A 70,908-nucleotide genomic window follows, 5' to 3' on the forward strand; every position below is an offset into this window, starting at 1 on the left:
ACACAATTACCAAAGGCACGAAAACTATGGCAGAGTATTTAGACGAGGTCTCCACCATCATCACAGCCCTCGACACCGTGAATGAAATCATTCCCAAAAAAGATCTCGTCATGTGCGTCGTTTGGGGGCTCCCATCAGCTTACTCCTCCATTAAACAGCCGGTTCACATCAGTCCAACGCCCGTTGACCTGGCTACTCTCTCCTCGTGGCTAAAAAGTGAAGAAATCAACGTGGATCTGGAGAGCAAACTTCTTCTCCGAGAAGTCGCTGTTATGGAGCCAGCCACCGCCCTCACCGCAAGCCAGAACTATCACAGGGGGCGTGGTGGCGGCCGGCAGGGGAGCCGCGGCGGCTACGGCAGAAACAGCGGTCGGTCGGCAGGGCAGTCGTCTGTCGTACGATGGTAAGCAGCACGGCAGCAAAAACAGCCTGCACTCCTTTGGCAGCGGCGGGCAGGGCACTCACGAGCGGGATCGTCCAACTTTTCAAATCTGTCAGAAAACAGGACACACCGCTGTTCGTTGCTGGTTTCGGTATGAGGAGAGCCGAAATAGTGATAATCGTGCCAATTATGCATCTCAAACCGGCCCTTCCTCTGAATGGTTGTTGGATACTGGGGCCAACATGCACGTTACTTCTTATCTATCCAAGCTTAACGCTCCAAATTCATATCATTGCTCCAATGGTATTACTGTTGGCAACGGTGAGTCCCTTAATATTTCTCACACTGGCACGGGTACCATTAAAACCCCCACCGCTATCTTTCACCTAGGTAACCTTACCCACGTCCCTTTTATTAAAACCAATCTCCTTTCAGTTCACCAATTCACAAAAGACAATAATTGCTCCCTCTTGTTCACCTCTAATGATTTTCAGATCCTAGACAATACTACCAAGAGGGTGATTTTTCAGGGCTATGAGCATGGTCTGTACGTTCTTCCTGGCACAAATTCGTCTGCCCACCTAGTTTCAGAAAGCGTTCATGTGGCTCCGGTGGCTCTTTCGGCTGATGGCCACAGTCTGTTGTGGCACAATCGTCTGGGTCACCCGTCTACTCAAATAATAATTTCTTTAATGTCTCAATTAGGTTTTTCTTCCATTCATGTAAACAATTGTGACTCCTGTTCAATTGCTAAATCTCATAAATTACCTTTTACTTTATCTGAGAAGCGCACAACTGCACCTTTTCAACTTATTCATTCTGACCTATGGGGTCCTACTGCCGTTCCTTCATTTGCTGGTTTTCGCTATTATATTTGTTTTGTGGATGATTTTACAAAATACACTTGGTTGTACCCACTAAAACATAAATCACAGGCATACACCACCTTTGTCACTTTTGAAAAAATGGTCAAAAAACAATTCAATTCTCATGTTAAACTTTTTCGAAGTGACAATGGAAAGGAATATGTCAATAACATCTTTGGCCAGTTTCTGCAATCCCTGGGAATTATACATCAAACCTCCTGTCCATACACTCCCGAACAGAATGGGGTGGCTGAGCGTAAGCATCGCCATCTCATTGAAACGGTGGTTACTCTTCTACATCAATCTCATCTCCCTGTCTCCTTTTGGGTAGAAGCTCTAGCCACCGCAAACTACCTCATTAACAGAATGCCCAGTCACACTCTCTCCAACAAATCACCCTATCAACTCCTTTACCAAGAACTTCCCAATTATACCAACCTCCGCGTCTTTGGGTGTCTTGCCTACCCATGGCTACGCCCTCATATTACTCAAAAATTACAACCCCGATCCCGTCCTTGTATTTTTTTGGGCTATCATCCTACCTCCAAGGGTTATCGCTTTCTTGACCCACAAACTCATAAAGTCTACATATCTCGTCATGTCAAATTTATCGAAAATGAGTTTCCCTACGAGTCTATTTCCCCCTCCACAAATACATCATTCATTGGCGTCCTTCCCCTTTTTCCAACATACTCATAGGGTCCCTCGCCACCTTCCCCCACACCTCCACCCACTACCCAAACACCCCTCCACCCACTACCCAAACACCCCTCATCACCCCTTCGACCGTCACCCACAATACAACCGCAACCACCACCCACACTCACAACCAACCCAAACCACCCCATACCCACAACATCTCAAGCCCGATCCGTTTTGGGACCTTCCCGGCCACCCCCGAATCACCACCACCCGTACCACCCCCCAATACTCATCCCATGTTAGCCCGTGGCAAAGCCGGTATCTTTAAACCCAAAACCTTTCAAGCTACAATACTACCAAATACACCCCTTCCCGATAGTGAACCAACAACCTACTCTGTTGCCTCAAAAATGCTTATTGGCGTTATGCTATGGATGACGAGTTTAAGGCTTTGACTGATCAGAAAACTTCAGTTCTTGTACCTAAGCCCCATGGGCGGCACCCAGTGGGCTATAAATGGGTGTACAAAATTAAACACAATGCAGATGGCAGTATTTCCAGGTACAAGGCTCGTTTGGTTGCTAAAGGCTACAATCAGGAGTATGGGCTTGATTACTTCGAGACATTCAGTCCTGTTATTCGGCAGGAAACCATTCGCCTGGTACTATCACTCGCTGTGCGCAACAATTGGCTCATCAATCAGTTGGATGTTTCCAATGCTTTTCTTCATGGCATGCTTGATGAAACTATCTACATGACGCAACCACGGGGCTATGTTGATCCCCGCTTCCCTCAACATGTTTGCAAACTCCAGAAGTCTCTGTATGGGCTCAAGAAAGCCCCCCGTGCTAGGTACACACGTCTGAAAACGTTCCTCCAGGGACTCGGCTTCACGTGTTGCGTACACGACACGAGTCTGTTTGCTCAACATTCAGCACACGGTACAGTCATTCTTCTTGTCTATGTAGATGATATCATTATTACAGGCTCTACTGCAGCTCTCATTCAGGATGTCACTCGAGCTATGCATACTACCTTCAAAATGAAGGACCTTGGCCCGTTACATTATTTTCTGGGAATGGAGGTTTCTCGGACAGGCAGCAGCTTATTTCTTCATCAGTCAAAATATGCTCGAGATCTGTTGCAGAAAGCAAGACTGGAAAAATGCACTAGTCAACCAACACCGATGGCAATCTCTTCGTCTACGAATGGAGCCGACACCCCCTTTGCCGATATCACCCACTTCCGCAGCCTCATTGGGGCTCTACAGTATCTGGCCATTACCTGTCCTGACATCCAGTTTGCTGTCAACCGAGTTGCTCAGGGCATGCATCAACCAAGTGAACATGATTACCATTGCCTAAAACGCATTCTCAGGTACATTTTTGGCACTCTTGGTTTCTCAGATTCAGATTGGGCGAATGATAAAAATGACAGAAAATCTACATTGGGGTTTCTCATTTTTTGGGGCCGAACCTGATCTCCTGGTGTACAAAAAAACAACCCAAGGTCTCTTGGTCCTCGACTGAAGCTGAATACCGCGCCCTTGCTCTTCTTGCAGCTGAGACCATGTGGGTCACAAATATTCTTCGCGAACTCCGCGCCACTCACACTGTTCCTGCTCTCTATTGTGACAACAAATCAACCATCTGTGTGGCCAAGAATTCCGTCCTACACACCAGAATGAAGCATGTTGATACTGATTGTCTCTTTGTTCGCGATGAAGTTCAGGCCGGCACCATAACTGTGCAGTATGTACCCACTGAAGAACAAACGGCTGATATTCTCACCAAGCCTCTCCCGAGCCGACAGCACGATTACCTCAGTTCCAAGCTTCCGTTCGCTTCCGCTCAGCTCAGCTTGAGGGGGTATAATAACAGATAGTATTAAATAAATAGTATTAAATAATATTAGTATTTACTGTGTACTAATCCAAGTCCTATTAGGATTAGTACTCCTTAATCCTAGTCCTATTAGAATTAGTACTCCTTCCTATATCTCCTATATATATCTCTCATGTATTCCCTTAGTAGGTTAACACTTCAATACAATCAATATTCCTTCAGTTCAGAATCTGCTTCCACTGCAACTACTTCTGTTGTCAATAATAGTTCGGCACCTGCTTCTACTGCAACTACTTCTGCTGTCGATAATAGTTCAGCACCTCCTTTGACTGCAACTACTACTCCTGTCGATAAAAGGATGGAACTTCATTGTGATGATTCTTAGTGACTCTGATGGATCGATTCATTAATACTAGTCTGCCACTTACACAAGAATGAACTTGATCACTGTAATACATTCATCCATTGGGATTAGATATCAAACTAAGTAGCTTCATTTATTTTGTTTAGTGCCTTAAAAAGTTTCATACTCAAAACCCACAATTGTAATCTATAGATATTCATCTTCAGATCTTTACATGTTAGTATATTCAATAGCAATATGAATAATTTTTCCTGTCAACTACCTGGCCTCCTAATCTTTTCTGAGGATATTTGTAATATTCCTTCAATAGCTTAACAGTAATTAACTAGGGAGAAACTCCTCGGATCCTCTCTTAAAATGTTCATTGCTAATGTTTTCTTTGTTGTCATTTTAACTAGTCGCAGACATTAACGCAAAGGTTGGGGAATGTTTATATTTTTGTCCTTGCATGGAAATGCTTATAGATATATAGGGTTATTGGGTTGATTAGAGAGACATGTATTTCTTACTATTTTGATTCAAATCTAAGTGATCAAGCTAATGGATACAGAGTTGTACGAAACATTTGACCTACGTAAGCTAGTCTTGATGCTACTGTTGTCATATCTTATGTTTGGGTTTGTCTTACTAGTAGTATATTTATGACTTCTATTGTGTGTTATCCATTATACACGAGGAGAACAGGAAGAGCACACGAGTTAAATGATTCTTATTTACTGTAACAAACCCGAATTCCTCTCTATATTAATAAGAACTGGGACATGATTACAGCTTTATAATTTTATGCAATACTCAAACAACCAAATTTAGATATTGAAATTACAAGTAACTAAAGGATAGAGATAAGAATGGGGTGGCTGAGAATTTTGCCAAGGATACTGTTAGGATCAAAAGGAGGTTTAAAAGCACTTAAAAATAAGATAAAGAGAACACTTCATAACATGCTCAAACTCGTCAAAGCTAAAATTATTCACCTTGAAGTACAGAGCAATAGTTGTAAAAGCTCGTCTCCCACCAAATATCTCCTTAGAATTGATAACCACTAATTACAATCATGTAGTAAAACTCTTGCGCATTATCAATTTGAGTTCAGTTATAACTTATCCTGCAACCACACATTTGTTCAAGAGGATAACAAAAACTAATGCATTACCTAAGTCATAATGTAGTCTATGGTGTGCAGCCAATTCTACCATCTCTATGATCCTATAAAATATGTAACCAGCAGAGTGCACTACCTTCACCTTATATACACTCTTTCATACTTGTACCTCCCACTTCTATTCCACGCTAACAAACAGTGATATAGTAAAGTTGCAACACTGATGTCTTCTGGAAGTTGGCCACCAAAACTTTCATGTTAATATTCAACGAAGACTAGTGAATATGCAATTAGAGGAAATGTTTATACATTGCAGTTATCGACAACAGAGAGTACCTTGGACCAGTAGGAATTTACATCCCTCACTATACCTCATAGGATTTGAATACACAATTAAGAAAAACTTGTCAATACATCCCAACAATAGTAGTTCCTCCACGTTCTCTATATTACCTGTTAGAGCCATGAAATGAAGCCTATTCCTGGATCCCATACACAGTTTCAATTGCAGTTACGGGAACTATTACAATAAGCATAGGGAAATTAGCATCAGGAACAAATGGAAATTGACTCAAAGTATGTGACCATTGAATCTCCAATAGATTTTCCATTTTCAGCGGCAAGAAGCAATCCAACACAACACCTGACCTTCGGTAATGGAAGGTTCCTGTACCAAATTTTCGTATATTGATTTTGTGTTCTAAATTGGAGGAGTTCCCAGGCCTTCAAGAGCTGCAATATCAGCATTACTTCCAGTAAGCAATGCCACTTACAAAATCTCTCGAGCATATGGTCTACCTCGGTGTTTCCACTTGTGAGTGCATTTTCCAAGTCAGATGAATTTGTGATATGGCTTAGAGCTATAAGTCAGAATCCTCATCTTGAAATAACGATCCTGACAATGATTTTTCCCTCTAGCATAATTCATAACATTATTTTAGTGTAAAATAAGTGTTACATAGACCTAACTCATAACAATTTATTTAGCCAATTGACAAAAGGAGAAAAGTAAAATTCTAAAAATCGAATATTCAATTTTATAGTATTTCATTTGAGTGTTCTCATAATGCAACACTACTTAAACTAACATACTTGGTATTTTAAGGGTCTCTCTTGATTGTGATTTCATACATAACTACAACTACTTAAACTTTGTCAATATCTTTAATTTCAGTTTGCTCTTTGACGTCTTCTGGATTAATATTATTAACTTGTTCAATCTGTCATGTTGCTTCTCAATAACTATGGTATCTAAAACAGCTAAATTGTATTTATCCGCATAGTCATACCAATGTCCTTTAAGAAAGTAGAGATCTCATTTTGACGCACAAGTAACATGTTCCATTCTTGTCCTTGATGATCAACTAAAATTAGATCTTCTGCTTCAATAAGAGCAGTGGGTGCAGAAATATGAGGAAGGAGTTTCTCTCTGACTTCTTTCCCTAGGAGCTGTAATCCATTGGCACTTCTGTTAAGGTTAGATTTTGTTTATTTCTTGTATATTAATGCTTCTCTAGTTGTCAACGTACTAAAATGACCAACTTTGCCACTGCATGAATAGCAGAATAACAAATCATTGCCAAGAATGAAAAGGGAAGTAAGTTTTTTTAAGTAGCATAACATATATACCCATAATTGGTGAGTTGATCACTCTTTCCATTGCCGATGATTATATTTTCCTGAATCTTCACTTCATTCAGTACTACACCATTGCTTTCTGTTGGTTTTTGGGCTTTTTTCTCTACCTATGTAGATAAATAAAAGTTTAAGGTTTTGAATCTTCCCTCTTTTCCTTTGTGGATAAATTCAGCCCAAACTTGCTAGCCCACTTTTCCCTAATGTGTATTTTGATGAACACCATTTGAAAGCTTGGAAAAAGAAGTGAAAAATAATTTTTGAGATCATATTTAAAATGTGGGGTTTTTTGCTTGTAATAAAGAAAAAATTATACTTAGTGGCTAATTTAAATTTAAAAGTACAAGATATCGATTTCAATGACATATTTGTATTATGTCAAACCCACAACATTTTTGAAATATTTTTGATATTATGGTCGTTGAATTTCTTTTTTACTAGTATGATATTATTAATATTAAACCATCAAATTAAATAGGTCAAATACATGTACAACCCCTTAAACTTGTCCTTAAATTTCATTTTGATACGCCAACTCAACTTTGTTTCATTTTAATCCTTCAACTCCAATTTTTATTTTCCAGTTTAATGCTTTTTTTAACCTCACATAATTGTTATGCGCGTGTTAGACAAGTAAAAGATATCCAATTACATATTGCTATGTGTTTCATTTTCTCCATATCATCCGATTAGCTCAACTCTATTACGAATTCTTGAAATTATTTCCCTCCAAAAGTGAAAAGACTTGTAATTATTTCTCCAAAATAAAGAAGTCTCTTAACCTACTATTTGGAGAAACCTTTCAAAACAATAATCCTTCCCCATTTATAGGAAAAAAATCACATTTGCAGACTAATGTCTTCTAAAAGTTAAAATTGCTTTGGTTATTGTTGGTAAGCAAATCTTTGTAAACATGCTTTGTAGTTTGTTATATGATGTGTAATTTTTCAAGTGCTTCTTATCAAACATTTTTTATACAAAATTTAGATTTTTAGTTTTCAAACTCACCGTAAAAATCAATTTCGTGTGTTTAATAATTGGTACACAAAATTCTACATAATCTTACAATTGAACCTAACTTATTTCACATATGAAATGTCACTAACATTCAAGTTCGACCCATTTAAAGTATTTGCATCCATAAGTAATAAGTAAGAAAATAAAATAGATAGAAAATGGGAAAGAAGAATAGATAGAGGAAATAAATAGGTAAAGTGTCAAATATTAAAGTTGATGGGATCCATCAAGCGAATGTTAAAGGTGAGATGACAACAATATGTCAAATCAGCATTTTGTGTTAAAATAGAACATAAAAGTTAGAGTTAAAAGGGTTGAAACGAAATAATATTGAGTTGTAGAGTCAAAATGAAATTTAAGGACAAGTTTAAGGGGTTGTACATGTATTTGGCCAATTAAATATATACTTCTTTCAAAATATTAACGTTCTTTTATGAACAAAGTGTCACTTAAAATGTGATTTTTGTTATGAAAAAAAAGTGTCTACTAAAATACAACTATTTGTATAGACATGAATATTTGTCTCGTTTGTGTTGTAAAAGAACCATTTGGTTCATATGCTCTTGTTGGACTTGGAGCCGATGAGACTATATATGCTCATGCTAATTCCACAACAACTAGCATTGAAGGTTATGAAAATGACCTTTTGAAAATGACATATGACGTGGTTCTGACACTTAAACAATGTTTGTATGTGACAAAGGTATAGTATATAAGAATAAAATATTTGTAAGAAAAAATTATCGCACTCAAACTTAATATTTTTGTTTCTTCTTACTTGCTTGAGTCAGATTGTATATGAAATGAACGTTTGAGTAGAATAAACTCAATAACAACCAACTAATCCTTATATTAATTACTGAAAAACATACAACGATTAAGATTACCGAGAACTGCAAGGAAATAAGAAGAAACAGAGAAGAGATGAAGAGACGAGAAATAAGGATACGATGCAACAACCATAGTCTAACCTAACTACGCTTAGAGATAATAGATTTATATCAAATACTTGCTATTCCACTTACCGTATATTTAGCCCCCACTTTACCCCCATGTTTTGTTAGACAAAGTCAACAAATCTTTTAGATGGTATATTCACACAATTACTCCTACTAGGCTGAATAAAATTATCTTCTGATTTAGCTTTGCTGTCCTCCACGTCATCACTCTGGCTGTCCTCCACGTCATTACTCTGTTTCATAACAATACTTCCTTCCTGCAAAAAAACCTTGTCCTCATGGTTCTGGGAAGACTCAACCCCATGCTCAGCAAAATCAGTTAAACTTAAAGGAGTAATTGTTGTGCAGGCTCTCCAATGCATCGCTTTAATATTGAAACATGAAAAACAGGGTGAATGCGGGCCATGGCTGGCAAATCTAGCTTGTATGCCACTTGACCAACGTGCTTAAGGACTTGAAATGGTCTAAAATAACGCCTGCCCAGCTTAGGATGTTGTTGTAAGCGCACAGTGTTTTGACGGTATGGCTTAATCTTGACAAACTCCTAGTCACGTACATCAAACTCAAGCTCAGAACGATGTTTGTCGACCAACCTCTTCATGTGATCCTGTGTCTTAATCAAATTGAGCTTTAAAAGAACCAAAATTTCATTCCTATCCAAAAAAAAAAATTGTCCACCAGATCACTAGGACTACTACCCTTTACGTAGCAAGTTATAGTAGCAGGAAGGGAGTCATACCTGCCGAAGTTTGGAGCGATGTATTGTACCAATACTCGACCCATGGCAACATAGAAACCCAATGGTGTGGCGAATAAACAACATAACAACAAAGATATTGTTCCACACATTTATTAAGGGCCTCAGACTGTCCATGAGATTATGGATGGTAGGCAGTACTCATTGTCAAAAAAGTGCCCTGCAAACGATTGATTTCTTGCCAGAAGGTGTGCGAGAACCGAGGATCACGATCAGTGACTATGGTTCTTAAGGGTCCATAGACGAACAACTCCCAGCACAAAGCTTTTGGCAATAATTTTTGTGGAAAAAATGGATGGTTAGGGAATGAAGTGACCATACTTTGTCAAATGATCAACCACCTTCATGATAGTCGATTTTCCCTTTGAGCTAGGTAAGCAAGTGAAAAATCCCTTCCTATGTATTCAAATACCAAATCAGAGATTGTCAAGGATTGCAACAATCCAGCCGGGTGATGATGAACATCTTTCATTTGTTGACGAGTATAACAGGATACAACAAAATTATAAATATCACGCAGCATTTGCTTTCAGTAAAAATTTGAAGTTATTCTATGATATGTAAGAGCCACCCCTACATGCCTACCAATAGTAGTGTCATAAAACTCATGTAACAAGTGATTACACAGTGAGGAATCAGAGAGAATGACTAATCGTCCCCTAAAAAATAGGAGCCCATCACGAAATACATAGCTTTAACAGGTGGCAGACTCACCTTCTAATTACTTCTAGATATCAAGCAGTTTGGTGTGTGATTGATTGAGAGATTTCAGTTCATTCTCAAGCTAATAACGGGGGGATAAATAGCCAGTAAGACAACGTCAGAGGGACGAGAAAGGGCATCAGCAACTTAATTTGATTTCCCTGGGCAGTAGATAATTTGAAAGTCGTACCCTACCAAATTTCTAAGCCATTTTTGTTGTTCTGGCATTTGTATAGCCTGGTTGGTCCGATTTCTTAGTGATTTCTAGTTAGTGAGTATTGTGAACTTGCATCCCAATAAGTATTGACGCCATTTACTCACAGCTTGAGTAATGGAAAATATCTCCCTGAGATTAGTGGATGCTCTTTGCATGTGTGTGCTCAACTTCTGGATAAAGTAAGCTATTGGGTACCCTTTTTGATACAAGACAACCCCTATACCTCGCCCAGACGCATCAGTTTCCAGTTGAAACTCTTGGGGAAAATCCGGCAGTGCTAATACAAGAGTTGTGCTAAGTTTAGCTTTTAAAGTCTCAAAGGAAGCCTGTGTAGAAGTATTCCACCTAAACGGTTCCTTACGCAACAAATCAGTGAAGGGTCGCGCTATAGATGCATAATGATGAATGAAGCGCCAGCAATAGCCCGCAAGACCTAGGAAACTACAAAATTCCTTAACATTCTTGGGTTGGGGCCACTGTTGGATAGTTGCAATTTTGGTAGAATCCATACTTAAGCCCTGCTTAGATATCATATGTCCTAGATACTTTATTGAATGTTGACCAAATAAACATTTGGTCCTCTTGGCCACCAACTGATGTTGTCGAAGTAATTTGAGAACTGAGCGTAAGTGGATCAGGTGGTCCTTCTAATTGGGGTTATAGATCAAGATATCATGGAAAAAAAACACCAGCACAAACCTTCAAAGATAAGGCCTAATTATCTCATCCATGGTGGCGTGGAATGTGGACGGAGCATTGGACAACCCAAATGGCATCACCAAGATTTCGCAATGACCATCATGTGTTCAAAATGATGGTTCGGCAACATCTTCTGTTCTGACCATAATCAGATGGTATCCAGATAGTAAGTCGAGCTTCAAAAAATAAATTGCACCATTTAACTCGTCGAATAGCTCATCAATAGTGGGAATAGGAAACATATCCCTCACAGTAATGGCATAGAGAGCCCTATAATCCACACAGAATATCCAGTTACATCTTTTTTTTGAACTAACAACACTAGAGAAGAGAATGGGCTCCTGCTAGGCCTGATAAACCCGTCTTTAAGCATGTCAGCAACCAACTGTTCCATAACTTGTTTTCAAAGTAAGGATAGTGATACAGCTTAACATTAATTGTCCCATGATTTAAGTGAATCACATGATCTTGTGATCTTGATAGTGGCAATCCTTTTGGTTTAAGGAAAACATCAGAAAACACAATCGGGACCAAGTCTGGATTAGTGAGTTCCTCAGTTGTGACTTCATTTTGCACTACTTGTAGGAAGTAATATGAAGAGATTGTGTCAGTAACGACGTACCCTCAAAGGCTATGCAATTGAACTGGCATTCCCCTGTTTGGAATATCCCCTTTCCAACATATAGTTTTACCTTCCGAAGTGAATTCAAACAAATGCTCGGCATAATCTTGCATAACCATTCCAAGTGTAGAAAGCTACGCAGCCCCAAGAACAATGTCCACATCATGCATAGGAAGCACATATAAATCAAGTGATAGATCATATCCCTGAACCGTTAGACTAACCTGCCGTACAACACTTTCACAATGGAGTCGTTGACCGCTACTAACCATTACAGAGGAATTGAGAGTGGATTCCACTTGGAGCTTCAAAAAATTGGCTACTTGCGTCTGAACAAAATTAGGTCACTTCCTCCATCCAACAATACTTGGATCGGAGATCCATTTATGTGCTCGAGAAATCGTAATGTGGATGACGAATCTCCACCTTCCAAAGCATGATATGAAATAGAAGACTGCTCTTGGACCTCTAAAACTTGTAGCTCTTCAGCTAATATGTCATCAGAGATAAATGGTTCTGGTAAGTCGGGTTGAACCTCTAAGCCCTCCGTTAGAAGCAGTAACTGAGGCGGAGTCTTACACTTATGGCCTGCAATGTATTTTTCATCACAATAGTAGCATAATCCACGCTCACACCGACTCTGAATCTCAGAATAGGTAAGGCGTTTGAGTGGTGGCGGTTCACAGTAGAAGTCATCATCCTTGTTGGAGATGGAACGAACCAGGTTGAGGAATGTTGATTAGAGTTAGGCAAAAGTGGTGTCGCTCTGTTAGCAAAAGCTGGTTGATTCGTGCCTTTTTTTGCCTGAATGTGACGCTCATGTATATGTGCACATTTAAGTGTGTCATCATACGTTTTAGGCTCGTGACATAGAACTGAGTTTTTGATGTCCTCTCTAAGCCCAGAGACAAAAAGTCTTACCATCAACCCATCGGAAATATCATCAGTCTCATTATCTATGGCTTCAAAATGACCCTGTAACTCCGATATTGTGGTTACTTGCCTAAGTTTTGCTACACGGCCTTTAGCAGATTCAAGACCTTTTGGTTTGAAATGAACTTTTGCTTTCTCTGCAAAATTCTTCCATCTGATCAATTGTTTATTCTGAAGTAACAATCGACACCACTCAAGTGCGTCTCCATCAAGATAGAATGACGCCATCGTGAATTGCTATGAATCTTCAATCCAGTAAAAATCAAAGTAGCGCTCTGCTTGAAAAATCCAAGCATCTGGATACTCTCCGCGAAATCATCTAAATTCCACCGTCGTTGGCCTGTGCCGTAGAGTTGGTGCCGGTGGAGGGTTATCCTTTCATGGTATTGCCATTGGTAGGTCATGATTTTTCTTACTCACGGCCTCATACAACATTGCACGAATTTTCGCTAATTCCTTCTCGAGGGAATTGGTTGCTTCCTTAACAGATCCATCAACAAGAGTCTTGAGTCGTTAAAGGTCCTCCATTAAAAGACCTCTGGATGAAAGCACCAATAGAACAAACTCAATAACAACCAACTGATCCTTATATTAATTACTGAAGAAATTACAATGATTAAGATTACAACTGCAAGGAAATAAGAAGAAACAGAGAAGAGATGAGAAGAGAATTACAGAAGAAAATAGAGACGAGAAACAAAAATACAATACAACAACTATAGTCTAACCTAACTACGCCTAGAGATAGTAGATTTATATCAAATACTTGTTATTCCACTTGTGGCATATTTAGCACATTTTAACCCCACGTTCTGTTAGACAAAGTCAGCAAATCTTTTAGATGGTATTGTCACACGATTACTCCTTCTAGGCTGAGTAAAATTATCTTCCGATTTAGCTCTGGCTGTCTTTCACGTCATCACTCTGGCTGTCCTCCACGTCATTACTCTGTTTCATAACATTGATACATGTCAATTATAAAATCTTGCGAAAACTTAGCAACTTGGAAGTTCTTCCTAACTTTGAGTACAATAAATAAAAATGTCAAGTTTGTATTGAATGTGAGTATGCTAAGTGGTGTTGGTGGAAGCTTCATTGTCAAGCTTGTCGTCCTAGTTAGTGGCTCCAACAAAGGTATACCTCCGTGTTTCGTTCTTAAATCGTGTTATGTGCTTTAGTTTTAGTCCATTATCTAGCGGCTGATTTGGCTCAATGCCTTATTGCTGGTCTTAGTGTGGTTGTATTAGCAACTACATAAGATTTTAGTCCTTGTTTAGTGTTTTCCTTTAGGTTACTGCTTACTTTCCTTTGTTTTTTTTTTTCCTTAATTTCTCCAAGTTAAGTGTGTGATTTTAATATTAGTAAAATATGAGGCAGATATGTTCTAAGTGTATCGAGTGTTGTTTATTCCCTTTTTCCAGATCTAGTGTTGTCTTAGGTAGCATTTGTTCTTCATTTAAAATTTGTTGGATTTGTCATGGATTGTTTCACTATTTGTTGCTCGATTTTGTAAATATAAATTTGATCTGGTTAGCTTTAATACTAAACTTTTTCTTCTTTTTCTTTTACTAAGCATGAACTTGGCCCGAGTCCTCATGGACTACCTCACCCCTCGTTGCGTCGTTGAGTTTTTGAGTCTGCCCTACTGGTTGCAAGTTTATGCGCACAAAAAAAAAAAACAAATACAGGTATCAGAAGCGAAAACAGGCTGATATGCAGTCTGTATACCCTTGTTATACGTCAATATACAGGGAGAATGCAGAAATACTAGGCCCAAAATTGAATTACAGGTTTCAAAGGCTAAAAGGTGATCATATAAACTAATATACACGTGGTATACACCTTATATATAAGGAAAACAATCGATATACAGAAATGTTATGTGTGATACAAGGATGGAAATGGGCCCAAAACAGAGTGCTGCAGCAGCAGATGTTCAATAGAACAAGTTTATGGGCTCAATTTGTTTGGGCAGAAACTGAGCCACTAGCCCAAATTATTCTTAATTTATTGGAAAAATTACATACCTATACATCATTCATTATCATATTTTCTTATTTTCCCTATCATTTCTAAAAATATCAAAAATCTCCTTTTTTGCTCTCGTCATTCCTTTTTTCAGATACATTAATTTGAGATATCCTAACTATGATTTTTCTTTCTTTTTTCACTCCACAAATCTCTCTACAGTTATATTTATTAATCTATTTTTTAATTTCAAATCTTTTCTCTTTGCGATAAAAGATTTCAAGTTATTCAAGAGGTAGATTTCTTTCATCTACTCCAATTTTTATTTTATTTTTTTATCTTAAAAAATTACCAAATCTTTTACTTCTGGTCTCTTTATGGAAGAGAGGTGGGAAAACCTTGTTAATGCACATAGTTTATCTTGGAATGCTTTTGAAATGGTTTCAGAAGTTTCTAATGATGGTCTTGATATACTTCATTCCGTTTGTTCAATCTTTTAGTTTTTTGAGTTTACTTTCAATGTATCTCGCTTATTTTGATTCTTAAATTAGTCTTTTTTTAGTGTTATCACTTATTTGATACATCCTGCTACAATAACTTTTGTTTTATACAATATATCATGTTCATATTTAAGGTATTGATACATAGCTCTAATGTTGTTGAATCTTTGATGAGTGTTACACTGTTTATCATGTTCAATATAAAGGTAGTTGATACACAAACTTTGTTGTATGTATCATATACAAAAAAAATGTTAATTGGAACAATTACATGTATCTAAACTAATTGTTTAGATATGATGTGCCAATTTGAATTTATATTAAGGACATGTAAGGTCATATATTTCTCAAATAATATTTATAAAAAAATTAGCAAATAATATTTGTCCATACAATTTGTCAGGGAAGCGGGAAGAGCAGACACACAACAATGATAAACATAAAGCAAGTCTCATATTACACAAGCTCAAAATTAATAGCACAAGCATCATTTGCCAAAGAGAGGACAAAGGAAATAGGTAACTAATCTAGTGGTCTTAGCTACTAGTGGCGGAAAATAACGTTGTGTAGCTAGAATAAAAATATTTTATATATATATATATCTATATTACATACTGATACTCCTTGATTTCTACACAATTTTATTTCTTTATATTTTGACACCCCTTAAACCAAATTATAGCTCCACCACTAGCTACGAGCAAGTTACACCAAAAAGACCCAACACAACAGCTTGAACCAAACGTCAACATTGAAGAACACGGAGATCTACATCGGTACGGTAGACCGTTAGTTACAGTGATAAATAGAAGAGAAGGGAAGGAAAATAGAGGGAGTGTGAACTTACAAAGATGGATCTTAAACTCACCAAAGATGAACTCAGCCCACCTGAGATAAAGGACGAAGGAAAGAATGAGTAGAAACTTACGCACCCTCAACCATAAATGGAGCTGGAAATTCCAAGAGCTTCTCGTAGCTTAAGAAGATGGAAAACTTTTTTGAACAATGCCTAGATTAGGAATGACCATTTTTTTGTTTTTGGGAAGGACCATTTTGGGCCTAAACTGTAAGGAACTAGTTTCCTGTGTATTCGATACATAACAATTATCAAATAATACTGTATCAATCTCAATAAATACAGTTGATACATAAATCTTAATGTTCTGTATCTAAAGCATCGTGTATCAAATTAATTGATAGATGCATGGTACATTATATATACGAAATTCAGCAGCTTTACAATTTTATTACATATATCATTATGTGTATCAACTCATCACTACTGTTTTGTATCCCACAAAAAAATGTTATCTACTTATATGTATCGTGTTTCTTTTTATAAATACAATAATTCTCAAATAAAATAAGATACATAAATAGCACTATATTATGCACTAATTGTTTAGATATGATATACCAATTTGAATTTATACTAAGGACTCGTTTGGCCATAGATTTTCGAAATAATATTTGAGAAAACAAATGACAAATAGTGTTTGTCCATACAATTTGTCATTATTTGACAAATATTTTTGGCAAATGTCCCAAAAGCACCATCTATAGCAGTGTTTGCGTTGTATTACATATTTTTTTACATGAACACCAACTAGTAATGAAATATTCAGTGAATATGAAAGTGATGATATTGTTGTTGATGAAAATGATGAACAATCGTCTCATGGTAACAAAGTCATGTGATTTGTCTACTTCACGATGTATGAAATGATGTTTGTTGCACTCATTCCAAACTTTCATATTGCTCTAGTATTATGGACACTCCTTGTAATTTGTTGCAACAAAGATCCAATTGACTTGTAATAAAAACTTATCGTTAGTTTTGATAGGTTTTAAAATTATGGGTATAAATCATATTTTTCTAAAAAAATAAAATATATTTCCCAAATACTATGGCAAAACACATGATGAAATTTCATCCAAATTTTCACTCAAATAACATTTATCAAAAATTTAAAAATCTATGGTCAAATGCTAACTAAATGTATCTGATACATATCAATAACCACACAGACATGTATCCATCAAAGTTATGTATCTCTTCAACCTTTTTATACATTGTTTCAATGCGTAACAGATACACATGAATAATTTCATAGTATCAACATGAACTGCTCAAGGCCATTACCTAAAGGAAATTTGCAAAAGAATATATCTTTTTAACCAACGTAGTTGTCCAACAAGTAGGCAAAATTAAGTGATGTTGCCCCCTCCCACTGCAAAATTCACACCTTGCCTAATTTTAAATATTTCTTTCATTTTCATTTTCAAAATATGCTGCCACTAATACATGAGAAATTTAATATATTTGCATAAGCATTCAAGAGGAGCCCGAATACTATAACATGAGAGCACAATTAACAATGGACAAAATCAACTATTGTGTTTTACTTTTTTCAATTTATTACGATTTGGGTGAGAATTGAAAGAATAAAATTTTGAATTGTTTGAAGACAGGTTTAGAATTGCGAGAAGTAAATTTAAATTTTGAATAGAATCTGGGCGGATTAGGAAGAGAATTGAGAAAAGAAAATGTGAATTTTGATTTGGTAGAATCTTTTAAGATTTGGGAGAGATTGAAATTAACTAAATTAGCGTGATTTGTGGAACTCACATCAATTTTATATTCTCTTTCCTTTAAAAGTATAATTGATTTTGTTTTAATGTATCAGATTTAATGTATCCGGCTTCTTTGCTATGTATCTGAATAGCAATAATTTTGAGAAATTTTTATAAATTAAAAAAATTAGAGTTAAAACATAATTTAGGTTCTTACACTGTGGAATTTATGTACATTATACTAATTTATTTGATTGTGATTACTCTTTGTTTATTTTGTATTAACTCTAGCTTTGTGTGGTTTAAATTTAATTAAATCTCCTAAAAGGTGAACCACTTTTGATTACGAGAATTTATTCCGTTTTATTTAATTAGTTTTCTTTGATTGGTCATTTTTGAAAAAGTCTACTTTTCTTTCTAAATTATTTCAAAATGTTTAAGTTAAACTAAATTATATCCTTTTTCTTTAAATAATTTTCAAAATTAGTCAAATATTTATTCAAATTATTGGTCAACCGTACGATAGTGGGTACTCCAAATGCCTAAAATCTCCTCGAAGTGTAAATTGAACCTCGAACCTCTTTTTGGATTTCAAATGATTTTAAGTCCGTTTAAATCAAATGATTTTAAGTCCGTTTAAATCAAATGATTTTAAGTCCGTTTAAATCTTTTGAAAATCTTAACTTTTCTTAATTTCTTTGAAACATTAAGTGGTGAGTCTCTTTGAAAATCGATTTTTTTTAAAACATAAGTAATTTTCGAAAATAAAGTATTTTTATTTTGTGAAAACAGTAGGAAGACAAATGAGTAATATATTAAAAGAGACAAACATTTAATGTGGTTCAGGTCAATTGCGCGACTTATATCCACAAAAAAAATATCAATTCATTGTATAAATATGAGATTACAAATATTGAGAAAAATTATCTCACACAATTCACTCGTAATAAAAAAAATATCACCCAAGTGATAGTATATCATTTGTGTCACAATAATTTTTCAGATAAACAAAACTCTTAAAACCAGTAAGACTTCATTATGAATATTATCAAATTAAAATGAATGAACCTCTATTTATATATTAATAAACATTTTTCGTAATAAAAAAAATAACTAGCAAAATATGAAGACCTCAGTATTTTAATTTTCTTTTACGAAAACAAAGTATATAGTGCTTGAGAATTAGGGTAAATACCCAACAACGAATGAGGTGAATGAGTCATTTCTAATAGCTGATGAAATATTTGAGTTTTCTTTTAAAAAAAATTAAAAAAAATATAAGAGGCACTATTATAATTTGTGAATATGCAAATATATTACTAGTCAAGGTGTGTTAGAAAGTGATAGGGTCATGTAATTGAACGACGAAGTCAATGGAGCGGACGCGGTACTCAAGACCGAGCCTTAGCCCTTAGTGATTCCGTACTTCTTTAGTCTTCCTCTATTTTTTTTTAGACTTTTTATAAAATATTAAAAAACTTTTTTTATTTATTTTTAGTTATTTTAATTTTATTTTTAAAAGTCAAATTATATAAATTTTAATAAATATTTTGAGATAATATTAATATATTTAAAAATTAATCAATTAATTCTTGAAAAAAATAATATAACAACTAAAAAGGAAATAATATATCGAGCGAGGGTATATAATTGGGAAAGACTAATCAGCTTAGCTTGATAACCTACCAAATGCCATTTCCTGTCTTGGAAAACGTGTTATGACTTTGCTTGACCTAATCTCCTCTTTTCGTTTTCTTTTTCTTCTTCTTTTAATCCTAAATTTAATAGATTATATTATTTTTATTAGTTACTACTTTTTTATTATTCTCTCCATTTCATATTAATTTATTTTAAATATTTTAATTAGTTACTAATTAGTATTTAGTAATTTTAAATCATAAATTTTATAGTAATTAATAAGGATAAAATAAAAAATTATGTTCAATTTATGTCTTAATCTACTTTTTTTTAAAAGGTGTGAAACACCTCAAAAATTAAATTAATATGAAATGAATGGAGTACTAAACTTTTATTAACTAAATATGTCTTCTCACATAGTTTAATTATTTAATTTAGTTATATATCCTGAAATATGTTACTTGTATTAAAGTATGTTTACTGGACAATATTGATATCGATACCTTGTTGAAGTCTTTCTTCCTCAATTTCAGTTTTTAGAACAATTATTAAGCCATCATTTGGACATTTTAGATTGTGTGGAATAACATATTATGACCCTAAATTAGTCACACCCCCTTTTTCGTAATATATATATATATATATATAGGAATAAAATGGTGAGACAAAGCATATAATTAAAGGGTAGGATTTTTGTATGGACAGGAAAGCCAAATATGTGGAATGAGTTGGTCAATACGTTTTCTTATTGGATGGAAAATAGAAGTAGGACAACAATGAAAAATAGAGGCCAAAATATAGCTAGGAGTCTGGACTAGCTCGATATTCTATATATACATTATTATTAATTACAAAAATTTCATGTTTGGTTAAATTTGAAATGAGAAATGAAATAGTTTTTAGATAATGACTATCTATTTTGTTTTTTATTTTATTTATATCGATCTCACATTATTATTATTATTTATTCTCGTTTCATTCTTTATATTCTCTTATTATAATTGAGTTTTGAAGTCTTTCAACGATCAAACGTTGTGAACTATGTAAAAATCTACAGTTATATCTATAAAAGGATCAAACTTGACTTTTTATGTCTTCTTCAAGCATCGCAAGTCACAATAAGTCAATACTATTTTCATATCATTATATCAACTTATCAGATTCAATGCAACACTTTTTTGACATGATCATTAGATCTACTCTTCAAATGTTTGAGCAAATCTTGTTCATCCGCAATAAAATATTTTCTTTGTGCGTCGATAAAAAGATCACGATCCCCAAATCAAAATGTTAAATTAACTTTTATTAAGCTAACCTTTTGACTTTATTACATTCGACTCTCTTTAGACTTCACTCATAAAATTACCGTTAATATATTATTTACATTCTATTTTTATATAAAAAAGCAAGAAAGGTGCGGTAAGTGCATGAGGTAGAAGAGTACGTAAGAGGGGAAGAATAGTCAAAAGATTACCGGTGGCGCCGGTCAATGGTTGATGAACCTCTATTTCATTATAATAATTATTGGTACTACCTAACTATTTCTTCTTTAATTCTCATCTTCGCCTTCTCTTTTTCTCTCCGCAGCTTTGATCATTCATTTGGTGAACCACAATGGCTGTACGTTTTTTTATTTCTTCTTGTTCATCAACAAATTCATTATCTACTTTTCTTCTTCTATTTTATTACTACATCATCATGATTTTATATTTAATTTTTTGTAGTATATTGAATCTATTTCAAAACTAATTTATCATTTACTTTTCTCTAAATTAAGTGAGACATATTATATATGATGATTAAGTCTATTCGGAATAAAATTTGAGGTTTGAAGCTATAAAAATCTATCATGTATTTAATGTGGAGTTATGTTAATTGTTTTGGTAGGTAATATCATACTAGGGAGTTGCTCTTTTTATTTACTTTCTTAGGGTCTGGCCATCTTCTCTCATATTCAATCACTATTAAATAGAGAGCCTCCAAAAACACATTTGTATTCATTATATATGTGTGTTAGTTTTCTGCTTTTGCTTCAATTTTATTTTATGATTTTGATAGTCGATATTTGATTGTAACGGTGGATTCAAGATTTTTAGTAAGAGTTTGAAAAATAATAATGTATTGCTTGAGACTTGGAACCTCAAGTTGAATTTTGAACACGTCAATCATTAAGCTAAGTCAACATTAGACGATTCAAAATCAACCAACCCTGTAATTTTTTAGTATTTAGAAAGTTCAGATGACCCCCTCGCTATCCGTCTGGATCCGTCCTTGCTTGATAAGTGTGTAGTGAATTAAGAAAAGAAATGCTAAATACACTAAGGTGGGGGAGTTGATGCTAAATATAGTTGGGGGAAGGAGGAAAAGATTAGACAAAACTTGTATTGATCAGTTAAAATTAATTATCAAAATAATTCTTCAATTAAGTTTCCATTTCATCAATTGAATCAACAATTTTACCATCAAATAGTGAGATTTTTCTTTTAATATTTTTCTTTATACCAAACACACCCTCGTATGTTTTTCTTTCTTAGTTTTAAGTCCTCAAATCTAATTAATTTCACCGATGAGTTAATAGTAATTTGCATACTCATATCAATTATTCTATGGACATCGAACAGAAAAACAAACATATAGAAAGAACGGCTATTAATAGTTTATGCAATGTAAAAAATGTGTTTATAAACAACAAATATGAGTGTAATATATTTTTAATGTACATAGTTATACAGCATATATACATGATTATATATTATTTATTCAATATTGATACATTGTAGCTATGAGTTTCACCTGATTGAAACTGGTGGCAATAAAGAGCGATAATTCCGGTGTTTGAATACTTATAGACGGTAGTAAATTTACATACAATTTTTGTTAGGATCGAATCCACGCACACACAATTGATGAATGAAGAACACAAGAACTTTCAAGAGAAAGAGATGAGAGATCTAGAGAGAGAAACCAATATTTCGTGATAATATCCCGTGAGTAAGCTTTCACAGCGGTGGGATATATATGTATTAATCGGGCTCCACAATCTAACAATTTATGAGTTTTATATATAGCAGGAGAGGTTATCTGATGTGACTGTCTAGCAAGTTCCCAAATAAATCAAGAGTTAGATTCAAAATAACAAAAACAGAGTTTTTAGTGATAATAAATGAAAAGTGCTTGTGTTAATGATGCATAGCAGAAATCTGCAATCAAAAGCTATGTTGAAATTTCCTCCAACTGTTTCTGCAGCGTCCAAATGTGCCAAAGTTTGGGAATTGGGAAAATGACGATAATACGCCCTATACTGTATATTTTGAAAAAGCCAGGCAAACTCGTGGTACTGGAAAGATGATGAACCCCAATGATCCCGAAGAGAATCCAGATATGTTTCGTAATCTTGCTCCACCACCTGAAGTTGCTCCTCAATCCAAGCCTAAAAGACAAACAGAGGAACCACCAATTGGGCGTGGTGGACCAGCTAGGCAAACACGGGACCATAGACTAAGTAAAGAAGATGGTGAATTCCGCCAGTATGCTAATTCTCCAGCTCGTAAAGAGAGTGTGGGAAGGAAAGGTGCCAATGAGCCATCTCATCAACGTGGTCGTGGATCAAATTCTGGTAGAACTGGCAGACAAAGTATAGGATCTGAACATAGCTTTGATAAATCACCGCTGCATCCACATTACCAGGCAAAGGTTAGTAATGCTGGAAGAGGTGTTGCATCTCCTGCTTGGGAAGGAAAGAACAATTCTTATGATAGCAGTCACGGTACTCCTGGAAGGTCCAAAGTTAAGCAAGACAAAGTATGTTTTCACCCTATATATTCTGTTTCGTATTATAGTTGGTTTGTTGATTCCATTAATTTTCGATCCGTCTTCCAGCAGTCTGATAGAGGGGCTGCAGTTCCAAGATTCGGAGAGTGGGACGAGAATGATCCTCAATCTGCTGACAACTACACACACATTTTCAACAAATTCCGAGAGGAAAAGCAAGGAAATCCATCAGGGACACCTAGTAGAACATCGAACAATACACAAAAGCATAACTCAGAGGAAAAGCAAAGGGTACAGTAAATCACTTCCCCTGCATTATATTTGATTTATAGCAGGATCTAAGACAACTTCTATAGGCTAGCTATAGGTTCAAACATATCTTTTTTGACCTACAATTGTGTATGTATGTATATGGAAAAGAATATATTGAATTGTACTCAATCTAGTGACGCTAAATCCTGAATTTGCCTCTTATTTGTTTAGCTAATGGTTCGTGTCCTTGTTCTGCAGAAGTGGTGTTGTTGTCCCTGGTAATTATGCAAGGGAGGATCTTGATTTTATTCCAAAACAGCCAAGGGATGTGTAAATAGTTCAACAAATTACTTGTGCAATATATTAGAGTAATTCATTTATACTTTGTTCCCACAGTATTCTGCAATTGTATTGTCAACTTGTAGTCTTTAATATTGTACTTGTGTTTGTATGTTACAAACAGTGCTTGCAGATTTTTTATGCTTTCGCAATGTTGTATGTGTGAAGTCTAGTATTGTTGCTTGGTCTTTTCTGGCAATGCAAATGCTTATAATATTTGATTACTGCTCAAACTTTCTTCTTCTAAAACAGAATTTTGCATTTTTAATAATGAGATTTGAAGTATCGAATTATCCATAAATTTGAAGTTGATTCCTTTGCTTGTTAGTAAAATTCAAATACTAAAAAGGGTTATATTTGTCCTTGTACTTCTAAAAAAGGATTGTATTTATCCTTCGTTTTATTTTTTTTATTCAACTCTAATTCATATTTACCCTTTTAATTGTGAAGTCCACATCACTCCCTCATATTATTATCCTATGTGGCTACTACATGAATCTAGTCTTCTCTGATTTAATTATTATACCTCACCCATAGAAAATTGAAAGGAATCAAGTGAAAAAAATCTTTTCCAATTATTTTCAAAACTTGGCCATCCAAGCGTATATATAAATACAATCTGCAGCTTCTACATAACCCTCAAAATTCATTACCAATCTATTTGTATCTTCTTTTCTAATATTTACATCATTAACCCTTTTCTAAGAGTACAACAAATATAATCCTTTTTGAATTCAAATATTTATCAAGTATTAAAAAGTTGTTGTAAATCACAATTATTTAACTTATGATGGTTCTTTTCTTTTTTTAGGAGAATTACACATATTTCCAATATCCAAGATATCATATCTAGGGTAAATTTAAAATAGATCATGTGATCATCTTTAATGTTATTTACTTTTCAAAATAAGTTAGTTTTTGAAGTTTGATCACACATATTATAAAAAAGGCTTATAAGTTAAAAAGAATTTGGTGAAGAAGCTACTAAAGTCAAGATTAATAATACTTCATAGATTGATCATTCCAAATTATAAGTTTTCATCTTATATGTTTCTAGAATATGTCATCAAAATTTCTAAAATTAATTTATTTTGAAATATGCTTTTTCAAAAAGTACTTTTGTTACAAGCCACTATTTTGAAATGTTTTTGTCACAACTATTATATTGAAATGTGTGGTTCTTACGAGTGTTTTTGTTATAATCTATTATTTTGAAATGCACTTGTAGAAAAAACATGTTTGTTAGAATTCAAATGACTACGAGTGACACTCACACTATTACTCCAAATTCTAAATTTATTAAAACCAAGAATTAGCCAATTTTTAAGACACTCAAAAAGTAAGTTTATAAATAAAAATGAATACTTCAAATATATACATAAATAAAATAATCCGAGAAAACCCGCTTATTAGAAAAGTATGCAATTATAGCAAAAGTGTAGGGTGGAATCTACAATTAGCCCAAAAGGAAAAAATATTTAAAAAACAGCTAAAGCAAAGAGAGTCACATGGTCAAAAATAAAGTATAGTAGATGTAAGTTTTAAGCGAGCGAAAAAAACTCAAATTCACCGCCAAAATTTGGCGCTCCTCCAAAATTCGAAATTCAAAGCAATTGTATAATGCCAATTTCAATATTCGATTTGTTTCTCCCTCCTATACTTTCGCTGTACCTTCATCTCTCTGCTCACCATTAATGGTACAACTCAGTATCATTTTCAGGTATTTCTTCCAAACCCTAATTTACTCTTCAATTCAACAATAAACCCTCTCTTTGTCTTTCTTTTCCAATTCTCTTTCACCATAACTGCAAAACCACCTCAGCCATTAGTCGTTCAACTAATTTTAGATCTGATAGATTTTTGTTTCATGCGATTGGTCTGTGGCGCTGGCTAGAAATTTGTATATTCTGGAGTTATTAGTTTGGTGAAGTTATGGTGAGAGAGCAAAGTATTGAATCATTTTACACTCGGTTGCGGAGTTCAGCTCTAGCGTCAGCTTCTACATCACCACTGCTAGTTTTCCCCTCAACTTCTGATGTTGATTCACTTTGTGCTCTCAAGATAATAGGGCATGTTCTTGAATCTGATTCTGTTAGATATGCTTGTTACCCAGTTTCAAGTTTTAAAGAGATTTATAAGTATACTGGGGATAATCTAGGGGCAGCTGCTGATGAGCCAATTACGATTTTGCTGATTAATTGGGGGTGTCAAAGGGATCTTAAGAAAATTCTAGAAATTGGTCCCTTAGCACGTGTTTTTGTTGTGGATAGTCATAGACCTATACACTTGCATAATTTGAGTAACCAGAATGATAGGGTTATCGTGTTATACACTAGGGATGATGAGCAGCAGGCTGATTTAGCGTATGATTTTGATGTTTCTGCTTTGGCAAATGCTAGTGATTTGAACAGTGACGATGAGTTTGAAGACGAATCTGATAGTGAAGATGAAAATGATAGTGAGAGTGAGGAGGAAGATGGGGATGAGATGAGGAAGAAGAGGAGGGTTTCTGCGGAAAATGAGGGCGACCCTGTTAAGCTTTTCGGGAAATTGAAGAGGGAATACTATTACATGGGTAACTTCCATGGGAAGCCATCTGGTTGTTTGATGTATGAACTGTCCCATTTTTTGAGAAAGAATACTAATGCGTTGCTTTGGTTGGCCTGTGTAGCTTTAACTGATCAGTTTGTTCATGAGAGATTAACCGATGAGCGTTATCAGGCTGGGGTAATGGAGCTAGAACAGCATATCAATAGTTCAGGCAATTTAGACTCTATCACCTCAGTTACTCTCAAGGATGGGACAAAGGTCACAGCACCAAATTCTTCAAGGATTGCATATGAGTATGAACCAAGGCTGATGTTGTTACAAGAGTGGAACTTGTTTGATTCGATGTTGTGTTCATCCTACATTGCAACTAAAATGAAGACATGGAGTGACACTGGGATTAAGAAGATGCAGCTTCTTTTAGGTCGAATGGGTTTTGCACGCGAGGAATGCAAACAAAAGTTTCAGTACATGAGCATTGAGATCAAGAGGAGAATGAAGGACATGTTTGAACAGTATTTGCCGGAATTTGGCCTCACTGATTTCTATTATAGAGGTTTCTTGCTTCTTCATGGGTATAGTTCAAAAGTTTCAGCAGCTGATGTGGTATATGGGGTTACAGCACTTCTAGAGTCATTTGTAGAGTCAGATGGCTCATGTGCCTCCAAACAGTTTGGGGAGGCTTACGATGCGTTATCCTTGACCAAGCTTGACAAGTTGGAAAATGGAATGCGACAAGCTATCAAGGTTCAAAGGGCAATTCTTAGACAAGGGAGTGCAGCGATTACCAAGAAAGGTTCTATAAGAAGTGGGAGTAAATTTAGGTGGGTGAAGCTTGAAGACTCGGCAGATGCAAAGCTCCTGTGTCATCCTCAGGCTTTAACTAAATTTGGTTACTTTTTAATGGATGCTTTACGTGAGAAAGGAGCAAGGATGAAACCATTGATCTGCATTTGCTACACCCAGGAACGAAGTAAAGTGTTGATTGTAGCAATATGTGGGAAGCCACGGCTTGGTGCAGTCCAAGGAAATGCATTTGGACTTGCATTCAGAAGTTCAGCTGAAGAGACAGGAGCTGAGTTCTTTCATGAACTATTTGAATCATCATGGATAGTTTTGGATGCAGTTGCTGTCAATTCATTCATGATCAGGCTAACAGAGAAGCTTTTGTAATGAGGTTTATTCAAACAACCTTTCTTTTTACCATTTAACTGTAGTTCTGTTCTTCAGAAGTTTAATAGTCTCCTGTGAGAAGCTCCCTTGGATTGTACTCATCCAAAATAATTCATTAGCTATGGACTTAATTCACGTATGTAACCAAGTTGGCTGCTTGTCTTCATTTGTTATTACAATTTATTTTCACTTGTATTTAGTTTGATCATGTCAAAGCTATTATCATGTAACACTATGCTTCTTACTCTCTTTGTATTCTGTGTTTGATCTTCTTACTATAAGAATGTGTGCTTGCTCATAAATCTTATGTATCTTAAAATGATTTTGTGGAAGCTACTATCAGTTCTGTGAGGTAATGTGACTATCACCATTAATGCAGCTTTGGGATTTTGTCATTCATTTCATTGTTTGAGCTAGTATTATGGGGTGACTGAACCACTTACATTTACTTTGCCTTTAACTTCAGCATACTGCTAGTAGTTGTATCATGTATGGGATAATTGTCTTTCATTTTTTGATCCTAATTGTGATTCAGCAGACTTTTGATGCAAAAGATAGTACTCAAGAGCTATTCCCCTCACAATTTGGATGGCATAGCTTGACTGGGAAAGATTAAGCCATTAAAGTTTTCAAGAAGTTGCATTGAAGAAGAGAAAGAGAACTTGAAATGTGTGTAGAAAGAGTTTAAAAGACAAGATTTTGTCCCTTGGGTTTGAACCATTGCTCAAAGTTGGCTCTATACATACCATGGATCATAAGCAATTCAAATATTCAAAGTTCTTTTTCCTTGTCAACTGTATCAGTAAAATAACTGATCTATTACTGCAAAAGCCACCTTATCGTTATATATGGAGATAACTTGGAGGTTTCCTTTGATCCTTCCTAATTGTGCCTTTTTAAAGTCCGTTTCTTAAGAATCCTTCTCACTGTGAGTCACAATTTGTGACCTTTGGATGCCAAAGCTTTTTGAGTCCTCCTTAGATTGCCTTTAGAGGCTACTCTTTTCATAGCCTGCTAATTTCACTCTTCATTTCAGATGCTTCATTTGCCTTAATCTCCTCTTATTCATTTTTTTTTTCAAATTTCTTGGTCATCTGCGTTGTACTTCCTCCCAATCTCTTTTGTTCTTTCTTTCTCCATTTCCTTCATATTTATCTTGATGTATCTCTAGGAACTCAGCTTATAGCAAAGGGAAGGAGCTGCATTTCATGTAACACTACTATGGTGAAGAGTGATTCGAGACTTTTTATTGAGATTTCCCCCCTTTTCCATTTATTGGTCATTATCTCAACTGTTACCACTAGCATCATCTTCATTCCTCTTTTTACCACTATTTTAGTTCTCTTTTTTCTACACCTGAAGTGCATCTGTCATCTTTCTACTCTGATTTTGTCCATTTTCTTAGTTATTATGTTATATTTACTGTTACCAATGTCATCCGTTTCATTCTTTCACTGCCACTGTCTTCATCATCACCTTCCATCATCGTATCTGTTTGATTATATCCGTTCGGTGTAAAGCATGTTCTCCATTCTGAAAAAGAAAGGAATACTTTCCATTCTGTACTTCAACTTCAGCTCCATTTTTTCTTCTTGTACTGCACTTCCACCGTCTTGGAAAAACTGCAACTAGACTTTGTGAAATTTGACCACTGATTCTCAACAGGAGTCTGCTTTAAACCTCTGGTTCCAGATATAATTGCAGTTGTGTTCACATTGTTTGTTATCTCAATGCCGCCATTTGTTCCTGGACAGCTTCAGCAGCATTGTCATCTTTGTAAATTGAATTGTTAAATGAAGCATTGGCCTTGCCTTTTGCACACAAATGCACTCATCACCAACTCTACTGCTTCAAATTGAAGCCTGTTAAAACTGAAAAGATGGTGAGTGTACTTGGCATGTTCAAATATATTTAATCAGATAACCAACTCCAACTTTAATTTTTTTTGGCTTTGTGCACTCAGACTTTCATGTTAAGTTTCAAAAGCTTTCAGTTCTTCAGATATTGTAGCTATTACAATAAGTTGAATCCCAGTTGACCAATTCAAGGTAATTAGCAGTATTTTCAGTGAAACACTGTTTTTTCCAGAGTATATTTATACTCTAAAGGTATAACACATTAATTTAGCTAATTTTCACTTAATCACATTCCTCCTTAACCACTTATATATATATATATATATACATACACGTTTTGGTATCTAGAGTAACTAGTGAAACATTGTTTTTTCTTCTTGGATACCACTAAAGGATTTTTTTATGGTGGTTGAGGTATACCATACCATAGTTGTGTGAGGGATTATTTTAACGAAAATGGTTAAAAACTTATTTATCTATCAGGCTAAAAATACCCCTCTATCTACCTTTTGACCTATTACTTCCCTTAAAACTAACATCCCTCTTATTATTATTAGTAGGCGAAATCCATCTGTGATCTCCTTAAGTTGGCATGAATTTTTACTTAGACACTTCAACTAAGTTTTGTTCATTTTAGAAACCTCATGTCATATCCCGTTATGTCATTTTGATACTTTTTGTTTACATGTCATAGAGTGTAATACACTCATTATTGGCGCGTGAAAGACTTGTTAAATCGTTTTTATTGTATTTTTTTCATCTTCTTCCTCATTTTCAGCCATCACCTACTAAAACTTACACTCCTTTTATGAAGAAATAAATTTGATAATGCTTCAGACAAAAAAAAATTAATGAATTTGAACCCATTGGACTCATAATATAATGATATAATAGAAATTAAAAGAAGACAATGTGAAAATCCCTACAATAGTAAAGAAGAAGAAAAATGAAAAGTCACGAATTAATGAATAATCTCAAATTAGATTTGAGTAAAACTATGTGTGGGTTTGTTATTCTACTCGAGAAGATGATGTGGGTTGGTAAGGGGGTGGGGTTAGGGTTGGTAAAGGCGGAGAAGATGTTGGGTGGATGGGGGAAGAGTGGAGAAAACACAAGGGTTGGGTGAGTGGGGTGGAGAAGATAATGTGGGTGGGATTGGGTTATTTTATTTTAAAAGCTTTTTGGGCAAAAATTTCACATGTTATTCACTCATTGGTCACTTTTTTTGTACTAAAAATCATTATTTGAGAATTATTTTTTTTATATATGTGTCATGTGTCTTCATTTAATTCGTTATTCTGACACGTCATCAGTGAGTGTATTACAAACACTTTATATATTTGATTGATAATTAAAAAAGTATCAAAATAACACAGTGAACAATGAAATGTAGTGTCTAAAATTAACAAACCCAGTTAAGGTGTCTAAGTGAAAGTTAGTTCCAACTTTAAGGGGCTATCGATGGGTTCCACATTATTATTATTTATTACATGACTCTTTCCTATTGGACAAAATTAAAACCCCAACCCACCAAAGTTAAGCCCCCCGTCCCTGACACATACCCCTGGAAATACCAAACAGAAAAATTAGGAATTTTGTTTAGAGATCTAAGGATTTAAATTTGTATAACTTACATAAATCCCATGGTGTAAGGACCTAAATTACATTCTATCCCTACTCCTTTTCAATTTATAAAAATCTCTCCAAATCAGTGTTATTCGGATGCATAGCAAACAATTCGAATACATTAAATCTGATACATTAAAACAAATCCAGTTACATTTTTAAAGAAAAAAGAATATAAAATTGAATGTGAATTCCCCAAATCACGCGTCAATTCTCTTCCAAATCCGCCCATCTTCGGTTTCAAAATTTAAATTTTCTTCTCTCAATGCTATTCCAAATCTGTCTAGCATCAAATAATTTAAATTTTCTTCTTTTAGTTCTCACCCAAATCGTAATAGATTAAAAGAAGCTGAAAACAATAGCAAATACATGATGAATACATTCAAAAATCTACAAAAGCAAGATGAGTTATGAACGATACATAAGTGATGGACTTGAGGTTTCTTCACCTAGATCATGGAAGATCCTTTCAATTTTGTTAGTAAGCTATTGTTGCATCTTTCAGGTTTTCTCTATAACAACCGACATTCAACGTGTCATCCGTCGAGAAGGATCTATATATCCTAAAGCTTAATTGGTGTCTTATGTACATGAAATATGAAGCTAATCAATAAACACATGTGTTCCTTTATAGTTATTAGGATTATTCAAAAATCATCTCAAAAAGATTTTATTTTAGTAAATATTTTATTAAATTAGTTTAGCTTAAAGTATAATTAAATTACTTTATAATTAAGTTAATTATTTTTATTTCTTTAAGATTAAGAAGCTCGTAAATTAATTATATTGATTCAACTATTTCAATTTTAGCTGAATTCGCCAAAACAACTCAATTTGGCTACTTTTCAAATTTCAATGGGCTACATTTAGCAACCTAATATCAACCCAATTCTTCCTCCAAACCCATTCCACAACATTACATTCATCAACAATTCACAACAATACATAAAACAATAACCTAAACCCCAACCTCAATCCTAGTTTCCAATTCTTCTGACCCACATTTCTGCAAGACCCGACTCGTATAGCTTTTTCTTCCCAAAGAGGAGTTGCATCCAATAACAACTTGTGTACAATACCATAGAACCGACCTTACCCCGCTTATGCTAAAATCCATCGGATTTGGCGCAAAAGCCAGTGGATGAGCGACCATCTCTACTCCTTGATAAGTCTTAATGCTCCTAGATGTTTTGATGATCTCCTCACAAATGCAGGACTCGGTCCTCTGTAGAGTATGCTCATCTAGGATCATATGCTACACAACTGAAAATCTGTCTACGTCAGAAGTTGGTGAAGTCGTCAATGTACTGCACCAACCAGAAGGGACGAGGTTGTTTGTCGAATGTGTATTAACTCTTAGCGTTTGATATATTCAAGACACTAAACAACAAATCATTCATTCATGCAAAGAGAGAGAGAGAGAGAGAGATATTCAAGATTCAAATATCAAGGGACCTGATGGATTTCATTATTGCTTTCTGAACTAGTTGTTTCCTTGATTGCTTGTAGTTGTTCTTATATTGTAAGATTTGTTTCGCTTGTGATAGAAACGTCTCAACCTTGGGTGAATAATTGTAAGAGCTTATTTGAGGGCAACTTAGTGTCTTACGTCAAAGTCTATATTAATAAGTTGGGTTAGTATTGTGGGATATTCAGATATTGCTTTGGCTTATTGAGTGATAATGTATTACTCAGAAAAGAGATTAGGAGGTTAATCTATGTGTGGTTGTATGCCGAATTTTACTTTGGCTTGTGATGTTTAGTAAAAATAGTTTAGAAGCAGGCAACACAACCAACTATGTTACACATAGGTGTCTTATGAAGTCTGTGATCCAGAAAACACTTTATGAATTGCTGAATGACATAAAACTTCAATTGCTCATCTTAAGCCTTTTGGTTGCAAGTTCTTTGTTCTGAATAATGGAAAGGATGACTTTGGCAAGTTTGATGCCAGAAGGTGATTAAGGGGTGTTTCTCGGGTACACTTCTACCAACAAGGCGTACAAAGTTTCGAACAAAAGAACTTTATGGATGAAGAGAGCATGCATGTAATATTTGATGAGTTGATAATAAGAACAGTGAAGAACACAAATAAGACTTTGAATTGGAGGAGTTTATTAAGGGAAAACAAGACAAGGCAATCCAAAATCCTGGAAGAAAGCAAGTGGCTAGGGAAAACAATATAGAACTCAGAGAAAAACATGGTCCATTTGGTTCAGCCCATGAGGAAATATCTCGAAATCCGGAGTGTGAAAAAGGTGAATCCACTGTTGATGTTGAAGAAGATATAACTAGAAGGTACGGATGGAACATCAATCTTCACATCCACTGGACAATCTTATCTCCCCACTTGACTCCGGAATACAAACTACATCTAACAAAAAGAAATCTAGTTGCATATTCAGTGTCATATCAACCATTGAGCCTAAGAATATCAAAGAGGATTTACAGGATGCTGATTGGGTGACATCAAAGCATGAAGAACTTCAATATGAAAGAAGCAAAATATGGCACTTAGTCCCTTGCCTCTCAACAGAACCATTATTGCGAATATGTGGGTCTTTGGAAACAAACTTGATGAGCATGAGATCATTATAAGAAATAACTCAAGACTCATGGTACAAAGATGTAATCAAGAGGAATGGATTGACTACGACGAGACCTTTGCTTGTATAGCTAGAATGGAAACAATTAGAATCTTGATAGCTTTTGCTGCCCATATGGAGTTTAAACTGTTTCAAATGGATGTCAAGAGTGCTTTCTTGAATGGGCATTTGAAGGAAGAGGTGTATGTTAAACAATCTCCGGGTTTTGAAGATGCTGATCTCCCAAACCATGTGCTAAAGTTGTATAAAGCTCTGTATGGCCTAAAGCAAGCTCCTAGAGATTGGTACGAGCGCCTGTCGAAGTTCCTCCTTGCAAACAAGTTCAAGAGAGGTAAAATTGATAATACTGTTTTCCTTGAATCAAGATTTAAGGAGTTGTGGATACATAGATGATATCATTTTGGAGCTATTTCAGATTCATTAGCAAAAAGTTTGCTGATTTAATAGGTAGTAAATTCGAAATGAGCATAATAGGGGAGCTTACATTCTTCTTAGGACTGCAGATCAAACTGTCTTCTCAGGGCACATCAATATGTCAATAAAAGTACATAAAGGAATTGCTCAAGAATTTCAACCTTCTTTAGGCAACAATCATTGACACTCTCGTGAGCACGAGTGTGAAACTCGACTTGGATAATGAATGGATTGATGTTAATCAAACCATGTATAGGGTAATTATTGGGTCACTTATGTACCTCACTGCAAGTAGGTGTGACATAGTCGTCAGTGTAGGGATGTGTGCAAGGTGTCAAACAATTTAAAATAAATTACACTTTAAGGATGCCAAGCGAATTCTAACATATTTGTGGGCCTATTCTATTTTTACAGGTGATTCTTTTGATTTAATTGGTTATGCTAATGGTGATCATGCAAGTTTTGTTATTGATTGAAAAAACTCATCAGACATGGCACACTTGTTTGGATCATCACTGATTTCTTGGGGCACTAAGAAGTAAAATTCAGTGGCACTGTCTACAACAAAAGCAGAATATGTGGCTGCTACATCATGTTGTGCTTAATTTCTATGGATCAAGAAACAATTGGAAGACTTTGGTGTTCTCTCAGACACTATTCCTCCAATATGCGACAAATTAGTGTAATGAATATGGCCAAAAATCGTATTTAGCATAAGAGGACATAACATATAGATGTAAGTCACCACTTCCTAATTGAAAAACAAAATGTGGTGTTGAGTTTCTGTAAGACAAAAGTCCAGTTGAATTTACTTTTGGTACCTTACTACAGGTATACACTTATGGCATGTTGGATGAAGGGAAGATCTAACAATACAGGAAGGACTATATAACAAAAGGGACCTGGTCCCCGAAAGATTAGTATCACTTATGTTACAGTGTGTGTCTGTCAATGGTCACTGCCACGTTTTCCTTACCCATTTATAGCGTTAGTTTTAGACGTCTTTTCACTTTAAATTTAAGAGTCACTCATTTTCAGGGACTCGATACTCCATGTGCTTAAATACAATTGGTCTTAGTGAATCCAAACATCCTAATCTCTTCGTAATCCAAGTTTCCTCAAGAAAGGACTAGAATCACCTCATTGGATCAAACCTACACTTGTGTAGAAGATAGAAGAAATATGGATTAGTACAAACCACATGTACCAACTATGGAAACATATGCAAGTAAAACATTTGAAAACATTCACAAAAGGACATTTGGTTATAAACATGTTATGTTCACTTAAAAAGCCTCTATGCACATTCCAAGAATACATATACAACCATAACACAACAATAAGACATATCCATACTCTTAAGTAACATCATAATAAAGTCATAGTCAACATTTCATATTATAGTTTATTGGGATAATACCCAAGTACCCCCTCAACCTATGCCTGAAATCTCAGAGACACACTTATACTATACTAATGTCCTATTACCCCCCTGAACTTATTTTATTAATAATTATTTACCCCTTTTCAACCTACATGGCACTATCTTGTGGGCCCAACGATGGTTGACTTTTTTTTCAAACTAGTGCCACGTAAGCTAAAAAGGGGTAGAAAATTACTTATAAAATAAGTTCAGGGGGGTAATAGGACCTTAGTATAGTATAAGTGTGTCTCTGGGATTTCGGACATAGGTTGAGGGGGTACTTGTGCATTTTCCCTAGTTTATTCTATCAATATATTATGAGACCTTACTTGTAACTCCAAACTCAAGTCTACTAGTGCAATGTGTATGTGAAGCCCATATCCCCCCCCCCCCCGAATCAAACTATCAAGAAGATCACAAACATTGTTATTTACCTCATACATCATCATAACAAGTATAGCCAACAACATACATACCAAGTGAGACCAACATTATGTATATCATGTGAAACCAACATCATGCATATCATATGAGACCAACATCATGCACATCATATATACATAAAGAACTACCCTAGAACTCCTCTCAATATCTACTTTGGAAATGTATAGGTAAAGTCTCATACCCTAACCTACACCAAGTAACACCTCTTAAGTAGTCCTAGTTGGTGTTTATCTTTTTACTTTCATTCATTCATTCATTTTAACATTTGAAATACTTTGTTATAACAAATATAGACCATGTGAGCTACATGATATACGGTGTCCACTCCTCACATCGAATGGAGGGAATCCTACTTGCCAAGGTAAGATATAAACATTTGTAATAGCATCTAGATGGATCCACTAGCTAAGGTTCCTATGAGGGTACATAATTAAAAAAATAGGAGGTTGTTACTAGAAACACTTTTATGCTAATTAGCATTATAGTTTCCACCTCATGTGTAAACCACCTTTCTTTTGTGAAGGAAAACCTCTCATTGTCAAGTTCACTTGGTGCTAAGCTAAATTTCCCTTTTAAAGCGTCTTTAAGTCTTTATTAACATTAATTCATAACATAAGCATTAGGAGTCTAAACCTCATATAACATATACATAGATCATAGGTTTTAGGATGAGAAAACTCTTTCATCACAAACCCAACATCATGTGAGAATAGTACTTCGTCACCATAGTCATAAAATGTACATAAGAATTACCTCCAATTCCCCTTAATAGCACACCTACCATCATCTCACAATCATCACATTCATATAATTATAATGCATTCATAAATCCATCATTCATACTTCAAATAATCAACATTACCAAGATAAACTTACAATACTACAATAGAATGTTCATAGCCTTGAAGGTCTTACACATGACCTTCAAGATACCCTTGCAAGATTCATCCCAAATTCGCAATATTCATCCATCAAATAGGTTATCATCATCATACAATAGTGAATTATACAAGATATACTCAATTACATACCTCTAATCATTACTCAAATAATTCAAGAGTTAGGGTTAAAGAGAAGAGGAACATTCATGGATCTTTTGAGAATTAGGTTAAAAACCTAAGATAATACCTAAATTCATCAATAAATATTAATAATCAATCATTATCAATCAATTCTAGACCAAATAATTCAAGTTTGAAAGAGACCCACTAAATAGAATAAAATGTAGAAACTTGGAACAATATTGAAATCAATTTTGAAGGAACCTTTTGGGAAAAGGAGTTCCAAGAGTAAAGAGTTGCCATACCTTTATAATCCTTAAGGATTAATGAAAAAAGCCTTTTTTCTTGAACCCTACTTGAAGCTTTGGCCTTCTTCTTTGATGGGGTATTTCATTAATGAGAGAATCTAGATAGAAGTGAGAGAAATTTGATTTTCAATTTGGGGATTTGTTGTGATGTGGGAATGAGTGTAAAATGACCTAAAGTCATCATATATTAAACCCCTATAATACCGAAACTACCCCTCATTTAGTTGGACTTTTAAAATAAAAGTCCAACTTGACTTTAAGTTGGAACCCCGTCCAGTCTCAACAGACACCTTCACGAGCCGTGAAGGACACCACAACTCGTGGTGTGGTGTGGCTCGTGAATAGTGATGAAGTAGCCCCCTTAAATGTGCCACCCTTCTAAATTTTTAAGTGAAGACCACGACCAAGGACCTTGCCTTTCAAGTGCACCACGAGTCATGAGGTGGCTCCTGGTGTCTTGGGAAGTAGCTACCCCTACTTTGGTCTCTCAAACTCCTAAGGGAAGTTCACGACCATCCTCTTAGATCATCAAGTGCACCACGTGTCGTGAAGCAGGTCGTGGTGCCTTGGACAGTAGCTAGTCCAAGATTCCTCATTTTTCGTTGGCCAAGTCAACTCCATGAGCCCCCCACTTGCTCGTGGTCATGCTCGTGGAGGTTGAAGAAGTAGCCTCCCTCTTTTGGGGCAGCCTTGGCTTGCCCCTCAAGGTTGGCGCTCCTCCCTTGGCCTTGACCCCTTAAACCCCTCCTTAGGTGCATTTATAGATGTACAATATTTTTTTCATAGTCAAACTTTTAGACACCTCTTTTAAACCATCCCACTAGCACTAACACTACACTAGCCTTGGTATTTATTCCACCGGACATCATGGTGGTTTTTAATTCCCTCATGAACTTATCTTCTCAAACTAAGTTATTTACCCTAATATATGAACACAAACATATTTATAATCCTTTTAAAGTCATTATACTAGGCATAGAGATCTAGCTTAAGTCATTGGATTTTCGAGGTGTAAGAAGCGAATAGTAATAATGGAAAGCCAAACGGTGATGAATGGTAGAGTCTTCGACTCTGGCATTCTTACAGTGTTTGGAATGCCCACTTTTTTTAATTTTGTTTCTCTGTATATTTGGAATCATTATTTTGAAGCCATAATACCATACTTGCATGAACCTGATGTGCGAGAATGCTACTATAAAATGGAGCTTCTAAGTGATGAAGGGGTTAGGACTACCATTAAAGAAGTAAAGATTTTTCTTGATGAGGAAACTCCGGGAATTACTATGGGTGTGCTTGTGAAAGGGATTCGGTCAATTGAAGCCTACAAACCCTCCTGTGAGTTCACTAAACATGCTATAAAGCGAGGGGACATAAAGCGAGCAGGTCTATCAGAGAAGTTTTTGAAGGGGGAATACCAGCTATCCTCTGAGTTCATGAATAAGGTACTGCTACCAAGGACAAAGAAGACATTTATAGCATTTGTGACCTATTTCTCATGGAAAAGCTGGATGAACTAGAGGAAATCAATTTTCTTCTATAATGCTTGAACATATGCCCAAGGTGATGACTTGGAAGTTAGCCAAACATGGCATCCCTTATGGCTATTTTCTACACTATGTGTTCAAACATTTCGAATTACCTCTTGGAAGAGGAGTACCAGGTACCGTCAAGCAAATGTTTACAACTGTTACTCTTTTTTGGAGTGTGAAGGTGTTGAAGGGAAGGTTAAGGGTAGGTCTCAGGTAAAAGATCTTCTAGACCATGAAGCCTCTCTCAAATGAGAATTGACTGACCTCACAGTGATCTTGAATGATAATTCATTCAAGATCATGTTAATGTGAATGAGCGAATGTCTTTGCTGATGTGAACCCTTACCCCCTCCTTATCCATCCTAAATGTGTCCTTTCTCCTTCTCCTCTTCATCTCCGTGCCAAAAACCCTAGTGGTTGTGTGTACTATTCTTTCTGAATCATGTGGTCAGCTTTTGTGATCTAATGCTATTTGTTATTGTGCCCTGTTCAGTATGCCTGCTTTTATGCTTACCTGTATATGTTTTGTGTAGCCCATGGCCATAATTCTTAAATGTTTTGCATGCAACCCACATATGTTTACTTTCATTCCTTTTTCAATGATGTCAAAAGTGAGAATTAAGGTGAACTATTCTGACATTAAAAGGGAGCTGAACTAAGGAGGAAGAATAGTGATAGGGTGAACAACTATAGGGAATTAATGTAATTTTTGAATGAATGCTTAACACTCAAGTGAGGATGCTTGTAGGTTGTTCGTTATCATCAAAAAAGGGGAAATGATAAGTCTTAATGCTTCTATATGTTTTGATGATTTCCTCACAAATGCAGGGACACGGTTTCTGCAGAGTATACTGGTCTTGGACCATGCTATACAGATGGAATCATAAGTTGGTGAAGTCTTCAGTAAACTATAACAACTAGAAGGGACGAGGTTGTTTGTCCAATGTGTATTAACTTTTGATGTTTGATATATTCAAGACAACAAACAACAAATAATTCATTCATGCAAAGAGAGAGATTCAAGCTTCAAAACAACAAGAGACCTAATAAATTACATTATTGCTTCCTGAACTAGTTGTTTTTTTGATTGCTTGTATTTGGTCTTATATTGTTGGATTTGTTTTTCTTGTGGTAGAAACATTTCAACTTTAGGTGAATCATTGTAAGAACTATGTTGAGGGCAACTTAGTGTCTTACGTCAAAGTCTATATCAATAAGGTTGGTTAGTATAATGGGCAATGTTGGCATTTATTTGGCTCATTGAGTGATAGTGTATTACTCAGAATAGATATTAGGAGGTTAATATCTCTGTGTGGTTGTAATTGATTTTTTCTTTAACTTGTGAAGTTTAGTAAAAGCAGTTTGGAAATCCTGTAAGACATGTCCTGATTTTACTCCCTTGAGCAAGGAGGTTTCCACGTAAAGTATGTGTGTCATCTTTACTTCTAGTCCTGATTTTATATTCATTAAAATTGTGTTAAAGAGTTGATCCCATCCTACTTATTGGAAGTGTACATTTCAACACTCCCCAATGTCTCTTTTCCCCTTTTCGATTATGTCAGAGTCCTACCAAGTCACCTTTCCACTATTGGAATTGGAAAAAAGGAAAGAAATTCAAACTCTTCTTTGAATTTTCCAGTGTATTTCTCCCTAGTAAATCAACGCTAATTTCATCTATTTAATGTCATTTTTTATCCAAGTTGGAGGAGAGTAGAAAAGTTGGATAAGGGGAGAAGAGATATGAAAAAGATAAAAATTGATAAGGAGAAATAATTACAAGTTGACAAGGTCACACAATAAATACATATTAGATATATTTCTTCTCATCATTTCCTTATAATTTATTTATTTATTTATTTTAGTCCTCGAAGTTTCTCGATTTTGTGGTAGAAGAATCAATTCTCTCAAGCTTGTTGTCTTCTTGAGTTCACTACTCCAAAAGAGGTGATTTAGGTGATACTTGACAAGGTCTAAATTGAACTCTTTTCATCATCTCCGTGAGTATTGAGTTAGCTTTTGATGTTCAAGGGTGAAAGAAAAATTGATACAAGTCTCGAAAAATCCTAAAATGGATTGTATACACTAAGTATAAATTGATATATTGGTTGAGTGCAATATATATAGGTCCAAAAATCATATAGGTGTTTGGAAAGTGAATTAGGCTGCATACACTTGGTTTAAAGTTTGATATACAGAAAGTGGACTAAAATACAGTCTATATACATAAATATATGCTCATTGTATATGAGATTTTCGGGGACAAAAATGGGCCGGCCTATCTTTTTCATAAACAAATGGGAAACTTACATAAATATACTATAATAACAAAATATTTACCATTTTTAGCAATAATATTTCTTTTTCACTTGATCACTTTTAATTCATTTATAATACAAGTTCAATTCATATTACAATAAACAATTTTTTATTCACATATAATACAAATTTTAATGATAAACAATTCATTTATCACACATTTTAATTCACTTATAATACAATATGTCAAACTTTTACCAAACAAACATAATATATTTTTAAAAACAATTATAATTCATATATAATTCATATAAATTGCATACATGATTCACTTTTAATACATATGACAGATTTAACATAGTATTGCTATAAATGGTAATAAATAAAAAGTATTGCTAAAATCAGTAATTATTTATTAAAAGGCCCACTAAATTTGAGATTTTTTGTCAAAAAGGCCCACATTCTAACTTTCTTATTTTACTCTTATTATTTGTATTAATTCTTATCCTTTTATTTGATTTGGTTTAATTTAATTTGATTTGATTTAATCAATTAAGGAGTCATTTTCTTAAAAATAAAAAATTATTATTCTTTGCTTAACTACTTTTTAAAGTTAATATTATAAATTATGTTTATAATCATTTTTCTAAAAATTAGACAAAATATATTCTAAATAATTCGTAGGATAAACGTGTATTAGAGAACACTTGAAATGCTTAAAAACCTTCTTGAAATGCAAATGATAACTTTTTACCCATTTTCTCTAAATTTTTCAAGACATAATTTGTTAGTCTTTTTAAATTATATGTTTTCTTAATTTCTCTAAAAAATTAAGTGGCGACTCTTTTGTAAGTGTTTTTATGAAATTGTTTTATACTTAGAACACTTCAAAAATGACTTTTTTAAAGATAGTAAAATTATAGCATAACAGTCTCCTTTAGTGAATGTTCAAATCCTTTTGAGTGAAAACATACTTCAAACTCTTGTGGTCGATAAACACATCTACATTAACAATATATAAGTAATGTCTCCAGATCATTAAAGCAAACACTACTGTTGCTTACTCCAAATTGATATACCGTGGTTTCACAGTATTTTTAATCCTTTTTCCTTAAGTTTAGTGTGTGTCCAAAAGTCTTTGTATATTGATTTTTATGTAAGTTTCCCTTTATTTGCAGGAAATCTGTCTAAAGATGAACGCGAAAGTTTTTGAGCAAGAAATGCAGAAAAGTTACCACCTACGGAGCTTGTGACGGTCCGTCGTGCTTGTGACTGTCCGTAGGTGGCATCGTAGTGAAGATGCTTAAGAAAGATGGGAAGTCTGACCAAGTGTGGGGTTACGAAGTGCATGATGGACCATCGTAGCCATGACGGTACGTCCTTCTACTTCGTCGTGATGACCAAGTGTTATGGAACGGAGACCCTCGACGGACCGTTGTGCCTGTGATGGTCCGTCGTACCTATTCGTCGAGGATAATGAAGAAAGAAGCAGAAGGATCTGTAAAGTATAGGATGACGGAGGCTATGACGGCCCGTCGTGACCACGACGGCCCGTCACGAGGTCCGTCGACCCAGCCGCGTTTTGACAGATTTTCAGCAAATAGAGTCCTTCTTTTATTAGGTTTTTGTTTTTTTATAAATAGTTCGAAAAACCTCATTTTTGGGGTTAGACTCTCATATAGTTAAATTCTCTTATGTTAGACTCTTTGTTAGTAAACTTTGTGATTGTGTTATACTTTCGAAGAATCTTTAGTCCTCGATTAATTTCAGTAATTGAGACACTTTTTCTGGAATTGATTGTTGGTGCGTTTGTTGATTAATAAAGTGAACTTCTGGATTTTATTCTTTCTCATTGAAGTAAGTGCATGAATTCTTATATTACATATATGAATATTGTGATTATGACTATGGTATCTAAACTCCATAACTAGTGTTGTGGGAACCATGGGTGAATAATAAGGTAAAATCTAACTTAAATAACAATTCTAGAATAGTATCTTGCATGTATTGATAATTCTTTCGTTTAGAAGTCTTTTTAAGGGATGATCAACATTAGAACTCAACTTAATGCTACTTGCCAGACCAAGGAGATAGATAATAGGAACATAGATTTAGTATATACTATCTAATTGGCTGGTAGTGATTGGTACGAGGTAATAACTTAGTCAAATATCGAATACAATGCTTAATATGAGGTAAAGGTAAGGGTTAGTGTAGCAACACACGTAGCCGGACCAAGATGCGGAGTGAAATTTTCTAGATGCCGGACCAAGGATTTAGAAATACATAACTTATCACTTTGCATGCAAGATACTAGGAAAGAATTGTTATAATTAGAATTATCAAGTTAGGAACTTGTGGGGAACACTTAAACCCTAGTTACTGATATTAATTGATTAACTTCAAGGTTTGATTCTGTTAATTGGTTACTTTAATTTAGTTAGTTATCTTTAGTAATTTAGAAATAAAAACCCCCTTTTATTGTCTTTTGTTTTCTAAGGAAATAATTGACTAAATAATAGTAATAATAGATTGAAGTTAAGTCTGAACTATTTTCCTCGTGGGAACGATCCCAACCTCATTAGTTGGGTTCTTTACTTGATACGACTCCTTTACTTCTTATTTGAGAAGTAAGTTTGAGCGTATCACAAATCATGAGTCGGATAATTCTTTTCATTAGTCTTCAATTGCCTTGAGGCATAACCGATGACCTTTCTATGTTGTATCAAAACACAACCAAGACCAATTTGTGCACCATCATAATAAACTATAAAACCATTTGATGTTTATGGTAATGTTAAGATAGGACTTAAGTGAGTCTATCCTTCAACTCTTGGAAACTCTTCCCACAACTTTCAACCATAGAAATTTCACCTTCTTTTGAGTCATTGTCGTCAAAGACGAAACAATAGAGGAAAATCATTTTACAAACCTTCATAAGTAACTGTTCAAACTCAAGAAACTCCGTATTTGATGTGGACAAAGGTATAGGACTATTCTTAATCACCTCAATCTTTTTAGAATCAACCTTAATACCTTCACCAGAAATAATATGGCCAAGGAAAGCAGCATATCTCAACCAAAACTCACATTTGCTAAACTTAGCATACAATTCATGATCCTTGAAAATTTACAACACAATCCTCAAATGCTCAACATACCCATCCTTACTGTGTGAGTAAATTAAAATATCATCAATAATGCAATCACAAACATATCATGATATTGATTGAAGACTTTACTCATCAAATTCATGATCGCTGACAGGGAATTAGTCAAACCAAATGACATTACCAAAAACTCATGGTGACCATACCAAGTTTGATAAGTCATCTTCATAATGTCACTCTCCATCTCCCTCAATTGGTTATAACCCAAGTGAAGGTCAATTTTTTAGAAATAACTTGCTCATTGAAGTTGGTCAAATAAATAATCAATCATTGGAATAGGATACATATTTTAAATGGTTACATTATTCAATTTCCGTTAATCACTGCACATTCGAAGGGAAATAACCTTCTTTCGGACAAACAACACCGGAGCACCCCATGGAGTGGTACTCATTTTAATAAAATCCTTATCCAACATATCCTTCAATTGGCCCTTTAACTCTTTAAGTTCTATTGGGGTCGTTTCTCCTTTGATAACTCTTTAAGGGATGTCAATAGGGGCCATACAATAAGAAAAATATAAATAGGCAACATATCTTGGAGAAGGTCGATACCAAGTCTATTTCCCTTTCGGGAGGAATACGAAGAAAATCATTATGAAATATTTAAAAAAACTCATTCACAATCGAAACTAACTCAAGAGTGGGATTTTAGAATATGTATCCCTATCCCCGACTAGATAATAAATGCAACCCTTAGAATTATTTTTTCTAGCCTTTGCCAAAATAGAATCTGACCCTTAAGAGCATTATTTCCCATTTCCATGACATGATAGGTTCGTTTAGAACCTTGGATATGACCAATTGGGTATATGAAAGCATATCATGTAGAAAGTCAGTTCATCCCAAAAGTAACATTAAAATCTAACATATCAAGCTCTATAAGAAAACATAAATAGAACAATTTCTATAAACTCTCTTAGCAACAATAGAATCATCAACAAGAGTAGAGATATGAAAGAGATTTAAAAGGATTTTGATACCAACATTAGATCTCACTGTCATATAAGGAGTAAAAATGATAACATAACACATAAACCAATAAGGCATAAACCTCAAGGTGAAATACTCTCAACATATTGTTCACAACATCAAGAGAAACCTCGTGATCCTGTCGAGTCTACAGAGCATAAATTTTTTTTCTGGAGTACCCAAACCGGAACCAATAGGCAAAGCTTGCATACCATCCCTTTCCTTATAGGAAGCAATGGGTAATCTCTAATTTTATGACCACTCTTTCCATAATTAAAGTAATCATCCGTACCAGTTAAATATTTATCATCATGTTTCGTGTCACAACATATGCAATTAGGCATCGATGAGCTACCAATATTTCCTCCGGAGGCTTAACGTTTAAACACCCTATCCTTGTTGAGCTTTGAGGTCGAAGCATTAGAATAACATTTAACGAAAACCTTTGTCGGAATTTAGAACAGCCTTGTCCACTGGACTAAGAATGAGAGAAGTCACCCTCACCCACACTAGCCCTTTTGGACTCCCTTGCCCGCTCTTTGAGTTTCTGTTATTCAATTTTTTGGGCATGTAATATCAAACATGAGATATCCATCTCTTTGATTAGAATAACAATTTAACATTTTTTGACAACCAAGTCAGAAATATCCTACAAAAACTTACTCATCCTTGCCCTATAGTTGGTAGCCATAGTTGGAGCATACTTAGCCAATTGAGTAAAATCCAAAGCATACTCTTTCACAGTCATATTACCTTGTCAGAGATTATGATTTGAAGCACTTTTGCCTTCCTCATCTCAAAAGGGAAGAAATGATCAAGAAAATCTACTATAAATTTCTCTCAATCAAGTGGACATGTATCTATATCCCCCTCACCTTTCATTTTTCAACCAAAGTTGAGTAACACACTTTGGTTGATAAATGAACAATTACGCCTTCTCTATTGTAGATACTCTCATAATTCCCACTATCTTCTAAGTATCACCAATGAACTCTTAAGGATCCTCATCCACTTTTAACCTATGAAACTCCAAGGGATTTATCCTAGTGAATCCTTTTGTCCTTGATATCGTTGCACCCACTTTTAGGTTCATATGAAGAATGACGTCTCTATTATCTTGGACCATCATATATTGAATCAGTACTTGAAAAAGGCTCAAAATTTGGCATAATTCATTTGTTCGGCCAAAGGATCAATCAAAACTTGAGAACCCTCAGTCTCGACATTATTGCTCACATTCTTTCTCACATAAGCTCTTAGAGGGCCATACCTTAGAAAGAACTGTACAAGATTTAGAAGAAGGATGATTATAGTGTTAAACTCTATAACACGACTTTAGACTAACGAAATAAGTGAAGGTTCCTATATGCTACTTTTTCTCCTATTCATAAAGTAGGCGTTTCACACTCATGAACGAAATACTTCTCAACGCGACTTGTCAGTCATCCTAAGACCTTTTTTAAAACCTTGTACTTAGAATATCAAGGTTTTCATGATCCAAAATAAACCATAGATGTGACATGACGTGTAAGATCCCGAGAATCCCTATACAATAAACTTGACATGCATACAACATAATATAACAGAGAAAAGTAGAATTTAAGTAGAAAAGATCATATCATAAATGAGTTGACACAAAAGCGGAAGTCTAATCATAGTCTCGACAAGACAATATAATACATCAAAAGAGTGGCTAGGACTTAACTCATACACCACATACAATCATCCGAAAACTAAAGAAATAAAAAAGTAGAGTAAAGGTGGCATGGTCCTTAGAACATGAGGACTCACCAAGTCTTCAACGATTAATCAAATCAACCAGTCATGAGCAGAAAAAAGAGAAGTATCAGACCCTACATTAATAAAAAATCTAGGCACAAATATGCATTAGTGCATGAAATGTACTAAGTATGGAAAAATGGATAAAACACGAGATATGATCATAAGAGGACACAAAAGAAAACATGATATGCATGACCAAACTAAAACATATTGAAAAGCCTTTAAGGAATAATCATAAATAAAAAATGTGGTCAATGCATCTTAAAACTTAATGAAAGCTTTATAGAAACCTTAAAATCAAGTTAGTTCATTTTTTGGGACATTTATCATTAACCAATATAGATCAGATGAGCTATAACATGGAATTTGGTGTCTTGCTCCCACAACAAAAAGAGAAGTCCTACCTTCCAAGGTTAGGACCAAAAACATCTAGCTTAGGTGGATACACTAGCTATGTATTTACAAGATAAATTCTACGACGGCTCATAGTTAGGGATAATATTATTGCTACTATATGACCGACCTCTACTAACAAGAAGTCCTCCATCTCAATGTGTTCTCGATGATAGTAAAGTCCCAACAAATTTAGTCATAATCATATTATCATACTTGGAAAAAAACAATTTAAAACACCAATCCAATCTTAAGTCATCATGTAACGACTGGTTCCCGTCATTATGGAAAATCCGATGGGGAAAGAATTTGGTCCAGAAAACTTTTGAGTTATCACTTAGAATTCCTAGCTAGTCCAGATTTGAGAAAAATCTGAGTTAGGTGAGATTTTGGGAAATATGGTAATGTATGAAAGAATTAATAATGAATTTGATAACATGAGTGGATATTCAAGATGATAGGGATCCCATATGACTTTACAAAATCAAATTCGGATGAGCAGAACTCCTGAAATTGATCTTAAAGTAGATGGGTAGTGTTTGAACATCAAGGGTTGAATGTGTATTGTGAAATGGGGGTTTAAAAATTTGAATTTTGAGATTCTGTCTCTATGGAAGGCCCAGGGCTTCTTTGGCAGAGTGGGGCCGCTACAACAGAGCATTTGAGACTTAAATGGGTAAGAAGCCACCAAAATATTACTTTCTGAAAAACTTTAATTCTTGAGAGCTAAGAGATAACCCAGGGTAAGTTTTTGATAGTTTTCCACAACTTTTAGTGTATAAGGTAATATTATTACTCACTTAATCCATTTTTGATCCGTAGAACTTAGATTCTTGGGTAATTATCATTTAGGGGGGGGGGGGTTTGCCGTAAAGTTAATGGTGGGAAAAGACCTAAATGAACATTAGGATCTTGGGTTTGGTCTAAGATTGATAATGTCAATTATAATCCGAGTAATTAATCCTTGTTTATTTATCCTTGCATTAATTGATTGTTTTTATACTAAGAACAAGTGAAAAGAATCCGGATATTGAAGATTCAAGTGTCTTAGGTGGATTCAAACTTGATTTTAAGGTAGGTGATAGTTTGATTTCCTATATGTGTAATGTATTTAGTTAATTGCTTCATTGTATGCATGTGTATATGTGAATAAGGCAATGTGAACTAAATATGATGAATGATCATGTATGAACAACTACATGCCATGATCCCAATGCTTGATTATATGACTATGAGAAACATCATGATGAGTGTTATTATGATTGTGGTTGTGCTAATTGGATCAGGTGTCACGTTTCGACATATGCAGTGGATCGGGTGTCACGTTCCGACACATATATTGAATCGGGTATCATTTTCTAACACATATATTCGATCAGGTGTCACATTGCGACGCATACTTTGGATAGTGCATCACGTTCTCACACACTAACAATTTGGGTGTGGGTTCAATAAGAGGACCATTGTGATTATTACATCCATGTGTATTATTATTGATAATGTTGAATTGTATATTTCTCTTGAAATGGTAACTAATCTATATATTATGTATTTTTTTGCTTAACTAATCTATATATTATGTATTTTTGTGCTTACTGTGTTGTAATTACTTGCCTGTATTTGGCATACTAGGGTGGCTACGTGATCCTACTAGTACAATGAGATTGTGTACTGATACTCCATTTGTTCGTTCTTTATTGAGTACATGACATCTTCAAATGACTATGGATAGACCCCATTAAAGAAATTAGTGATCACGACCGCCTTTTTCGAACTTACTACGGAGCTCGGGGCTTTGAGATTTCCTGTGATGGTGGAATTTAAGGGTAAGCCAGTTCTTTCAGACTCCATGGATCCTTTAGTTTTGTTTAGTCCATTCTCTTTGGACTCAGACTAGTTTTAGACATTTATTATGTCAGCTTCGGGGTTTTTCCCCTTTTTCTTAGACTTTTTGAACTTTTGAGTTTTGGTACAATAATTTTCAAATTCTAGGGGTTGTTTTCCGCAATAATTTTGATAATTGTTTATTTAATCTTTCAGAGTTTATGGGAACTCTATTTTAATTCTACATTTAAACCTTTTTCGTATCTTTAAATATCTAGCTTTTTGTTAAGTTGCTCAGTCGGATTGTAGTAAAGGTTAGTGTGGGTGTCAATGACGATGATCTGGATCCTGACACATCATAGAGTAAATCCTTTAAACCATGATTTATGCATGTGCGAGAAACCCTTTCATCAATCATGATTTCGTAATTATGTGTGGAAAAAAAAATACATGAAGCTTGAACCCTATATTTTCTTCCTTGAAGCTTGAGAGGATTTGAAGGGAATGAACTTCAAAGAGATGTGAAGATTAGAGAAAATGAGAATGTTTCGATAGGTTTAAGAATTGAAACCCCATTCATAGTTCTCAATTTTAAGTCCAAAATATCACTAAATTTGAATCCCTTCGACGAGACTCTTTCTAATATGACCCATAAACCTTACTACCTGTTAATTTCTTTTATAGTTCTGAGATCTTAAATCAAATTTCTGAATCATCCCTACGGACCAGTCCTACGATCCACTCAACTTCCTACAACTCATCCTAACTCTCGTAAGTCAACTTACTAGACTTTAAATTTCTAAAACTCAAATCAAGGTCTGTAATATACTTTCTATGTTGTGTAGAACCTTCTACAGTCTGTAGATGAGGCCCATAGTCACTGTACCAACACTAATAGCTGAACATTTTTTTTTTCAAGAATGGGATTTGTTTCAACTACTAAGAGTCTTAGATATATGCTAACATGAATTCTAATGTTAAATTTGGGCTATCAATGTTGCTTTAAATAGTTGATGACATAGTTAAGCAAGACTATTGATATTAATAACAATATTTCAATCTATCACTAAATTTCACTTGATTTTCTCAAACCCCAATGCATATTCAATTCTGAATATCCTATGACTTCAATTTAGTTAATCTATCTCTAAATTCAACTATTAAATGATAGAATTCAAGTAATTGCCAATTAATTGAGTCTTCTCACTCTTATTCTCTCTTGTTAGAGTAGAGTTCAAACTCCAAACATTAATTAAAATATGAAGAAATAATTGAACACAAATTATATCAATCATATTAGAAACAATTAATCAAACACCCAAATACATGAGGCGATTCATCCATCAAACACCTCTAAGAAATGGAAATTTAACTATGTATAATTAAAGGAACAATGAATATACTATTATCTTCAGCTGAATAAGACATAATCTCAATTCCACAATAGAATCAATAATCTAAGAGTAGAAATTATGTCCTCACCCAGAACCTAGATACTTGATTCACAATCTTCTCAAATTTTCAAAAGTGCATAAGTGAGGTTTGAAAATCAAAATTTTCTATTTACAAATGAGGAAAATCGAGGTCAAATTAATTATAAAGTTCTTTTCGCGTGAGTTTAGCGAGCTAAGAGTGACTTGCCAAATGGGCCTTACTCTCTCAACTTTTCTTCTTAATTTTATTAACTTCGATGACAAACATTTGTATCGCCAAACTACTTTGCTGACTCGCCATACTTGGTTTTTACAACTTTCATGCACATGCCTTGAGCTTTTTGTTAACTTAGGCAATCCACAAGTAGTTTGGCAACACACTAAATTCCTTGAGCAATATGGCCTTTCAACTTTTGCCTATTACTTCCATTTTTTTTTTTACTTATTTTCCCTTTAATTTTGCTAATTGAGTGCACTTTTTACTTCAATTCATAAAACTCAAAAAAACTAATGTACAATTTGTTCAAAATAGCATTGAAGACGCCAACATCACATTTTAAATCAAAATATGGGCCTTGCCCATTTATTAAAATAAAATAAGTCCTACTTGAAATGACTTGAAACCAAAAGTGAACCAGGCCCAAAATACTCAAAGCTAAAAAGAGCAACAAACAACTAAGCTTTAAAAAGAAAACTAGATGAGTCTAGAAATATCTTCTCCAATAAAAGGGACATCTCAGATTCTGGATCTCGTCATCTTCTTCGGCAAATCAAAAAGGGTTTCTCCGGCGGTCCTCACCTGTCATAAATGATGATAAAAAATGTAGTAAGCTTGAGCGACATCCACATGGGTGTCCAAAAATCTCAGAGACATCGTAGATCCAACCCAGACGTCATAGATCCAACCCGATCTAGACTTCTTCAGCTCATAACATTCTTCAATCATGTCCATTAAAGGTAAGAATCAAATCTGTGAACTAACTATTGAATCAATCATTATTGAAAGATTTATGTGATAAACCCCCAATTTGTGTAAGTTGAGCTCGAACGAGATGATACCACTGCATCACCTCGTTTAGAAGGTACATTCTCAAAACTGAACTAATTGACCATATTTACAAGAATTTAGGACAAACTTCATGTGTGTTCATAGTCAATTGAACAATAATCTTTAAGTAACTAGGAATTCCCTTTGAATTGTTATTATAATCATGTCGTTCTGTCATCCTTTTCTTTGAATTATGCTTTCACTAGTTACAAAACTTATGATGACACATCTTGTAATTTTATTGAGCTTTATGGATTTTTGTATTTTTCATTTTGGAACTTCCTTGTTCTAAGATTTGGTATTCTTTGTTCATTAATTTCGAGCAATTTTTATGCTTGTGCTGGTAAACTAGTCGTAGATAAGAGTTGATTACGTGTTGTAACGCAAAACTAAAAATATAGTTAGTTAAACAATCAATCACAATGTTCCCTCATCTAAAAATATGATTTACCACCACATCACTACTCTTTAATTTCTTCTCAATGCACCTTATGTCTATCGACTAATCATAGATCATGCCGACGATGATATGGAAGAAATGATATTAAAAAAAGGGTAAGAATATTAGAGGGGTTAGGTGTGTGGGCGAACTCACACAGACCTGAGTAGTGTAAGAATATTAGCTGGGGCCACCGACAACTTTGACACATGACACAGACATTTACCTCACTTTGGTGATCTAGTGGAACCTTCTCATCGATGGAGGCTCACTTGTTATAACCTACACATAGTCGTTCTCTCTCTCATTTGTAAGTCAGATGACTTTCTTATTCCCATAAATATAACAAGAATATACATTTTTGTTGTACAAGAAACATATATTTATTTTATCTTAGTTCTTATTTGAATCTTTATACGAAATTACCCTCAAATTTAGGGTTAGGACTCTCAAGCTCACCTACGTGCACTATAGAAGTATTGAAATTAGACTCTTTTACTCTTCAATTGCTTTATTTCATTGTATTCACTTTTCGTATTAACAATATTTAAAAATATTTTCGTAAGATAATCCCTCAAGTTATTTCATGATGTCAAGAGTTTCATTCACTTCTCGAGACAAGTCTCGAAGCACCCTTTGAGCCTTTAAGTATACCAATTTCGGATAAACGATATCCAAACATCTCTTCGTAACACAATATCTCAAGTTATCATGATGTCAAGAGTTTTGTTCACTTTTTGAAACTAATAAAAAAATGCAAGAATGTTATGTCAAAAGAAGAAGCAAAGGGAGTAAAGTAAGGAGGTTTATGTTCACACTCACGGCTTAAGGCCACCAGGCCCAAAACCATTGAAATTCGTGTCACCTGCTTCTCGTTTTCTCACACGCCTTTTGGGAGCATGTGTCATCAGCCCCCGAAAGAACACACCATATTACAACATTCAAATTTTCTCTCCCATTACATCTTTCATTTTCTGAAAACCCTAGGTACTCTTCCTCTCCCATGGTTTCTCTTTGTTATCCATTCTCTCTGTCTACTTTCTGAATCGATGTTGATCAAAATTCTTCTGAATTTCGGTTCGATTTTTCTATCCATCATATCTGTTTTCTGAATTTGTTGATTTTTTCTTGTGTTTATGCTTAATCCATCCGTTTATCGCTGTTTTGGCTGTTGATTTCGATAAAGTCCTTGTCTTTTGTTCATTTACTTTTAGTTTTGCCCTTGTGTTTGTGATCGTTTACTGGAGAACTGTTCTATCTGAAGTAGAAGTTTGTACTGGATTTGTAGTTGCCACAGTTGTATGGTTGTTTTTGGATAATCTTACCAAATGTGCGGATTTTTTTTGGAATTCTGTACTAATGTTGTAACATTTCACTGGTTTGGGGAAAAAACATGACTTTCAAGTTCTGATTTTTCCATGCATCCTATCTGTTTCCTAAATTTGTTGTTTTTCTCTTGTGTTTATGCTTAATCCATCCGGTTATCACTGTTTTGAATGTTTATTTGGATAAATTCGTTGTTTTTTGTTCCTTTGCTTTCAATTTTACCCTTGTTTTGAGATCGTTTACTGGAAACTATTATATCTGAAGTAGAAATTTGTACTGTATTTGTAGTTGCCACAGTTGTCTGCGATGTTCTTGGATAATCTTACCAAATGTGCGGATTTTTTTTGGAATTCTGTACTTATTGTTGTAACATTTCACTGGTTTGGGAAAAAACATTACTTTCAAGTTGTGATTTTTCTATGCATCCTATCTGTTTCTGAATTTGTTGTTTTTTCTTGTGTTTTTCTTCTATTTATTAATCCTCCGGTTATCACTGTTTTGACTGTTGATTTGGATAAAGTTGTCTTTTGTTCCTTTGCTTTCAATTTTACCCTTGTTTTGTGATCGTTTACTAGAAAAACTATTCTATCTGAAGTATAAGTTTGTACTGGATTTGTTGTTGCTACAGTTGTATGCTATGTTTTTGGATAATCTTACCAAATTTGTAGGTTGCCTTTTGCAATTCTGTACTTAATGGTTGAACCTGCACTGGTTTGGGAAAAAACATTACTTTTAAGTTATGATTTTTCTTTCCATTCTATCTGGTTTCTCAATTTGTTGATTTTTTTCTTTATTTTATGCTTAGTCTATCTGGTTATCTCTGTTTTGACGGCTGATTTTGATAAAGTCGTTGTCTTTGTTCATTTACATTCAATTTTACCCTTGTTTTGTGATCGTCTACTGGAAATCTTTTCTCTCTGAAGTATAAGTTTGTACCGAATTCGTAGTTGCCACAGTTGTATGCGATGTTTTTGGATAATCTTACCAAATTTGCAGGTTGCTTTTTGGAATTCTGTACTTAATGGTGTAACCTTCACTGATTTGGGAAAAAACATTACTTTCAAGTTATGATTTTTCTTATTGATTGGATCCGATTTGAAAGAATTTGCCATTGAAGATTGTATGTGGTGCCAATGTTAATTTCATGACTATATTCAATCAGATGTATGTCTTGTCGGAATCTAATATGTGAGACTGATTTTGGAACTTTTTACTGTCTTAAAGCAAAGTCATTTGATTCAGTTGTGCACAGTATGAAGTTATCAACTTTAAGTGCTTGATATGGCTTGTGAAGGTTTCTAGTATCACAATCACAGGGTGAATTGGCTGTCTCTTTGTTTTGTTTTTCAATGTAGAAATATATGGGATGACACTTCAAGAAGAATATGTTGCTGTTTGCTTAAATACTAATTCCATTAATTGTTTCTTCTTTGTTACATTCATCTGTTTTTTTACAAATTTACCAAGAGCTTATGTGAAAGTGCATTTTGAAACTTTAAATGTCTGAAGATTGTTTCTAATTTTCCTTATGCATTTGCATCTGTGAGGACATGTTTTGATAAAATTGCACCTTTAGTTGCTCTAAGTTTATTTATGTCCTTCCTATTCTGATGCATAATTTTGTTTGGCATCATCTTAGGATCTATACGGCTGAAGCTGCTCTTGCTTGGGAAGCACAGGCAATCATAGGATGAGCACTCAAGACAGGAGGGCTTTTCCGATGAGGTATACAAGGAATCAATCAAGAAGGAAGACGGTACTCGATGTAGATCTCAATGTGCCACCCCCATCTGATAATAGGGATCACGAAGGAACTTCAAGTCGTGTTGTTCCTGGGGATGTGCCACCTGCACAACGAGGTGCTTCTTCGACACCTGCCCCAATTGATGTTGAGGCTCTTGATGATGATGTGATGATAATTTCTTCCCCTAGGGCACTTGCAGAAGTATGTTCCTCTATCCAAATCCAATGATTCCCTTAATAATTTTTTTGGTGGTGTGTTATCTTGTGAATGCACTGGTATCTCAACCTTATGACTAATTATATTGGAGATCTTGGTTTCCCTAGGCAAACAACAGCAACATGAGGACTCGTGGACAGGTTATTCTTGTTGATGAGGATTCTGGTAATTTACTTTTCTCTTAAAAGCTGCACAGCTGTAGATCGTGTGTGCTCTTTTGTTGCTGTAAAACTTTATCTTGCTCTATATATCAAAACTTTCTAGTAAGAAATGGGTCGGAAGTACCTCACCTTGTCCCCTGTACTATTTTATCTGAATTTTTATCCTCTTCTCTTATGTTAAACAAAATTCTATTTTAGGTGCTACTTTAACGATGGTAAATTTTTTATATATTAGATATATAAGGTACTGTAAAACCTCATATTTTTAAGATAGCGATTAAATGTAGGATCTATAATCTATTTGTCCTCATTAAATATTTATATGTTCTTATAGAATGGAGCATTAAGTTGATGTTCATTGTTGAAATTAAATGCCATGTAGGAGAATGAGTGTCCTAAATGCTTACATTAGTATGAATATTGATTAAGCACAGTGGACATTTGCCAGTACTTACATAATATGCTGTTGTATTTTTTGTGATCTTTCCGCCTATGGAGGAAAATGGGAGGTGATGTAAGTACGATGAGATTATATGGACAATTCAAGGCATGTGATACGATTCTTTGAATCAGCATCAGGGTGGTTGTATTAATGCCATGTTGGGCACTTCTTTCTCCTTGGAGAGATAGACTTTGACTTTGGCTATTTCATTTGCCACCCTTGAGATTGGTCTGATTGACTTTTAATTATTGCAGAGGATCATCTGCCGATGTTTAACAGGCGCAACATGCGCAGAAGAGTCTCAACCAATCAGTCAACAATAATGGGTGACATCTACATAAACCTAGAAGCAAATAGCAGCTTACAGGTAACTAGAGAAGGTCTTTTTATGCTGTGCCGAATGTTCTTTACAGCATGAATGTTCTTGTTTCTCACTTATTAGAGATAAAATAAGGTAAATAATGAGTGTTCTTGTTCAAGTTTATTTCTTTCTCACTTATTGGCATTTGGCAGTAAAATAAATAAAATATGAGTGTTCTTGTTGAAATGATTTCTTTTCAGTTATATTCATAAAGTCCAGTATTGAAAAAGATCTATTGCCACTAGTGTTCACAGCATAACAGTGACGTGTCTTTTGCAATAAAGGGTGTTTGGTTTGGTCGCTTAGTTATTTCTTTTGACATGTATTATTTACCTTTCTTTCTGGCCATTAACTTTCAACGTACATGTAATCATTTTTGTGATCTTAGGTGCGTCTAGCCGGAAAAAAGAGAGTAAGACATTTGGTGTAGTCTAGAAGCTTAAACTCTTGCCACAATGCATCTTTTCCATATTTTTATGGCATTGCTAGATAATTGAATTATACGTTATATATGCTGCCTGAAAATGGAGAGTAAAGCATTTGTTGTAGTGTAGAAGCTTCAACTCTAGGCCAATGTACTGGTTTTATGGCCTTGTCAGCTAGTTGTGTTCTTTCTTAGCTTCTTATTTCAGGCCTACACTTGTTGGGTTTTTGAAGAAGTTTAATTTATAGTAGCTTGTTTCTTGATTTCAATCTGAATTCATCATTAGAAATGTCTTATTCCATTTCCAAGTTATTGCTTCTGTTGGAATCAGTTCTTTTCAATGTGACATTGCTAGCCTAATTATTGTTGTCATCTTCATGGACTTTCATCTATCAGTATATATGTGACCTGTTTAAGTCTGTTACTTGAAATCTTTTTATGCATGGTTTTTATTATTCCTTGTCATTGATGCCAGGCAGTCACTGCACAGAGTGCAATACCACCAAAGCCAATTGAACCTCCAACACCGCCAAAGCCAATTCAACCCACATTTAGCTGTCCAGTATGCATGGGAACCTTAGTTGAGGAGATGTCAACAAAATGTGGTCACATTTTCTGCAAAGCTTGCATCAAGGCTTCCATAGCTGCTCAGGGTAAATGTCCTACCTGTAGGAGGAAAATTACCATGAAAGACACCATAAGGGTGTATCTTCCTGCCGCAATTTGATATGATAAAGGTTTGTTTTCCTATCCCAACAAACTTGGGATAAAGTCCCATCTTCTTTTTGTAGTCATTTGGTGCATATTAAGCATGCTTTTGTAGCAGTTATCTTGTGTAAATCTAGTACTAATTTTTTTTTGTCATCCTTGAGCCACGGGTTCGTTGGGAACAGCCTCTCTACCTATGAGGTAGGGGTAAGGTTTTTGTACACTGTCCCTCCCTAGACCCTACTTCGTGGGACCATAGTAGGTATTTTCTTGGGGTAATCCTATTAAAGCCAAATGCAAGCCCTCGAAATGGTGAATGTACTAGATGATCATGCAAAGTAGTCCTGTTATGATTTTTTTCCTTCTGTTGTGGCTAGTGTTATAGTCATTATTATTATTATTATTATTATTATCATTATTATTATTATAATTTGGGGGAGTGGTGGGGGATTAACTGGTGTTACCAGTTTGTAACATGGTGAATGAAAAGGCAAACACGACATGAATTTATGAGTTGAGGTTAGGATCAATAGGTTCTGGTACAATGTTTTGACCCAATAGTGAGGCACAGTGGGTTGCACCAAAGTTGTTTGCCTTTCCATTTACCCTAATGTATTAATTCTTTGTCAGAAAGCTGGCAATTATGCTGCTTCAGAAAAAAATGCAGCTTTTATATAGATAAAATTCTCTTTTCTGAAATAGTATAGCATCAAAGTGAAAGTACTGGGCATGGAGTTGAAGAATAAGGGAGACACTGAATCCTAGGAGACTCATTTATAACATGGTAGACACTGAATTTTGGAGATCCACCTTCAGCACAACCAAATCACAACTGATATGTCCTGTATCCCATTGCCATCTTGATATGAATTCATGCTGAAGAATTATTTTGTATTTCTGTGGTGTTTTTTAAGTTTCTTATTTCCTTACGTAAGTTATTGCAGATAGAAAAATGCATTTTTCATGTCTCAACACTTGTATTGTTTGTTGCAGGGGGGTGGCCACCATTTTATATGGCCTGTGGAGGAATTACTTGTAAAGCCAGCTTGTTGTTAAACTAATATGAGTTGTGGAAATATCGGAGGTTTTGGGAGATGCATTGTTGGGTTCGAAGTATGAATTGGGATCACTGTTAGACTTGGATACCTTGGCTGTAGCTAATACCGTGCTCTTTTGTTTGCTTTCAAAATACTAGCTAGTGGAAACTATGGAGTTCTTGTACTTATGTTTATTACATTGTAGTTTTTGCTTGACTTAATTGCAGTTCCGAACTTAATTGTTCGGTCCTAATGATTATACTTAACTGTTAAGGGAGGAAATGAAAAAAGACTTGTTAGACATCATGCTGTTCTTGGGGTGATTTGTGATCGCAAAGGTATATCTTATTTTTGCTAGTAGCTTGTTGAAATGTTATGCTCTGAAGGTGTAGGAAATATTATATTTATATCAAATTATAAGCAGGTAGAGTTTGTCGTTATGGTTTAGAATGATATCTAACCTGGCAGAAGCTGGATCTATTGCCTTGCTCTATCTGAAATCGTTTTTGCTGGGGTTGATATTTGGATTAAAATTTATGGTGATAAGACAAGAATTTTTTTGAACTTTGTGGAGTCAAATTCGTCAATTTTTGCAAGTTAAATCCCACAGGTGCTCGGCCTTGCGCTGTGAGGTCCTGTTAACTTTTTCGACCTCCACTCCTCAGGAGCTTATTACTAACAAATAAATAGAATATATTTAGTATTATTATTTTTTTAAAAAAATGTTTTCAACTAATAGAGTTTGTTGCTTTTACTTCTACTGGCCTATGCAGATGATACCATCATTTTTTGTTGTATGTTTATGGAAACAATTAACAATGATAATTGATAAAACACTTTACAATTGATATATTATAAGGCTGCTGGTGATATTGTTCAACAAATAGAGAACAACATATGACATACTTGTTAAAGACACTCCCCCTTTTGCTTATTTTGGGTGTGCCATTAGACATGCTAGGAATAGAAAATGTTATCTTTCTGCACTATCGGAAAAGGTCTATAGTAAATTGTAAACCTGGAAAAGAAAGTAACTTTATTTTGAGGGAATATTTAGGGCCCGTTTGGATGGACTTAATAAAAATAGCTTTAAAAAAGTACTTTTGAAAGTGCTGAAACTTATTTTTAAAATAAGCAGTTATGCGTTTGGATAAAAGTGCTGAAGTTGTTATGCCAAACGTGAAAAGGGAAAAATAGAAGAAAGAGATGTTAGAGTTATATGGATAATTTGGATATTGTATAAAAATATTAAGGGAAAAAACATAAAAATATGGTCAACTTAAAACAGCTTATAAGCTAAAAAAAAAAAAGCACCCCTACCCCAACTTTTAACTTTTGGCTTAAAATAAGTTTTTTTTTTAACTTAAAATAAGCTGTTTTGAATATTGCCAAACAGTTAAATAAGTCAAAAACCAGCTTTTAAGTCAGTTTGACCAGCTTTAAAGCTGAGCCAAACAGGCTCTTAATCTCCTTAAAAGTATACTAGAAGGCATCCCCATCTATCTTTTTTCTTTCATCACTCCTCTTAAACATAATATACATGATTTAGAGAAAAGGGAAAACATTGTGGCTTGGGCTGATTTGTGCTTATCCAAAGAAGGGGGTGTCAGTTTAACATTGTTTTTTACGTTTCAAAACTGTAAGCTTTGATGAAATTTTAGAATTAATAAGTTGATGTGGTCCAAATTTTATGTGGAATAAATATTGCAAAGAGGCATAGACCTCAGATTGTTGAATGGAAAGAGAGTTCCTAAACTTGAAAATTCATGTTGGAAGCTAGAGATAACATAGATCAGCAAATTTGATGGGAGATTACGTGGTAAATATTCTGGTCTGGATAATTTGACACAAAAGGTTTCATGTTTTAGTACCATGTCAAGTAGTCATCTGTCTGCTCCCTTTGATTCCTAATAATCTTGAAGTTGGCTTCCGGTAGTTCTGCCCTAAAGGCGACGATTCTTGTTTCTTCTTCTCCTTCTTTTTCCTATCTATAATCACAATCACATACAGATAGAGGATGTTGGTCGTAACAACCTATTAGGTCGTTTTGAACACTAAAACATTTTTTAAAGATTTTTTTGTAAATTTTGAATGAAATTTTTTGAACTAAATTTATTAAATGATATATAATTTTAAATAGTAAATAGTGAGTCAAGTTTGAAACTAATTTAATAAAATATGACCCTTGGCCATGTATATTAGAATAAGTTAGTGAGATTTAGCCCTTCTGATTCATAATTATTATTATTTTAGAAGAGAGAAAAGAAATCTGGAAGAGCTCCTCCATGTTCAAGTCGACGAGGAACAAAAAAAGACATTAAACTAAAGCTCCAAAATTTTCCGTTCACAGCTTTAATTGCTGCATACTAATTAACAATCGATATTGTATTATATTGGTGGGTAAAGAATTGAATTACTAGCAATTTAAATATTCTAAATATATGTTGTAGTTTAAGTTGATTTCTGAAAACCTAAGGTCACAAAATCTATTAAGGGAGTAATTATTATGTGGTAATGATGGCTAAAGAATTGCCAACCATTGAAAGACATGAAATGTTATAAATGGATTTTAAATTTTAAGGTAAATGATCGATTTGCAGTTTGATTTCATGATTGCCGTAACTTGTTTCAATTTTAATTATTATTATTATTATTATTATTATTATTTTGTTATCATATTATTGTAATGACCAGTCAGTCATGTTTTATTTTTTCGTGGACTCTCGATATCGACCCAAGTCGTTTTTGATGAATTTTGAGAAGTTGATTTTGAACTCTCAGTTAAAAGTTGAGATTTTTGATAAGTTTTGAGTTTGAAATGTCAAGTTTTCAAGAAAGTGATTTTTTGTGTCTTTTGAAATTTTGAGTATCGGAATGGATTTCTGTGTATTCCATCAGACCCGAAATGTGAAATTTGATCCATGAGAGTTGTCGATTTTTGATTCCGAGTCTTTTTGAAGACTTGAGATCCAAAGTTGTGAAATTATGAAAATTTAGCCTTTGGGTTGACTTTGGTCAACATTCGGGGTTCAAATGCACGTATCGAGATTTCTAAAGTTCCATTGAATTTGAGGGATGATTTAGGCCTAGGTGAGGTTTTGGTTGATTTTGAAAGGTCCCGAGTTTGTTTAAACCTTTTTAGGCATAGGTTAATTTCTTATTATTTTCACGGATGTCGGGTCAAGCAGACCTCAGATTCCTGTTTTGACGGTTCCTTTGAGTTTGAAATACGGAGTATAATTGATTTGGATATGTGGTTTGTGTGTGCGGTGTTTCAAACGAATCCTGAGAGTCCTTTTGATATTTTGAGAGTTGGTTGATATTCTGATGCCTAAGTTTTGGTGCATCTCGACTTTTGTAAGAGTTGGATCACTTTTGCGAGGTTTGCTTCAACGAGGCTTGGTTCTCCATTGCGAAGGGTCTACCCCCGTTGACCTTCACATTTGTGAAGCAGCCATCGCTTAAGCGAGCTGAAACCCACTTCACTATTTTTGAACTTGGGGAACCTTCAGAGGCGAATTTTGAAGGGATTTCAGTGCTAGATCAGTGTGGTAAGTTCTCTTGATCCTAAACCTTTATTTTCCTTTGATTATTTATTTGAGATTTTGATTGGTACATGATGAGGTTTTTCATGAACCCAAATTCTTAGGTAAATGGAGATTTTGAACCGTTTTAAGACTTTTTTCGAGATGATTTTTCCTAATGAGTTCCTATAACCTTGAGTAATGTCTGCAAGTATTATATTTTGTGTTCAAACCTTACTTTTAGAATTGAGTTTTGTGTTGATTGACCACTTTCAAGAAGATTGCTAGGGATATTGTTGTTTCCAAAAAAATATTGTAAATACTTGATAATTATAAATTGTGTGGCTTCAAAAGTGATTCGTAGAGGAAGACTCAACTATTGGAGCAATTGTTGATTGATTTAAAACAAGTGACTTCCTAAACTTGTATTCTAGTTGGCTTCTTATGCTTCTTTCGTTGATTGCGTGTTGGGAATAATGAGAATGAATTGAAGGGGTTTAATTGTCCACTTGTTATATCTATTTGAATAAAAAGGGGTTGAAATGAAAATGGCTATATAATAAACACGATAGTGCCTTATTGTGACCCTTGATGGTTGATTGATGAAATACTTGAAAGCATGAATTGTGGACTTAAATTATGGACTTAAATGGTATGATTTGTTTTCTCTTCCATGTGCTGTGACATTGCTTGTATGCATTGATTATGAACATTGTAATGAGACATGCGGTGAGTTATCTTTCCAAGGTTTTTGTTAGTGAGTGTTATTTTGCCCAGGCCTTTAGAGGCGACTGTTTTAAAACTGAGATCTTTGCCGATGAGTGTTATTATGATGATGTCTTTGCAGGCGAGTGTTGGTATGCGGAGGTCTATTCTGGCAAGTGTTATAAAGCCAATGAGAAATGGTTCCAACAAGAGATTGATCATTGTGACTTGATACACTTGATGCTTATACATGACTTCCTTATAGATTGTGATTGATGTACTTGTTATATGTGATTGAACTACTTGTCATTAAGCTTGACTTATTTGATTTGTTTGATTGTTGAATCGTAAATATTGAACTATGAATATTGGGCCTATGAGCTGTGTATTGTAGAATTTCTAGGTTGGGATGATTTCTGTGTAGGTTTTTAGTTTGAGGATGCTCAGTTGGAGTGTAAGGGGTATTTGATTTCTAGCTAGTTTCTTTGTTTAGTAGGTTGCTTTCTAGGTACCATGTTGCTTTTACTCACCCCTTGTTTCTACACTTGTAAAGGTTTTGAGCCTGAACCTATACGATCTCTTTCTCCTTCTCTTGATCTTGAGGCTAGTCGAGGACTTGAAAAGGTAGCTGATTATAATTTGACGGACCCTTTTTTTCTTTTTTCTTACACTTTCTTTTGTATGATAAATAGAGATTAAGACTTATATCTATTTATTAATCCCACACTTATGTATTTAGTGGCTTGTACACGTGACAACCAGATTTTAGGGGTTCAAATAAAGGAATATGTTTTTTGCTTTACCTATTCTTGATTTTACTATTTTCCACTTCTATTTCATTTTCATTGGGTTGAGGTTAACTTGTTTTGATGGGAAAATGTAGGTGTCACCACATCAATTTTTGGGTCGTAACAAAATGATATCAGAGCCTAGGTTCATAGGTCTCATGTGTATACAACACAAGTCTAATTAGAGCCTGAAAATCAGTATAGAGACGTCTGTACTTATCTTCAAGAGGCTACAAATTTTTGTAGGGAACTTTCTTTTATTCATCATTTCTTATTTCATGGTTACCTTCGCTAGTGCTGAGTTATTACGTGTTGTTTTTGAAAATACCGAGCACTAAAACTTCAATTTTTAGAGGTATAGGGGAGGCAGTCGCCGAAGCTATTGTGGATATCCAATCAAGGGTAAAGGTAGGGCGCGAACGAGTGGCCATGCTCATGGAGTGGCAACGCCTTGAGGTCGTGTCTATGAGGTGGCACCAGCCAGAAATAGAGCTGAAGATTAGGTTCCTCCCCAGTTTTGAACTCCATTATTTCAAGAGAGTTTGTTGAAGATGTTTTGTGTGTTTGAAAATCTTTCTCTAGGGGCGCAAACGCAGGTCAGCGTGGTAGTGTTCGTACTAAAAAATTTGAGTCATTACCTTTATGAGGTATTCATAGATCATCATAATCTCTAGTATATGTTCGATTAGAGAAATATCAATTTTAGGTAGTGACTATGATTGGTTAAGGACTATGACTTGACTATCCTTTATTATCTAGGCAAGGTGAAGGTGATAGTAGATACCTTTAGTTGAAACGCGGTAATATGAATAGTCTAGCCTTATTGTAGGTGTGACAGTGTCCTATGACTATGAATGTACAGTCGTTAGCCAATAGTTTGTGAGGCTTGATATTTTGAAGTCTATTAGGATTTTGGCTTACTTAGAGGCTCGTTGAAGTAAATTCAGTCACAACAATTAGATGATGGTGATTTATGTAAAATTCAAGATAAGGTGTTACAATGAGAACTTAGGGGAGGAAACTATTGATGGTGAGAAGGTTTGAGGATAAAAGCTTAAAGGTTGTATTTGCGTTCTTCCGATAGGTAATTTGACTGGACTAATCATAAAGAAGGCCCATACTTTCATTTATTCTATTCATCTATGGCCTACTAACATGTATTATGACTTAAATAAACATTATTGGTGGTTTCATATGAAAAGACACATGGTAAATTTGATATTTCTACATTTGAATTGTTAGTAAGATAAGTATCACCACCAAAAGTCTAGAGGTGTGACTCAAAGGAAGTCCATACCAGAGTGAAAGTAGGATTATATCGCTAAGAAATTTTTGGTAGGGTTGACACAAACTTGAATAAGTTAGATGTTATATGAGTCATTATGAATTGATTGGCAAACTCTACACATTTTATACAACTCATATTACTTATAATTAAGAAAAGTCAAACAAATTCTACATTTGGCAGACAATTCACATATATGAAATAACTATTTCTATCATCTCATTGAGACACATAATTTACATCTCATTCTTGAAATCTATGTATAAGGAATTGAATACTCGGGTTGATTTTAGTACAATCTTTCAGATCAGATTGATGATCAGTTTGAATGGACTATTCAGGTCCTTGAGCACATATTTCAGGCATGTGTGATCAACTTGGTGGTCATTGGAAATAATATTTCTATTAGTAGAGTTTGTATACAACAATAATTACTATTCAACATTGAGAGTACACCATTTGAGGTGGTGTATGATAAGAAGAGTCGATATTTGATTGGTTGATTTGTTGTATTGAGGTCCGAACTTTGGAAAAATGTTTATTGAGAGATTCCTCGCACAAGGTCAAGTTGATATAGGATAGGTTTCTCATGAGTCAAAGTAGGAAAATGAGATATATAGATTAAAAGATTTGGGATTTAGAGTTTATGACTTGAGAGTGATTTTATTGAAGGTTTCACCAAAAGTGTGATGAGATTCGGAAAAAAGAAAAAAGTTGAGACTTAGATATAATTATCCTTTTGATGTTGTTTCGCATGTTGATGATATGTCTTACTAGTTGACTTTACCACATGATTTGTTATGTCTTCATCCTGTATATATATATTTAAATGTTGAAGAAGTAGCATTAGATGATTATCATGTGATCGAATACTATTCAGTTCTATTTGATTAGAATTTGACCTTTGAGGAGTAGTCGGTAACTATTATGGATAGGTGAATTCAAAAGTTGAGATTGAAAAAGATTTTTTCAGAATAGATTCAATAGAAATATCATTCAATTGAGGAGACTATTTGAGAATACGAGTCAAACATGCAGACTAGATATCCCCAATTTTTTAAGTGATCAATTAATTTTTATTCTTTTACCGTTCAAAGACGAACATTTATTTTAGTAATAAATTATGTAACGACTGGTTAGGTCGTTTTGAGCACTAGAACACTTTCTTTTGTAAAATAATTTTTCCGTAAAATTGTAAATGAAAAATTTAACTATGTTTATTTAAATGACAAATAATTTAAATAATTAATTTAATTGGTAAATAATGGGCCAAGTTTGAAATTAATTTAAGCGAAATTTTTCAAAATGTCAATATTTTAACATTTCAGAGGGCTCATTAGCAACACTTTTAATATTTAGTAAAAATGTCAAAATTTTAATTTGTTATGTATCTTATTTATGTTTTTATTATTTTTTATTTAAAGAATAGAATTATTTAATAACAAAAGGGAGAAAATATTTCAAAAAAAGGTAAACATCACTTAATTTTCTCATCAGCTACATTTTCAAATAAAACTTAAACGTTGTTCTTTTTTTTCTCTCTCCATAATCTTAATCTTTTTTTTTTATTAGTTTGTATTCATTCCAATAGGTATGCCAAATGAATTTATAATTATTTAAGAAATATATTTGTATTCATATATTTTTTTCATGTGTATTTATTTGTTTCTTCAAAAATTTTGTATTTCGTATTTATTTCAATGTGTATTTTATTCGTATTTTTATTTATTCTCTAGTTTTTATTTAGAATATTATATAATAATATATAAAATACAAAAAAGTAGTATGATGAAAAAGTGAGATAATAGTTTTTAGAGAAGAACATATCACTTAAAATTCTCATCATTAACAATTTCAAAAAAAACTCCTTTTTCATTCTATTAGATCAACTTTCCTTTGTTATGTGTTCATTTTAATTGTATACCAATATATTTTACATTTTATGTGCTCACTATACCATTCAAATTAATTTTTTTTTTATTTCAAACTACAAATTGTAGACAAATTGACTATGAAAGAAATAAGAATACGAGATTCTGAAAAACATATAGCATACATAGTAAAATAATATAATCATTATACAATATTCTAGAAAAAATACAAATTAACTGTTGAAAACAGGATACATATATGTTTAAGAAATACAAATTCATATAAGATAGCATACATAGTGAAAATGATATAATCAGAATACTATATTCTAAAAAAAATATAAATTGACTGTTAAAAAATAGAATACATCTATGCTTAAGAAATACAAATTCATATGAGATACATATTTGAATGACTCCAAATAAAAAAGAAATACAATGTTCTTAATAAAAATACAAATGATGAGTGAAAGAAAAATAATTGACAAAATATGAATATCATTCTGATATGAATACAATTTCGAAACCTTCTTCTTTGACTCCCTCTTTCTTCTTCGTCTGATTTATTCCTTTTTTCGAATTCTTTTCACCAAATTCAAATCTGAATCTGTGTTTATTTTTGAATTAATAACCCTATAAGCGAAATTCGAAATTATTAAATATGAATATACAAAAAAAAATCAAACAATATATTATGTATGAATGCTTTTGTGGCTTACTACAAATTACAATCTAATAAATCTAAAATATAAAAATAAAATCATAAAAATAGTGTTTCAAATACTAAAATTCCGAAATGCATAAATATTTGATGAGTATGTTAACAAACTCATATAAAATAGAAAAACTGACGAAAAATTGTAATACATACAATTCAGAATTCAACATAATTTTTTAATTCGAAAACAAAATCTTATGAAATCTCGCAAAATAAAAGATGATTACGAAAATACTTTATGTATTGAGAGAATTCTTGAATTAATCGATAGATCTGAACAAATTGATATGAACTTGAATAATTAGTCCTTCTTCAACAATGAAAGACAATAATGGTGAAAATGGTAAAAGAGAATTTTTTTTTGAAAATCTTAAAGATGGAAATAAATTTAATGGTATCAAAGTCTAGAATAAGCCTAAATGGATAGTGAATATATTTAATGTTGAACTGTTTTGAGAAATAAAAGGAAAGACAAATAGTAGTATTTACAAATTATTTTTAAAATATTGACATTTTAACATTTTGACGAAATATTTTAAAATGTAAATGTTTTTACTAATTAAGTTAGGAATTGTAACTACTTTACTAATTTTTCATTAATTTAATACCCTATGTCACTTGACCCATATATATTAAAATAAGTTGGTGAGATTTAGCACTTTTGATTCATAATTATTATTATTTTCAAAAAAGAGAGAAAAAAGAAACATGGGAGAGCTCTGTATTGTTCATGTCGATGAGGAAAAAAAACAACATTACGGTAAAGCTCCAAAATCTTTTGTCCTCAACATTTATGTCTGCATACCAAACAAATCAATATTGTATCATATGGTGGAGTAAAGAATTGAATTACTAGCAAATCAAATATTCAATATACATGGTGCAATTTAATATAGTTTTTGAAAATCTAAGATAAAAAAAATCTATCAAGAGAGTAAGTACGATGGAGTAATGATGGAAACACAATCCATCATTGGAAGAAATTACATGTTATAAATGGATTTTAAATTTAAGGGTAAGGATTAATTTGTGTTTGGTTTAATGGTTGATGTTGTTGATCTGTAACCAATTGAGTTCAATTTTAATTATTATTATTATTATTTTATTATAATATTATAAATTAAATTTTAATATACTGAGATATGTAAGTAAATATTAGGTGTATTGTATTGTATTATATGAATGTCATTAGATTTTTAATATTTGAAGGAATTAAGATTTGATCCTAAGCTTTAATTTCGGATATTATAGGAGTTGACATCAAGATTTAGAAATTTGATTATAGATTTGAGTGAATTATGGGTCTAGGCTAGCAGTATAGCAATATTGGTGTCTACGAGCTCATTTACTTACGAACAATGCATACTTGATAGATTGAGAATATTCTAAAACTTTGCGAAAGGGAAAAGTTGAAATTTTGAGGATTTGTGACATGTGTTTGACATTCTAGGCATGTTGACTTTCTACACTTCAGTGAGAGAAGTTCTCTGATTAAAGACTAAATAAGGAATATACAATGGGTAAGGGTGAAATCTAGGGGTCTCGTATCATTGGTGTGACAAACATTGCTACGACTACCAGTATAATAAAAGGAAAAATTTATTACATTGAAATAACAAAGTGAAATTTAAAAATGTCAAAGCATATGAGCATTAGCTGATGTGCTATTAACTTTGTTTCTTTTGTGTGGTTATGTTTCTTTATTGAAACTTTATAGTTGTGATGGTTGAGCTGATCATATGTTATACCAATATTACTTAATTGAGATACATCATCATCATCATCATCTTTTTTAATATTACATTGTGCATATGTATTCACATGAGATTAGGTGTGAGTAAAGAGATGACATGTGGATATCGTTTGTGTTAAGATTGATTTATGATTATAAGTTAGGCACGTGAAAATCATCTGTTTTGAGGATAGTTTTATTTTATGATAATGCATTAAGATCAGCCGTACAAACACATGGAGATTTTCTATGTCGGTATATGAACACTTGCGAATCCCCCATATGTCACGAACGTTTTTTAGAAGTATCATGTATACACGGTTGGGAGAGTACTTTAACATTTGAGATATATCATTTCATAGTGTTGCATTACATTGTATCTCATTACATCCTACATTATAGTTTGATCATATGTTTCATTTGTGTTTAAATATTACGTGATATTTGATTATTTATTTGATGAAATTTGATCGATGTTATGTGTTTATGTCACTACTTCTTCATTGTCGGTCTATGAGACATACTGGTACACATAATTTCTTACTCATACTACACTTGTTATACTCTTTTGTAGTGCAGATTGCATTTTGAATGCGAGCGTGTCTCGTGGAACCTTTCGAGTTTAAGTTGTAGTTATCTTGGAGTTGCAGTGAGATGTTTGGTTGATCCATGATCCACATCTCCCTCTATATATTTATTTATTATGTTGTTATAGTATTTAAGGTGAATGGTTCTTATGTCTAAATATATCATTTTAATTTTAGACTTGCATTGTGTTTTAGAAGTTCTTTTACTTATAACATCAAATCTTTGGTGGTTAGCTTTCATATTTTATATTTGTGAAAGACTTAGTGTTCAGATATTTTGCTTGTCACTTTTTTTTTATAATTTACTTATTAAGTTGAATTGATAAATTTATTGGGTTAGCTTAACTATTGATTGGGAACATATGTATCATCACAACTTGTGATTTGGATTGTGATATTGGTCAGTTAAAGTATCGTGAAAAGTGAAGGACTGGTGTATAATGAAATTATTTTTCGCATACAATCACATTCACTATGAGATTATGTCACTGATGATCCATATATGTGGGGCAAACCTTGTGTAACATCTTGTAACTTGAAATAACTAATAATAAGCTAAGAAATCAAAAATAATTATTTTTGAAAATAAGTGGGGAAGTCTGGAAAATTTCCTAAGTGTAAAAGTGAGTTGTTGGTCATTTTCAAATGGCCATAACTCTCATATTAGAAGGAGTTAGTGTGAATTCTTTATATGATTGGAAAGACCATGAGAAGATCTTTCTAACGACGCTGAATTTTTGCATTTTCGATGTCGTATGAAGGAGATATGCCTTTCAAAAGTAGGAATGTTGGAATGAGAAAAGTCCAATCCAGATTTTAGTAAGGATAAAGTAGTCTTTTCGCCCTAGTATTTCCTAATTCGTTTAAAGGGTTTATTAGGGGTAAAACCAAGTCACAATTCAGTTTTAGGAAAGTCGAGAAAGCTTAGGTCTTGGGACAAACGAGAAGAAAAGAGAAAAACCAAGATTTCTTCAAGAATGCTAAGGTTTCACTAGTGGAATTCGTTGGGGGGGGGGGAGGTGATCCCTATCGAGGTATGTTAGATCTTTCTGTGTTGGGTTCGTTCACCCACACACCAACAAGTTTAATTCAACATGTTTTCTATTCATTGAATGATAATCTTGAAGTTCTTGATGAAAAATTGTTGAATGCTTGTTGGTAGAGTTGTAGTGTACTTTTTGTGGATTTGATTCGTGTTTTTGGGCTGTTTTATGAGTCTAAAATATGGGGTAATAAGTATATTAGAGATCCTA

The 70,908-nt window shown here is 34.1% G+C and overlaps 3 protein-coding genes across 5 annotated transcripts; all 3 read left to right on the forward strand.

Annotated features, from left to right (window-relative positions):
* Positions 1-20,846: 20,846 nt before the first annotated feature.
* Positions 20,847-24,016, forward strand: LOC101248708 (RPM1-interacting protein 4). 2 transcript variants are annotated; one of them, XM_010327982.4, is made up of 4 exons: positions 20,847-21,041; positions 22,668-23,222; positions 23,301-23,483; positions 23,703-24,016. In XM_010327982.4, exons 1-4 carry the CDS (start codon positions 21,036-21,038, stop codon positions 23,724-23,726), a joined length of 768 nt encoding a protein of 255 aa, XP_010326284.1. In that variant the 5' UTR covers positions 20,847-21,035; the 3' UTR covers positions 23,727-24,016. The 2 variants fall into 2 exon arrangements, with proteins under 2 accessions (XP_010326284.1, XP_010326285.1); XM_010327983.4 differs by having other exon boundaries at positions 20,917-21,041; positions 23,304-23,483.
* Positions 24,017-25,296: 1,280 nt separating this feature from the next.
* LOC101249010 (uncharacterized) lies at positions 25,297-27,805 on the forward strand. Its single transcript, XM_004247017.5, has one exon. It carries the CDS (start codon positions 25,716-25,718, stop codon positions 27,501-27,503), a length of 1,788 nt encoding a protein of 595 aa, XP_004247065.1. The 5' UTR covers positions 25,297-25,715; the 3' UTR covers positions 27,504-27,805.
* Positions 27,806-52,643: 24,838 nt separating this feature from the next.
* LOC101249295 (uncharacterized) lies at positions 52,644-58,746 on the forward strand. Of its 2 annotated transcripts, none has more exons than XM_004247018.4 (6): positions 52,644-53,013; positions 54,992-55,297; positions 55,420-55,477; positions 56,170-56,282; positions 57,176-57,437; positions 58,402-58,746. In XM_004247018.4, the coding sequence occupies exons 2-5, from the start codon at positions 55,043-55,045 to the stop codon at positions 57,425-57,427; spliced, it is 678 nt and encodes a 225-aa protein (XP_004247066.1). In that variant the 5' UTR covers positions 52,644-53,013; positions 54,992-55,042; the 3' UTR covers positions 57,428-57,437; positions 58,402-58,746. The 2 variants fall into 2 exon arrangements, with proteins under 2 accessions (XP_004247066.1, XP_019071307.1); XM_019215762.3 differs by having other exon boundaries at positions 52,885-53,103.
* Positions 58,747-70,908: the final 12,162 nt, after the last annotated feature.

The sequence above is a fragment of the Solanum lycopersicum genome, chromosome 9, assembly GCF_036512215.1.
Source record: "Solanum lycopersicum chromosome 9, SLM_r2.1".
Classification (NCBI taxonomy): domain Eukaryota; kingdom Viridiplantae; phylum Streptophyta; class Magnoliopsida; order Solanales; family Solanaceae; genus Solanum; species Solanum lycopersicum.

Excerpts from the sequence above, each read along its gene's own strand:
- LOC101248708 (XM_010327982.4), top strand. Across the intron at positions 23,223-23,300 it reads CCAAAGTTAAGCAAGACAAA|CAGTCTGATAGAGGGGCTGC; the intron begins GTATGTTTTCAC and ends TCCGTCTTCCAG. Across the intron at positions 23,484-23,702 it reads ACTCAGAGGAAAAGCAAAGG|AAGTGGTGTTGTTGTCCCTG; the intron begins GTACAGTAAATC and ends CTTGTTCTGCAG.
- LOC101249010 (XM_004247017.5), top strand. The coding sequence starts at position 25,716 with ATGGTGAGAGAGCAAAGTATTGAATCATTTTACACTCGGTTGCGGAGT.
- LOC101249295 (XM_004247018.4), top strand. The coding sequence starts at position 55,043 with ATGAGCACTCAAGACAGGAGGGCTTTTCCGATGAGGTATACAAGGAAT. Across the intron at positions 55,478-56,169 it reads TCTTGTTGATGAGGATTCTG|AGGATCATCTGCCGATGTTT; the intron begins GTAATTTACTTT and ends TAATTATTGCAG. Across the intron at positions 56,283-57,175 it reads AAGCAAATAGCAGCTTACAG|GCAGTCACTGCACAGAGTGC; the intron begins GTAACTAGAGAA and ends CATTGATGCCAG.